Raw genomic sequence first — 72089 nt, forward strand, 5'->3', positions numbered from 1 at the left:
GTGTAATGTGTGTCGGCTACGTGCGTGTATACTCATGTGTGTAGGCGACTTGCGTGTATGTGTTTTGTATGTTTATACGTATGTGTCTGTCTGTATGTTTGTGTTTGAGTACATGTGTGTGTGGGGGGAGACAGCAAGAAGATAAGGAGCCATGTTGTTTGTCGTGCATGTGAAATGTAGACATATTCATAAAGATAATGTTTGTTTGTGATGGACTGAACTAATTCAAGCCATTATTGTGTTCCCTTATGAGCAAAATGGATCTGTATATAAATGTGTGTGCACTTGTGTATATGTACATTGTGGGTTTATGTGTCTACAACGTGTATCTATGTGTTTGTGTTTGAGTGTAATGTGCCTGTGTGGGGGGGGGGGGCAGAAAGAGAATAAAGGGAGCATGTATTTTGTCTTGCATGTCAAATGAGCACATGCAAATAATGTTAACATGCTGTATAGAACTGTATGTTAATACAGTACTCTCCGCGTAATCGGGTATGGCTTAAACGGGTACTCCGTTTAATTGGGTAGTTATGTCAAAATCAGTTCCAATGCACATTAAAATGACCTGATAATCGGTTGCCTCTCCGCATAAATGGGTAAATAATTTCCTTGTTATCTACTTTCTACCCACATCTTATAGCAGATATAACACTTTAAGAAATCATGAATTGCAAATTTTCCACGGCTAATCGCCTTCCCTGCTTAATTTGCAAAGAAGATGGACCATTTGGGGAGTGATTAATTTTGTCCATAAAAAGAGTGTAATTATTGCTCGTGACTGAGTAAGTGCAAGGTATGTATAATGTGCCGTGCAAGAACGAGTGTTAAGCATAAAGTGTAGGTGTTTGGTGCAATGTACAATGCATGTACATACACACTGTGTGTGTCAATTGTGAATGAGACGTGTTCTTCTGTTAATCGGGTACTCCGCTTAATCGGGTAAGAAACGCTCTGCCCGAGCCTACCCGATTATGCGGAGAATACTGTGTTATCATTCGGTTTCCCTGCATGTGATGATCAAGGTCTATGTAAACAAAGTTTTATGATGAAAAGAGAATTGCATGCACGAGTGTTCGGTTGTATGTGATATATGGCTGGAATGCTACAAACAAGGTCGTTGTTTAAATTAATACAACCATGTTTGTACAAGCCTTACGATGCATTCAGGAACTGTTAGTAATGTGTGCCTGTAACTACTATGTAGCAAATAAAGTGTTGATTTCATAATCCTGGATGGAATTGATGATGAAATGTTTGTTGTATTTGTCACCTTTATTTTACATTGACATTACGAACAATATAGGACCTACTTGAATTTGATATCGGTGCATGGGAGAATCGATACTCCTATACACATTCATTTGATAATACATGTGCAAAAAAAAAAAGACGCATACACGCACACACATGCGTACAAAGAAGTACACAGCATGCATATGCAAACAAAACGGCGACATACATGATCATTCGCACAAAGGAAAAACATACATGAATAATTGTAGGAACATGTACCACGTGGATTTTTTTTTTTTTTTTTTTTTTAGTTAAGAGTCATTGTTTGCAACACTTTAATCTCTCCTTTATTGAATCCAAACTCCACCAAAAGCAAAACACAATACAACCTAGATAATCTATGATAATCTATACTATATACACTCCGGAAAGACGGGTGCATGTTCCACCAAAAGCAGATACAGAATGAAGTATAGTCTAGGAATGAATTTAGAAAAGAAAGTAATGGAATCCATCTACATATTATAATTAGAATTACTTCATACAACATATACTACATTATAGCAATTCTTTCCCTGAAAAAAACAAAAACATGTCAAACAATATACTGTTATTTTGTCATGTTCCCATGTCCCCCTAGGAAAGAGCAACATTCTATACGCAAAAGTTCCAGTAGTTCTAATGTGTAAAGTTTAAACGAGATTTTTGATAATTTTCATGCCTCCCATACCCTGCCTGATGAAGTTACAGTTTTCACATTTATTAATATCAGCCCAAGCTCTAAAGAAGTTAGTCATCATAACTTATTTTCTTTTTTTTTTTAGATATTACAAACAGAAAAAACTAAACAAAAAGAAACATTGACATGTATGTCAACTACTTTAAAATGAGGCTAGTTATCAGTACAAGAATTCTGTCTTGGGTTCACTACCAGAAACTGGATTCGCAATGATGTTGACCATTGGTATTCATATGGTCTTCCACAGCTAGCAGTGTCTTGAGGGCATGATAATCACACGTGCCTTCTTGCCAACTACATTCGATCTGGAGGAACGAATTGTAGTCAAGTATATTACAACAGTGCGCACATGTACAGAAACATTTTTTTTTAAACCATGCTCCAAGATTCGAAACCAAAGAGCAATGCCAGTGTCTGTTTTAAGAGTGAAATCCATACAGTAGGAAACACAAAGTTGACAAATATGTCAGAAAGTTGAGGATGACTCTACATAACTCTATCATGATGCCTTAGTCTCTTGGGCGTGGAGCGGATGACATCTTGGCCTGACGAAAGGTCAGGTGTGCTGGAAGATGTTCATAGTGCTATCTGACGAGTGCTGATCCAATAGGTATCAGAATGGCTGGGTAAATGCTTGTTTAAGGAATCATTCCGGCTGTCTTGAGTAAACTGAGTCTTTAATTATTATTATCATCCAAGAGGTGTTCCCTCACACCAACTATTCCTGGATGATCATGGTAGAAGTGAAAGTATGAAGACTTTCCGATCCTAGAGTCCAAGACAGCTTCCTGTAAACGGGACAGGTACGTTTTCCAGTCGAACAATTGCCAACCCTACCATAATCGTGAAGGAAGATGACTTGCCCACCACTGTTGAGAGTGTTGAAAACTCAAGGTTATCACAGTCATGCCTAGAAATTATCAATATTTTGAATGTTAATACGATTCCATCTCCCGCAAGGTTTAAGATCATACTTAGTACTCGAGTTTCATTACAGAAGAAAAAGAACCATGCAGATTATGGGAATTACTAAACAGCTGCTAAAACTGATCAAATTAAATTTGAAATGTAAACCCAAGTAATTAGTTCCATGTCCTCAGCAGCCAGTGCATGATGCACCTAATTTATATAAAGAATAGATATATATAATCTATATGACCGTATGATTACGTCTTTTGATTTGGTTTACAGATCTATGTATTCATATAGTTAATGAAAAGGATAGACCATAATAACAAACGAAAATTTATTTTGTAAATAATTCTTAATTCATGCCGAAGGTCTTTAATTTCAACGTAATTCCAAAAGAAATGCGAATAAGTTTCTGAACTTTGACTACAAAAAGAGCATAGGTTATCAGCAACAAAACAAAATTTTGATAACTGCACCTTCGTATAAACTGCTCCATGAAGTAGTCTAAATTGAAATTCTTTAAGATTTCCTATAAGCGTTGAAGTTCAAGGCCTCATAAAAATAGTACTCAAACATTTTCCGGAATATAAATTTTCTGGTGGCAGTCTCTAATTTCTATATTAAAACTTTTAAGCAATATAAATTTTGTAAACCAGACACGAAATGAGCATAAATCTTAATTGAATGCACGTCTTTCAGAGTAATATAGATTATATATAATATCATGCTATGTATACAATTATATATATATGTTAATCACACACATCATCTACTCTATACCAATTACGCAAAATGCCATCATATTTTCCATTTTTCAAAAATAGACTCAAACTTCAGATATATGCAGTACAATTTTACTGGTTAAATCAAAACTTTGAAAATAAATGATCGGTCTTGTACAATTTTTGGCGAACAAATTCTCCAGATGATAAATCTTTCGCCTGTATAAATCTGCATCGAATGCTATTTTCCCCCTTCAATAAAAAATCATTATTATTAAACATGATTGGGTGACTTTTTCCCTCTTCAAAATTTCTGCAATTGTGCAGATCCTCTCAAGCCTGTAACACTTCTAAATAAATCAAAGATGTAAAGGAAAATGCTTCTTCCCCTTTTTACAAACAATTCATCATCCTCAATCCACCATCTTTATAATCCGGATACACCATAACCCTTTTAACCCGATCATTTCCTTTCCAAACAAAATTAAAACAAGTCTTCTGAATTAGAGCAAAGAGCCATTTTGGAACCAAAGATGATGTGATAGATGATTGCCATTTCTACTTCAACTGTGAGGAAGTCATCTCTGATTCCTGCGTTAAAGCTACTAACCTACCCTTCTCCTGTTACTTCCGTGCAAACGTTTGCAAAACGTGGTAGTGAACTGAAAAGATCACCGTAATGACAGCCTATTTATCGTTACCGCTACTGGGTTCGTGCGACGTACCTTTGTCCTGTTATAAACGGTTGGTTTGTTGCGTACTGTTATGTGTTGTTTGCTATTGTTGTTGTTGTTGTTATCATTATTATTTACCTTGAATTGATATATCCTACTGTGTATAGGGCCTACATACTATTGAAATACAGTACAATGCACTTCCCTTATAACAAACACGGTTACAACGAAATTCCGGTTACAACGAAGTAAAAATCCAGGCTGCAACATTATCCAATGTATGTATTTATATTGTTGACAGTATTTGCTCGGTTATAAAGACATTTCGATATAAAGGAAGAAAACTGCCGGTTCCGAGGACTTCGTTGTATTGGGAGTCCACTGTACACATGTGCTAAGAATTAAGCCCACTGCGATGGGTCATTGACGACGCTACACTGGCTCCTGAAGCTCTGTCTCGCTATGAATCGCTGATAGTAGTTCGTCAATAGAGGTTGCTTGACTAGAAATAGCCTTTTCGCCTGACCAACGAAGACGAGCCGATGTAGCAGAACACCGAGATGGATATCCGGGAGTGTGATGTGGTCTGCACACAGCCAGTACTGTTGTCCTCCTGCGAAATCCAAGAGGGGAGAGGGGAGAGGGGAGGGAGGGAAAGAGGGTGAGAGAGAGGAAAGTGAAGGGGGTAAAGAGCATTGATACGAAGTCCAATCATGGAGTCAATCAGTCAAAATTCATATCAATTCTTTATTGAATAATAACACAGTGGTCGTGTTTCTAATGTCATTCTTTCTTTTTTTCCATGGGGGTGGGAGAGGACGGCAGGGAGGTGGGTTATGTTGAAAATTGGCAATTTGAATCGAAAGAAAGTTACTTATGTGTAGCTTAATGGATATAAAACGGACCTTTCCATTATTCATTGTTCAAAAGTTGTTTTGAAAATGTGATTTAAACTTCAATGACGCAAAACTCTCCGTATAATATTATAATAGGCCTATATACTATACTGCGTATTATATTATGTTTATTACATTCACATTATCAGGAATCTGTGTGTTCGAAGCACTCCTGTTAAAAAAGGAAGTTCGACTATTTTCACACTCTGGTATGATTCTAAATTTACAATTATGAATTGTTGTAAAGCCTCACCGAACTTACGTTTTCCAATGTTTCTCGTTCATCATAGATAAAGTGGGGCCTTCAATCCCGATTAATTGATACAATAAAGACGCCAAACATTGTTACCTGTTGAGTCCCTGGGGCTTATGATCTTAAATTCCTATTCCACCGACCATCGGAGCCTCACCTGATACCCAAGATGCAAACATTTCAGCGATCCGACGAGTTCAGATGAGTTCCAATGAACTCCAGAGACTTGCTCCAACATGTCCAAGACTCACTGAGGATGATCCCAATGCCAGAAGAGCCCTAGCCTTTTGTCAAGGTTTTCTCTCTGTATGGTGAAAGAGCCCAGCCTCGCGCTGTCGCGCTCTGCCGGTCTCGCTTCGCTCACCCGTTACAGCGAGAGGGCCTTGACAAAAGGCTAGAAGAGCCCCAGAACCAAAACTCAAGTCAGCCTGTCCGATGACTGTTTAATCGTTTGGAACTCAACAGACTCTTATGGGACGTCCACTCCGATGGACACGCCCGATAGTCGAACAACACAAGTCTAACATACATCGGACAGACTCGACACATATCAGGCTGACTCGACACTTATTAGACAGTGACTGGACTTAAGCTTATAGCTCCTCCATCGGACGATCTATTGCCTCATCGGATCATGCCCTGACTAGTCGACCAACACAAGTCGGATTCATCAGACTACGATGCGATACACTACGGTGGGGGCCGGAAGCAAAAAATTTTGCTTCTAACGAATGACCAAAGAGAGAGGAAAAAATCTGTTTGGAACTGGGGTATAAAGAAAGGATTGATTTCTTTCTACAAGTGGAATGGACTATTTGTTGATTTTCGCACCAGAGGATTCCTTCTGTTTTTCAAGCGCTGTCTCGATCTCCGCAAAACCCTTGTCGCACACGTCAAGCTGTGTGAGGAGCGCCGCCTCCCTAGTCGTCGCCGAGCTCGGTGGAGGACTCTTATCTATGATGACCTGGACAATCTCGGAGATATCTGGGTTCTCGGCTTTCACCCGTTTGAGTTTCTCCGTCCTTTTGGATCCAACGCCTGTTATATGGCATATCAAATGAGAAGGGGAGATAGATCGAGCAATATCAGAATATTGATAAAGATAATGGTTTAAAGTAAATTTCATGAAGACAGCAACTTGGGATGAAGAACATAATAGATAGCATGCAGATAAGTAGGCCCTACATAGATGGATAAAGTATGTAAAACCTTAAAACGTTAGTAGGTTAGAACGTTAAAAGACGGTTGGAAAGATGAATACAAAACGAGTACACACATTTTAAAAACAATTTCCAATACACCGACGGATTGGTAACAAAACAATAGATCGAAAATATAATCCTTTTGTCATCTTTATTATCATTACTCCTTACAATGACTTACACGCTATAAGATGCCTCCACTGATCAGTGAGATGTCAGGGCAATCATGCGTATACCCGAGAGAGAATGAGTACGAATAACAATGTTTACTATACTCTTCTACAAAACTTTAAATTCCCTTAATCCTTGTATCATTTTCCAATGACTATTTGTAAGAGACTAACACGTCAGAAGTGAATTCCCTGCCTTCCTGTATGGGGTCGGGATAGTCCTCACATCATTAAAACCGCACAGTCCGGCGTATGCATTACATTATACATCTTCGGAAATAGTTGTTGGCCCTCTGTGCATAATTTTCCGTTTTCTGCGCATTTTAATGTGATGTGACTGGTTTCACGTAAAAAAAAAAAATGCCCGCAATTCTGCCTGCGGGCTGCCATGGATGTTCTTCAGTGAAATAACTTCACAATCAATCAATCAATCAATCAATCAATTAATTAATAGTCATAGCGGCATGTTTTATCACCAAGCATGCAATAGCCAACTGAACCGCACAATAGCGAGCTCTAGATCTGCGACACGAACGCTGAAACGACGCTAATTGGGTAAAGAAAAAACAAATGGAGTCCTGCACATGCGCAAGATAGTGATACATTATATATTTCTGTTGTCCAACCCGGGAGGCTGCTTCGTATTATTAGCTAGCTTTTTTGACATCAAGAAAAGGGACGGCTGCGAGACTAAAGGCGTTGTCACACCTTTCCGCGCAGGCTAACCGAGCTTGTTGCGAGGAGGGATTTTCCGCACGCAGGAAAATTTTCAGCGGGCGGACAAGAATGTTTGCGAGTTTCGTACCTGTTTCTTACTTATTAGACACGTACTTCTTACCTTCTACTTGCGTGTATTCCGTGTGACGTGCGTAAGAGCTTTGAAACCGATCCGTTTTCTGTTACGAGCGACTTACAGGTACTGAGCTGTACCTGCTTTGGAGTTGCCTAAGAGGTGCTGCTTGTAAGGGTCTCATACTGGTGTTCTGCGTGTACCTCTGCGAGCGAATCACCATGACTCACTCGGAACAAGTTTTGAGCATGCTCAAGGCCTTGTCATACCACATCTGGGGAAGTTTTGCGGCTTGACTTGCGGGGAAACGAATTTGCTACCCGGAGCTCTTTGTAGTTGGTCCGCACCTTACAGTACCTAGCGCGTATCTCGCCTGTAGTTGCCCGGAGGTGCGCAGGCAAGTCCGATTTAACCGCAGCCAAGTTTTGAGCATGACCAAATTTTTTCCCGGGTGAGTCGCGGGAATGCCCGGAGAGGTCAACGCAGAACGCCAGTAGGATTCCCTTAGCGGCAGCACCTCGCAGGCAACTCCTACGCAGGTACTTCGCAGTCTCGTATGCAGCCAAGATAATGACATTCTGTGGGATCAGCCATTCCTTCAGAGGAATTCCTCCACTGAGTTGTCAGCCCCCACGCGACTGGTACAAAGGTCACACAGTATTCTCGCAAGTAGAATTTAGGTAGAACGCTTCCAGCAAGTAAGACACATGCACTGACTCACTCAAATCCTTGTCCGCGCTTAGAAATGCCCGGTATGCTGGAAAATCCCTAGACTCAACAAGCTTGCCCGGAAAGGTGTGACAGGGCCTAAACATAGTTGCGGGTAAAAAGATTTCCGTGCACACCTCCGGGCGACTACGGATGAGATACGTGCTAGGTACTGCCAGGTGCGGGTCATCTGCGGGGATCTCCGAGTAGTAAAAATTGTTCTTCGCAAGTCTTACGCAAGGCTTGCCCGGAAAGGTGTGACACGGCCTTGAAGTCCAATGCCCATTATGCGACCTTAGCCTGCGAGCTGGTGGCAAGCTGGTGCAAACTGTATGAAGGGGGGCAAGAGTCGCATGGCCTATTTCGTTACGAAATCAGTCACTTCGTCGACGAAATGACCATTTTGTTACGAAAGGTTGTCACTTCGTAACGATATTAATATTTCGTCGATGAAATTGATGATTTCGTAACGAAAGAGGCCATGCGACACTTGGCGCCCCATACAGCTCGCAGACTTAGGTCGCACAGTTACCTTGGCATTGGGCTTTCAAGCTGGTTCCAAAGTTCAATAAGCATTTCTTTGCAACTGATTGACAAATTGCCCTACATCGACGTAAATAAGCACTGAATTGATCAATCTTAGTAGTAGCCATGATAAAAAAAAATCATGGGCGTACATACTCGAGCAGGATTCGAACCCACGACCTCCTGATCACCGGACAGGCGTCATCTCCACTAGACCACCGAGCTTTCGCCCGACAGCAAGTGTTGGTTCTAATCCTTATAGCATGCAGCGGGTACTGCTTTGTTATTCAAATTTATGAAGTTCTTCCGTCGAGATGTTTTCATTGCAACTGATTGACAAATTGCCCTACATCGACGTAAATAAGCACTGAATTGATCAATGTTTTAGTAGTAGCCATGATAAAAAAATCATGGGCGTACATACTCGAGCAGGATTCGAACCCACGACCTCCTGATCACCGGACAGGCGTCATCTCCACTAGACCACCGAGCTTTCGCCCGACAGCAAGTGTTGGTTCTAATCCTTATAGCATGCAGCGGGTACTGCTTTGTTATTCAAATTTATGAAGTTCTTCCGTCGAGATGTTTTCATTGCAACTGATTGACAAATTGCCCTACATCGACGTAAATAAGCACTGAATTGATCAATGTTTTAGTAGTAGCCATGATAAAAAATCATGGGCGTACATACTCGAGCAGGATTCGAACCCACGACCTCCTGATCACCGGACAGGCGTCATCTCCACTAGACCACCGAGCTTTCGCCCGACAGCAAGTGTTGGTTCTAATCCTTATAGCATGCAGCGGGTACTGCTTTGTTATTCAAATTTATGAAGTTCTTCCGTCGAGATGTTTTCATTGCAACTGATTGACAAATTGCCCTACATCGACGTAAATAAGCACTGAATTGATCAATGTTTTAGTAGTAGCCATGATAAAAAAATCATGGGCGTACATACTCGAGCAGGATTCGAACCCACGACCTCCTGATCACCGGACAGGCGTCATCTCCACTAGACCACCGAGCTTTCGCCCGACAGCAAGTGTTGGTTCTAATCCTTATAGCATGCAGCGGGTACTGCTTTGTTATTCAAATTTATGAAGTTCTTCCGTCGAGATGTTTTCATTGCAACTGATTGACAAATTGCCCTACATCGACGTAAATAAGCACTGAATTGATCAATGTTTTCGTAGTAGCCATGATAAAAAAAATCATGGGCGTACATACTCGAGCAGGATTCGAACCCACGACCTCCTGATCACCGGACAGGCGTCATCTCCACTAGACCACCGAGCTTTCGCCCGACAGCAAGTGTTGGTTCTAATCCTTATAGCATGCAGCGGGTACTGCTTTGTTATTCAAATTTATGAAGTTCTTCCGTCGAGATGTTTTCATTGCAACTGATTGACAAATTGCCCTACATCGACGTAAATAAGCACTGAATTGATCAATGTTTTAGTAGTAGCCATGATAAAAAAATCATGGGCGTACATACTCGAGCAGGATTCGAACCCACGACCTCCTGATCACCGGACAGGCGTCATCTCCACTAGACCACCGAGCTTTCGCCCGACAGCAAGTGTTGGTTCTAATCCTTATAGCATGCAGCGGGTACTGCTTTGTTATTCAAATTTATGAAGTTCTTCCGTCGAGATGTTTTCATTGCAACTGATTGACAAATTGCCCTACATCGACGTAAATAAGCACTGAATTGATCAATGTTTTAGTAGTAGCTATGATAAAAAAATCATGGGCGTACATACTCGAGCAGGATTCGAACCCACGACCTCCTGATCACCGGACAGGCGTCATCTCCACTAGACCACCGAGCTTTCGCCCGACAGCAAGTGTTGGTTCTAATCCTTATAGCATGCAGCGGGTACTGCTTTGTTATTCAAATTTATGAAGTTCTTCCGTCGAGATGTTTTCATTGCAACTGATTGACAAATTGCCCTACATCGACGTAAATAAGCACTGAATTGATCAATGTATTAGTAGTAGCCATGATAAAAAAATCATGGGCGTACATACTCGAGCAGGATTCGAACCCACGACCTCCTGATCACCGGACAGGCGTCATCTCCACTAGACCACCGAGCTTTCGCCCGACAGCAAGTGTTGGTTCTAATCCTTATAGCATGCAGCGGGTACTGCTTTGTTATTCAAATTTATGAAGTTCTTCCGTCGAGATGTTTTCATTGCAACTGATTGACAAATTGCCCTACATCGACGTAAATAAGCACTGAATTGATCAATGTTTTAGTAGTAGCCATGATAAAAAAATCATGGGCGTACATACTCGAGCAGGATTCGAACCCACGACCTCCTGATCACCGGACAGGCGTCATCTCCACTAGACCACCGAGCTTTCGCCCGACAGCAAGTGTTGGTTCTAATCCTTATAGCATGCAGCGGGTACTGCTTTGTTATTCAAATTTATGAAGTTCTTCCGTCGAGATGTTTTCATTGCAACTGATTGACAAATTGCCCTACATCGACGTAAATAAGCACTGAATTGATCAATGTTTTAGTAGTAGCCATGATAAAAAATCATGGGCGTACATACTCGAGCAGGATTCGAACCCACGACCTCCTGATCACCGGACAGGCGTCATCTCCACTAGACCACCGAGCTTTCGCCCGACAGCAAGTGTTGGTTCTAATCCTTATAGCATGCAGCGGGTACTGCTTTGTTATTCAAATTTATGAAGTTCTTCCGTCGAGATGTTTTCATTGCAACTGATTGACAAATTGCCCTACATCGACGTAAATAAGCACTGAATTGATCAATGTTTTAGTAGTAGCCATGATAAAAAAATCATGGGCGTACATACTCGAGCAGGATTCGAACCCACGACCTCCTGATCACCGGACAGGCGTCATCTCCACTAGACCACCGAGCTTTCGCCCGACAGCAAGTGTTGGTTCTAATCCTTATAGCATGCAGCGGGTACTGCTTTGTTATTCAAATTTATGAAGTTCTTCCGTCGAGATGTTTTCATTGCAACTGATTGACAAATTGCCCTACATCGACGTAAATAAGCACTGAATTGATCAATGTTTTAGTAGTAGCCATGATAAAAAATCATGGGCGTACATACTCGAGCAGGATTCGAAGCCACGACCTCCTGATCACCGGACAGGCGTCATCTCCACTAGACCACCGAGCTTTCGCCCGACAGCAAGTGTTGGTTCTAATCCTTATAGCATGCAGCGGGTACTGCTTTGTTATTCAAATTTATGAAGTTCTTCCGTCGAGATGTTTTCATTGCAACTGATTGACAAATTGCCCTACATCGACGTAAATAAGCACTGAATTGATCAATGTTTTAGTAGTAGCCATGATAAAAAAAAAATCATGGGCGTACATACTCGAGCAGGATTCGAACCCACGACCTCCTGATCACCGGACAGGCGTCATCTCCACTAGACCACCGAGCTTTCGCCCGACAGCAAGTGTTGGTTCTAATCCTTATAGCATGCAGCGGGTACTGCTTTGTTATTCAAATTTATGAAGTTCTTCCGTCGAGATGTTTTCATTGCAACTGATTGACAAATTGCCCTACATCGACGTAAATAAGCACTGAATTGATCAATGTTTTAGTAGTAGCCATGATAAAAAAATCATGGGCGTACATACTCGAGCAGGATTCGAACCCACGACCTCCTGATCACCGGACAGGCGTCATCTCCACTAGACCACCGAGCTTTCGCCCGACAGCAAGTGTTGGTTCTAATCCTTATAGCATGCAGCGGGTACTGCTTTGTTATTCAAATTTATGAAGTTCTTCCGTCGAGATGTTTTCATTGCAACTGATTGACAAATTGCCCTACATCGACGTAAATAAGCACTGAATTGATCAATGTTTTAGTAGTAGCCATGATAAAAAATCATGGGCGTACATACTCGAGCAGGATTCGAACCCACGACCTCCTGATCACCGGACAGGCGTCATCTCCACTAGACCACCGAGCTTTCGCCCGACAGCAAGTGTTGGTTCTAATCCTTATAGCATGCAGCGGGTACTGCTTTGTTATTCAAATTTATGAAGTTCTTCCGTCGAGATGTTTTCATTGCAACTGATTGACAAATTGCCCTACATCGACGTAAATAAGCACTGAATTGATCAATGTTTTAGTAGTAGCCATGATAAAAAAATCATGGGCGTACATACTCGAGCAGGATTCGAACCCACGACCTCCTGATCACCGGACAGGCGTCATCTCCACTAGACCACCGAGCTTTCGCCCGACAGCAAGTGTTGGTTCTAATCCTTATAGCATGCAGCGGGTACTGCTTTGTTATTCAAATTTATGAAGTTCTTCCGTCGAGATGTTTTCATTGCAACTGATTGACAAATTGCCCTACATCGACGTAAATAAGCACTGAATTGATCAATGTTTTAGTAGTAGCCATGATAAAAAAATCATGGGCGTACATACTCGAGCAGGATTCGAACCCACGACCTCCTGATCACCGGACAGGCGTCATCTCCACTAGACCACCGAGCTTTCGCCCGACAGCAAGTGTTGGTTCTAATCCTTATAGCATGCAGCGGGTACTGCTTTGTTATTCAAATTTATGAAGTTCTTCCGTCGAGATGTTTTCATTGCAACTGATTGACAAATTGCCCTACATCGACGTAAATAAGCACTGAATTGATCAATGTTTTAGTAGTAGCCATGATAAAAAAATCATGGGCGTACATACTCGAGCAGGATTCGAACCCACGACCTCCTGATCACCGGACAGGCGTCATCTCCACTAGACCACCGAGCTTTCGCCCGACAGCAAGTGTTGGTTCTAATCCTTATAGCATGCAGCGGGTACTGCTTTGTTATTCAAATTTATGAAGTTCTTCCGTCGAGATGTTTTCATTGCAACTGATTGACAAATTGCCCTACATCGACGTAAATAAGCACTGAATTGATCAATGTTTTAGTAGTAGCCATGATAAAAAAATCATGGGCGTACATACTCGAGCAGGATTCGAACCCACGACCTCCTGATCACCGGACAGGCGTCATCTCCACTAGACCACCGAGCTTTCGCCCGACAGCAAGTGTTGGTTCTAATCCTTATAGCATGCAGCGGGTACTGCTTTGTTATTCAAATTTATGAAGTTCTTCCGTCGAGATGTTTTCATTGCAACTGATTGACAAATTGCCCTACATCGACGTAAATAAGCACTGAATTGATCAATGTTTTAGTAGTAGCCATGATAAAAAAATCATGGGCGTACATACTCGAGCAGGATTCGAACCCACGACCTCCTGATCACCGGACAGGCGTCATCTCCACTAGACCACCGAGCTTTCGCCCGACAGCAAGTGTTGGTTCTAATCCTTATAGCATGCAGCGGGTACTGCTTTGTTATTCAAATTTATGAAGTTCTTCCGTCGAGATGTTTTCATTGCAACTGATTGACAAATTGCCCTACATCGACGTAAATAAGCACTGAATTGATCAATGTTTTAGTAGTAGCCATGATAAAAAAAAATCATGGGCGTACATACTCGAGCAGGATTCGAACCCACGACCTCCTGATCACCGGACAGGCGTCATCTCCACTAGACCACCGAGCTTTCGCCCGACAGCAAGTGTTGGTTCTAATCCTTATAGCATGCAGCGGGTACTGCTTTGTTATTCAAATTTATGAAGTTCTTCCGTCGAGATGTTTTCATTGCAACTGATTGACAAATTGCCCTACATCGACGTAAATAAGCACTGAATTGATCAATGTTTTAGTAGTAGCCATGATAAAAAAATCATGGGCGTACATACTCGAGCAGGATTCGAACCCACGACCTCCTGATCACCGGACAGGCGTCATCTCCACTAGACCACCGAGCTTTCGCCCGACAGCAAGTGTTGGTTCTAATCCTTATAGCATGCAGCGGGTACTGCTTTGTTATTCAAATTTATGAAGTTCTTCCGTCGAGATGTTTTCATTGCAACTGATTGACAAATTGCCCTACATCGACGTAAATAAGCACTGAATTGATCAATGTTTTAGTAGTAGCCATGATAAAAAAATCATGGGCGTACATACTCGAGCAGGATTCGAACCCACGACCTCCTGATCACCGGACAGGCGTCATCTCCACTAGACCACCGAGCTTTCGCCCGACAGCAAGTGTTGGTTCTAATCCTTATAGCATGCAGCGGGTACTGCTTTGTTATTCAAATTTATGAAGTTCTTCCGTCGAGATGTTTTCATTGCAACTGATTGACAAATTGCCCTACATCGACGTAAATAAGCACTGAATTGATCAATGTTTTAGTAGTAGCCATGATAAAAAAAATCATGGGCGTACATACTCGAGCAGGATTCGAACCCACGACCTCCTGATCACCGGACAGGCGTCATCTCCACTAGACCACCGAGCTTTCGCCCGACAGCAAGTGTTGGTTCTAATCCTTATAGCATGCAGCGGGTACTGCTTTGTTATTCAAATTTATGAAGTTCTTCCGTCGAGATGTTTTCATTGCAACTGATTGACAAATTGCCCTACATCGACGTAAATAAGCACTGAATTGATCAATGTTTTAGTAGTAGCCATGATAAAAAAATCATGGGCGTACATACTCGAGCAGGATTCGAACCCACGACCTCCTGATCACCGGACAGGCGTCATCTCCACTAGACCACCGAGCTTTCGCCCGACAGCAAGTGTTGGTTCTAATCCTTATAGCATGCAGCGGGTACTGCTTTGTTATTCAAATTTATGAAGTTCTTCCGTCGAGATGTTTTCATTGCAACTGATTGACAAATTGCCCTACATCGACGTAAATAAGCACTGAATTGATCAATGTTTTAGTAGTAGCCATGATAAAAAAATCATGGGCGTACATACTCGAGCAGGATTCGAACCCACGACCTCCTGATCACCGGACAGGCGTCATCTCCACTAGACCACCGAGCTTTCGCCCGACAGCAAGTGTTGGTTCTAATCCTTATAGCATGCAGCGGGTACTGCTTTGTTATTCAAATTTATGAAGTTCTTCCGTCGAGATGTTTTCATTGCAACTGATTGACAAATTGCCCTACATCGACGTAAATAAGCACTGAATTGATCAATGTTTTAGTAGTAGCCATGATAAAAAAATCATGGGCGTACATACTCGAGCAGGATTCGAACCCACGACCTCCTGATCACCGGACAGGCGTCATCTCCACTAGACCACCGAGCTTTCGCCCGACAGCAAGTGTTGGTTCTAATCCTTATAGCATGCAGCGGGTACTGCTTTGTTATTCAAATTTATGAAGTTCTTCCGTCGAGATGTTTTCATTGCAACTGATTGACAAATTGCCCTACATCGACGTAAATAAGCACTGAATTGATCAATGTTTTAGTAGTAGCCATGATAAAAAAAATCATGGGCGTACATACTCGAGCAGGATTCGAACCCACGACCTCCTGATCACCGGACAGGCGTCATATCCACTAGACCACCGAGCTTTCGCCCGACAGCAAGTGTTGGTTCTAATCCTTATAGCATGCAGCGGGTACTGCTTTGTTATTCAAATTTATGAAGTTCTTCCGTCGAGATGTTTTCATTGCAACTGATTGACAAATTGCCCTACATCGACGTAAATAAGCACTGAATTGATCAATGTTTTAGTAGTAGCCATGATAAAAAAATCATGGGCGTACATACTCGAGCAGGATTCGAACCCACGACCTCCTGATCACCGGACAGGCGTCATCTCCACTAGACCACCGAGCTTTCGCCCGACAGCAAGTGTTGGTTCTAATCCTTACAGCATGCAGCGGGTACTGCTTTGTTATTCAAATTTATGAAGTTCTTCCGTCGAGATGTTTTCATTGCAACTGATTGACAAATTGCCCTACATCGACGTAAATAAGCACTGAATTGATCAATGTTTTAGTAGTAGCTATGATAAAAAAATCATGGGCGTACATACTCGAGCAGGATTCGAACCCACGACCTCCTGATCACCGGACAGGCGTCATCTCCACTAGACCACCGAGCTTTCGCCCGACAGCAAGTGTTGGTTCTAATCCTTATAGCATGCAGCGGGTACTGCTTTGTTATTCAAATTTATGAAGTTCTTCCGTCGAGATGTTTTCATTGCAACTGATTGACAAATTGCCCTACATCGACGTAAATAAGCACTGAATTGATCAATGTATTAGTAGTAGCCATGATAAAAAAATCATGGGCGTACATACTCGAGCAGGATTCGAACCCACGACCTCCTGATCACCGGACAGGCGTCATCTCCACTAGACCACCGAGCTTTCGCCCGACAGCAAGTGTTGGTTCTAATCCTTATAGCATGCAGCGGGTACTGCTTTGTTATTCAAATTTATGAAGTTCTTCCGTCGAGATGTTTTCATTGCAACTGATTGACAAATTGCCCTACATCGACGTAAATAAGCACTGAATTGATCAATGTTTTAGTAGTAGCCATGATAAAAAAATCATGGGCGTACATACTCGAGCAGGATTCGAACCCACGACCTCCTGATCACCGGACAGGCGTCATCTCCACTAGACCACCGAGCTTTCGCCCGACAGCAAGTGTTGGTTCTAATCCTTATAGCATGCAGCGGGTACTGCTTTGTTATTCAAATTTATGAAGTTCTTCCGTCGAGATGTTTTCATTGCAACTGATTGACAAATTGCCCTACATCGACGTAAATAAGCACTGAATTGATCAATGTTTTAGTAGTAGCCATGATAAAAAATCATGGGCGTACATACTCGAGCAGGATTCGAACCCACGACCTCCTGATCACCGGACAGGCGTCATCTCCACTAGACCACCGAGCTTTCGCCCGACAGCAAGTGTTGGTTCTAATCCTTATAGCATGCAGCGGGTACTGCTTTGTTATTCAAATTTATGAAGTTCTTCCGTCGAGATGTTTTCATTGCAACTGATTGACAAATTGCCCTACATCGACGTAAATAAGCACTGAATTGATCAATGTTTTAGTAGTAGCCATGATAAAAAAATCATGGGCGTACATACTCGAGCAGGATTCGAACCCACGACCTCCTGATCACCGGACAGGCGTCATCTCCACTAGACCACCGAGCTTTCGCCCGACAGCAAGTGTTGGTTCTAATCCTTATAGCATGCAGCGGGTACTGCTTTGTTATTCAAATTTATGAAGTTCTTCCGTCGAGATGTTTTCATTGCAACTGATTGACAAATTGCCCTACATCGACGTAAATAAGCACTGAATTGATCAATGTTTTAGTAGTAGCCATGATAAAAAAAATCATGGGCGTACATACTCGAGCAGGATTCGAACCCACGACCTCCTGATCACCGGACAGGCGTCATCTCCACTAGACCACCGAGCTTTCGCCCGACAGCAAGTGTTGGTTCTAATCCTTATAGCATGCAGCGGGTACTGCTTTGTTATTCAAATTTATGAAGTTCTTCCGTCGAGATGTTTTCATTGCAACTGATTGACAAATTGCCCTACATCGACGTAAATAAGCACTGAATTGATCAATGTTTTAGTAGTAGCTATGATAAAAAAATCATGGGCGTACATACTCGAGCAGGATTCGAACCCACGACCTCCTGATCACCGGACAGGCGTCATCTCCACTAGACCACCGAGCTTTCGCCCGACAGCAAGTGTTGGTTCTAATCCTTATAGCATGCAGCGGGTACTGCTTTGTTATTCAAATTTATGAAGTTCTTCCGTCGAGATGTTTTCATTGCAACTGATTGACAAATTGCCCTACATCGACGTAAATAAGCACTGAATTGATCAATGTATTAGTAGTAGCCATGATAAAAAAATCATGGGCGTACATACTCGAGCAGGATTCGAACCCACGACCTCCTGATCACCGGACAGGCGTCATCTCCACTAGACCACCGAGCTTTCGCCCGACAGCAAGTGTTGGTTCTAATCCTTATAGCATGCAGCGGGTACTGCTTTGTTATTCAAATTTATGAAGTTCTTCCGTCGAGATGTTTTCATTGCAACTGATTGACAAATTGCCCTACATCGACGTAAATAAGCACTGAATTGATCAATGTTTTAGTAGTAGCCATGATAAAAAAATCATGGGCGTACATACTCGAGCAGGATTCGAACCCACGACCTCCTGATCACCGGACAGGCGTCATCTCCACTAGACCACCGAGCTTTCGCCCGACAGCAAGTGTTGGTTCTAATCCTTATAGCATGCAGCGGGTACTGCTTTGTTATTCAAATTTATGAAGGATTAGATTTATAAGGATTAGAACCAACACTTGCTGTCGGGCGAAAGCTCGGTGGTCTAGTGGAGATGACGCCTGTCCGGTGATCAGGAGGTCGTGGGTTCGAATCCTGCTCGAGTATGTACGCCCATGATTTTTTTATCATGGCTACTACTAAAACATTGATCAATTCAGTGCTTATTTACGTCGATGTAGGGCAATTTGTCAATCAGTTGCAATGAAAACATCTCGACGGAAGAACTTCATAAATTTGAATAACAAAGCAGTACCCGCTGCATGCTATAAGGATTAGAACCAACACTTGCTGTCGGGCGAAAGCTCGGTGGTCTAGTGGAGATGACGCCTGTCCGGTGATCAGGAGGTCGTGGGTTCGAATCCTGCTCGAGTATGTACGCCCATGATTTTTTTATCATGGCTACTACTAAAACATTGATCAATTCAGTGCTTATTTACGTCGATGTAGGGCAATTTGTCAATCAGTTGCAATGAAAACATCTCGACGGAAGAACTTCATAAATTTGAATAACAAAGCAGTACCCGCTGCATGCTATAAGGATTAGAACCAACACTTGCTGTCGGGCGAAAGCTCGGTGGTCTAGTGGAGATGACGCCTGTCCGGTGATCAGGAGGTCGTGGGTTCGAATCCTGCTCGAGTATGTACGCCCATGATTTTTTTTATCATGGCTACTACTAAAACATTGATCAATTCAGTGCTTATTTACGTCGATGTAGGGCAATTTGTCAATCAGTTGCAATGAAAACATCTCGACGGAAGAACTTCATAAATTTGAATAACAAAGCAGTACCCGCTGCATGCTATAAGGATTAGAACCAACACTTGCTGTCGGGCGAAAGCTCGGTGGTCTAGTGGAGATGACGCCTGTCCGGTGATCAGGAGGTCGTGGGTTCGAATCCTGCTCGAGTATGTACGCCCATGATTTTTTTTTTATCATGGCTACTACTAAAACATTGATCAATTAAGTGCTTATTTACGTCGATGTAGGGCAATTTGTCAATCAGTTGCAATGAAAACATCTCGACGGAAGAACTTCATAAAGCATTTCTTTTTCTTTGACATTTTTGCCCGTTCATGCTTATTGAAACAAATCACCTGGACTCGCGGTAACACACGTGCAAGTAAAGCAAACGGTGAAACGCACCGTTTCCAATAAGATTATTGTTGCTCTGGTACTTTCCCAACCATTCGGTTTTTTATGATCGCGCGATATGCGATTCATGTAATATAGACGTAAGTCTAGACTCTGTATCTTTCCATGATATAATTATTCGAGCTGCTAAACCTCACTGTTCGCGCTAAGTCGAGTGATGGACCGGGAAAAAAAGTTTCAGTCTAGTTGGTCATTGTGAATTCGGGTCATGGAATCCTAACCCAGTGTGTGCGTGTGTGTGTGTGTGTGTGTGTGTGTGAACATGATTGGTGCTACGCAGTGTATTGAGATGATATAGCCTCGTTATAATAAACCAGACAATGATGTTGTTACATCAGCAGATTTTCAATGTAAATCCGGGTACTAAAAGCACAGAAATGATTATCAACTTGTTCTCAGAGGGTCTTACTGTATCCACCCTCTTTATTCGGAGGTTCCACTGAAACAGTCCTCGTAGTCAGAGGCAGGGTTCGACATTTGCGGTGGTTGGTCCAGGGCCACTGAAATTTGAAGTTGGACCATCAAGATGCAAAATAGACTATCAAGTTTCCTTTAATTTCAGGCCTGTCCACCGAATTTTTTTTTATAGAAACCCAATCGGGCAATAGAGAGAGAGATAGAGGGAGAGAGAGAGAGAGAGAGATAACCCCCCCCCCCCAAAAAAAAAAAAAGTGTTAGTGTCGAGCAACGTTACAGGCAGTTGACAGGTCACCTCCAGCGCCACGTTTTTAAAGAGATTGTACAGTTATGGTTGAGACCTAATTTCAGGTTTCTAACATTTTTTGGTGAGATAATCAGAAACCTCTTATAAAATGTGAAAGAGCATGTAATTCTATGAGGAATCCAACGTTTATTTGATGAAAATTGGTTTTGAAATGGCTGAGATATCAAAAAGAGCGATTCTAATAAAGTGTGGGACCCACACTTTATTACAATCGCTTTGTTTTACTTTGGTTTTTGATGTTTCAGTCATTCCAAACCCGATCTTCGTCAAATAAACTTTGAATTCCACTTAAAATGGTATGTTCTGTACTATATTATAAGTGTTTTCTTGTTATCTCGCAAAAAGTTAAAAACCAAATTCTCATCTCCACCAAAACTGTACTATCCCTTTAAAAGGGCAAGGGGCCCAGTTTATAGTTCTGGTGCCACTTCCGGTTTTAATCAGCTAACTCCCACGGTTGCACCGGCTGTGTAGGTAACGGGCATAATTACCTTCGAACAGTTTCTTCCTGTCGTCTGCGGAAAGAACCGGGTCCTTTGCGAGCTGTGGCGTTGCCAGGGCGAGCCTTGACACTCTGGGCATATCAAAGGTATCGATGAGGTCAAGCATGTGATCGACTTGAATTCGGAGTTCGGAGCCCTCGTCTGGGATCAAGTTTGGCTCTGTTGAAATCAACATTGACAAAACGTTGTCCTCCTTGAATTCATATGGGCCCTTGAATCTTCCAAACTTGTTTTTCAGTTGTTTCTCTTCGGTATTTCCTTTTTAAATCTGGCCATTGCTACATAGGAGAACGACAGTTTTGAGTTGTCTATGTTGCCGATTTATTCAGTCACATTTTCCTTCTGTCATTACTGTACATGTAGTTAGTTCTTCTTTTCTAACGTGTCGCCTCAATTAGTTTATTTAGGTAGTTCATCATATCAACATTATTATGTTCGCTTTGACAATAGAGGAGCACAGAAGTAGAAGTTGTCAATTAGCAGGGTTTTTTTTTCCATAGTTGATAATTGACAGTAAGCATTGCGAAACAAAGTACGTACAAGAATTCTAGCAAAAGTAGGAACAAGAGCTCTATGTTCCTGAGATAAACTCCCTTAGTGTCACCAAGACAACAACTTTCAAATGATGGTAGATTGTTTTTAAAAAATGACATAGACATGATAGAGCGCATTCGAGTGTTGACAACTACGACAGAAAAGTATCGCTATAATGTTAAGCTATAAAATTTAAGTTTATTGCGACTGTATACCTGCAACGGAGAACAGGTCATGGAAGGAAAGATAATGCAAAAATTTCCTGTATTAAGGGTCTGAAAGATTTGTTGAATTTGTTAGCAAAACTTACCCAAATATTTTCGTTTGTACGTTGTATTCTTGAAAACATTTGCAGTAATACATTCATATTGAAACTAAAATTGAATTTGATATCTGCTAGTCCAATTAAAATTCAACATTATTGCTAGTTTTAAAAATGATCAGTGATGTTATAAGACCAATCATTCGACACAAATAAAATGTACACATGACTGACATTGCCGAAGCAACGTGACAAAGGGCAATTCACTTTGATTAACATAGTCAACGGTTCTTAATTTAAAATTTGAAACTAATATAAACCGAGGCAGACATGGCAGAAGTACCCATAAGCACCATCAAGCAAAGTGGTGAATGGTTATGACACATAATAATCATAAAACAGTAACACAATAATCAATAAACGTAAGAAGACTGATAATAATGAAATGAAGAATTGTAATAATGACAACGATAACTCTGCCATTGATAAGTATCACATATTCAGAGCACTTAAGATGCATAAAAAGAGTAAATCGCAATTGCAATTACACGTTAAGAATAGATCAGCACAATAATGAGAATGTTAATCCTTACTCTCAGATGGTAGCTTGTCAATGTAATCTATGATATCTTTAGAGTCCCGGATGTACTTTCCGCCGTGCTCCAGCGTGGGTACTGTACCGTTCGGGTTCACGACCCGTAGGTAGTGTGGGTCATGTTGGTCGCCGTGCACTATATTTAAAACTTGCTCCCGATACTCAAGACCTTTCTCGGCAAACGCCAGACGGACCTGCCAAAGAAGGAATGAAAAAAAAATAGAATGAAAGGGGAGGAAAGAAGGGTGAATATAAGGAATGGAGGAGAAGATGATAAAGGGAACGGGAGATAGAAGAAGATAGGCACAATAAGAAGTAGGAGGAGAGAGTGGAAGAGGAGACAGTGTGGACCCTACTGGAGAGAACACAGTGTCCCACAGTGTGTTAACAGTGTTGGTACATAGTCGACTATGTGAAAACGCTCGAATTTAACAATGTGGAGATGACGTCACACTGTTGTTTGGTTTTCGCAGCGAGTTCGTGTCACACTGTGAATTGATGATTCACACTGTGTTCACAATGTGTTCACATTGTATTCACATTGTGTTCAAATTGTGTTCACACTGTGTTTCTCACACTGTGGACACTGTGTTCTTTTTAGCAGGGGAGAGGGAGGAGAATGAAAAACTTATGAAGAGAAGAACACAAAACCCGGAAAATGACCGACGAGTTAAAGTGAAAACAAAGTTCTGGTAAGGGCTTAAGAACCCGTCTGGCACCATTTCATATGCTTACAATATATCGAAAGAGTCTACATAGATACTTACCTGGCTGACGCCGTTTGCCGGAATGATGAGTCGTTTTGGAGTATTTTGAGAAAAATAATAAATGTCGGATAACCGACTTTTATTCCAGAAGGCTCCAAGACTAACTCGGTCTCATGGAAAACTCGACCCTATTTCAGACAATTTACACGCAGTTCGTGATCGCCATATTCTACTCTATAAAACCAAACGAGGCCTAACTGAACAGACAGGAAAGTGCGTGCTAATCTTGTACAAAACAAATGGACAGCGCGCGGTCCTCAAGCCTTTACGCACATCACCTCAGTTGCTGAGTCGCGCGGTCTTTGAAGCTTTTGTTGTTGTTTATCAAGCGTCTTTGATTGTTTTTAGAGGTGCTTGATAAGCGCACGCGCGCCAAAGAGGTTTTTGATGCCCGCGTTGTAACAACTCGGACAATTACTGCGAGTACAAGAATCTGCCCTGCTCCAGATTCCCCAACAGCTCTTTAAACCTGAGCTGGATGAATTCCCTACCCTCGAGGAGACACTTAAAGCGATTGAACAAATGAAAATCGGCAAAGCAGCAGGTGTGGGTGGAATCCCCCCAGAGGTATGGAAGGCTGGTGGAAAAGCCCTACACACCAAGCTTCACGAGTTCTTCACGCTTTGCTGGAATCAAAGCCAACTACCTCAAGATCTTCGGGATGCAATTATCATCACCCTGTACAAAAACAGAGGAGAGAAATCAGAGTGCACCAACTACAGAGGAATCACGCTGCTTTCCATTGCGGGCAAAATACTTGCTCGAATTCTTCTCAATAGACTAATGCCTAGTGTCGCAGAAAGTGTTCTCCCAGAATCTCAGTGTGGTTTTCGCGCAAACAGAAGAACTGTTGTCATGGTCTTTGCCCTCAGACAGCTCCAAGAAAAATGCAAGGAACAAAACGTGGGACTTTACATTACCTTTGTTGACCTAACCAAAGCCTTTGACACAGTGAGTAGAAAAGGACTCCGGCAAATTCTGGAGCGCCTTGGTTGTCCCCCAAAGTTCCTCAATATGATCATCAAACTGCATGAAAACCAGCAAGGCCGGGTTAGGTACAACAGTGATTTCTCCGAACCCTTCCCAATTGACAACGGTGTAAAGCAAGGCTGTGTTCTTGCACCGACCCTGTTTACCATCTTCTTCAGTATGATGCTCAAACAAGCCATGGAAGAGTTCAATAACGAAGATGCTGTTTACATCCGGTACCGCACAGATGGCAGTCTATTCAATCTGAGACGTCTGCAAGCTCACACCAAGACGCATGAGCTACTCGTCCGTGAGCTACTCTTCGCAGATGATGCCGCTCTTGTTGCTCATTCAGAGTCTGCTCTCCAGCGCTTTCAATAACGTCCTGCTTCGCAGTTACTGCTAAAGCATTTGGCCTTGAAGTAAGCCTGAAGAAAACCGAGGTTCTTCAACAGCCGGTTCCTCGACAGGATTACCATTCCCCCCACATCACCATAGGGCAAACAGAACTCAAAACGGTAGATCAATTTACTTACCTCGGAAGCACCATCACATCAAACGCAAGAGTCGACAAAGAAATTGACAACAGACTTACTAATGCAAGCAGCGCCTTTGGTAGACTGCACGACAGAGTCTGGAAAAACAACCACCTGAAAAAGCAGACAAATATCAGCGTATACAGAGCTGTTGTCTTACCAACTCTTCTGTACGGATCCGAGTCATGGGCCCTCTACCGGCATCACCTACGCCTTCTTGAGCGCTTCCACCAGCGATGTCTCCGCTTCATCCTAAACATCCACTGGAATGACTTTGTCACCAACATCAAAGTTCTTGAGCTGGCAGAGACTACTATAGCATCGAAGCCACACAGATGAAAACTCAACTGCGCTGGGCTGGTCATGTCTCGAGAATGGAAGACCATCGCCTTCCGAAGGTCATGCTGTACGTTGAGCTCTCTTCTGGACACCGAGACAGAGGTGGACCCAGGAAGAGATACAAGGACTGCTTGAAAAAAAAAAACAACCTTGAGCACCTGCAACATCGATCACCGACGGTGGGCTGCTATCGCCTCTGATCGCACATCTTGGCGCCTTACTGTTCGACGAGCAACAGCCGCCTTCGAGGATGATCGCAGGGCCCGACTCAACGGAAAAAAGACAACAGAGGAAAAGCCCAACACCCAACAACAACCAACCGACTTTCCCGTGCAACCGCTGCAACCGTGCCTGCCTGTCCCGCATCGGACTCATCAGTCACTTTCGAGCCTGCAGCAGACGTAGACTTCCTTAACTCTTCGTTCGCGAAGCAAAGCCATACTATACTATACTACTGCGAGTAGCCAGAACGCGAAGCGCTGTCACAATGTAGTTTATACAGGCTGCTCCCATAGTACAATACTGTACAATCCAAAGGGACAACCAATACAACTCATCCCGCCGTCAAAGCGAGGCCGAGTTATCCCCGAGTCCGAGTTTAGCCTCACCCCGTTCGGGTAAGTTCTGAGACTGAACCTTTTTGGTTAATATTTCGCATTTTCGTCGTTAACCATCGAATATCTTGTTATTATAACAGCGTTGTTCCGCACATTTCCTAGGCATACGTTTACATTTGGGAGCGAAATTTGACAACTTTTGCAGGCGTACCAGAACTTTGTTTGGGCTTTAAATGCATTGATAGTAAAAGGAATAAGAACAAACGGGAAAGAAAGAGAAGAAGTAGAAAGAAATAAAAAAAGAAAAAGAATGTGCAAAAATCAGTGACAGAAAATATTGTATTTCTACATATCGGATGAGATGCAGATGACAAAATTAACGTGAGGTAATAATAATACCCGTAGTTGTCTGTGCATAAACTGATTACATCACGAAAGACATTCTTAGACACCATCTTTTGCGTGTGGATGACTAATTCCACAAGAATGACGTCTTTTATGACTTTGAAGGATTTTGTAATCAAGTTCGCTTACAAACGCATGAAATGTATGACCTCGTAATCCTTGCTGTCACACTCCAGTCATCATCATCCTTATTTCTCATAATATTGCAATGATTATCATGGTCACTATCAATTGAAATTAGCCCTAGTAACATTAAGACTGGCATACATTCAGAACCTTCAAAGCAGCTGAAATCTGGGAGCAATTCCTCTTTAGATTTCTTGCTCCTTTTTTACGTCTTGCTGTTAAGAAGATGGGGCAAAATATCTTATACATATCTTCAAATTCGTTATACATATGTTGTTGCGAATTTCAACAAGTGGACTTCATGTAAATAATGGCATGAGAGTTTTGTGATTGGATTTTCGCTTTGTATTTGAATAATTCTGTACATATCCACATTCACACACATACACACACACAGACACAGACACAGACACAAAATCAGTATACACCAAGTTGGTTTAAACAAGCCAAGTAAATGGAGATTTTAATCTTAACACCGTGTGACATAGCATTAAAAGGACTATTCCCCAGGCTTCCGTAATGTTACGGTAAAACTCTCTATATACTCTTAACAATACGAAAAAAGATACAAATCATATCAAGCCATGATGGATAAACAATGAAAGTTTACCGAAAGAGTAACGGACTGCATAAACAATGCAGACCTTCAGACATGCTGGGGGAATTAGGGACTTAATTAAGGACTTAATGAACTTAACACATCTGGCAACAGACAGAGTATAACCAAATATTTGAATTCCTTCTATGCACACACCTAAATTCGACAACTCTAATTATGATCGATGTCGTGGTTATGATGTACAGTACATCGTTGCCATGCGAGCAACTCTTTCCCTATTCACGTAAATAGAGAGAAAAAAAGTGTCACCAATATGGGCGATCATCGATACTCCGAATGTTCGATATTCCGAAACACACAATTTCCTCATACCTATATAACACGTTCTTTAATCCGACAATGAAATAGGGTAATATATCCGAACACTTGCTAAGTTATTTCGAAGGTTCATTGTTCAGAAGGTTCGTTATTCGGAAGGTGCGTTAATACACTAATGGAAACAGGTTCCTTTTTTTTCCTTTAATAGTTCAATACGCCAATGACATAAGGTTCGTTACTCCGAAGGTTCATTAATACACTAATGAAATATTGAAGGTTAGTTGATCCGGAAAAGGGAACATTCGGAATAACGAACATTCGGAATAACGAACTGTAACCATCAATGTGGTACCATACTCACTCTCTGAGAAAAGCCCGAGATCCACGAATGGTAGAGAAGAGGAACGGGAGACTCCATGTTGCAATGTGTAGAGTTGTAATACTGCGAAGGCTCGAATTTATTTTTGGATAACGACTGACATATCGTGCAATCATACAGGATATTGTCCAGACAATAACGAGTACTGCTGAGACGGGTTCAAGTACCAGAAGTAAATATTTGATAACGTTTTTTTTTTCTTCTTTTTTGCACAGTCATCGTAGAACCTGTAAGCTGTGAATATACAAATATCGACTGCTACAGAGGGAGATGGTAAAACTATTTGCACCGAGGTGATTTCTCAACAGTGCTATGTCCCAAGACGAAGTCGAGGGACATGGCACTGTTGAGAAATCACCGAGGTCAAATAGTTTTACCATGGCCCGAAAGAAAGCAGTCGATATTTGTTTTATATCCCTCTCGAGCATTTTACTAGAGTGATGACGGTTCCCTTTTGGAAAAATGTGCAGGTTTCCTGAACGTTAAATCTAACGTTAGGCCGTAGCAGTGCAGCAGCAGTGCGTGCATGCAGCGCGTAGCGAACGACACCGGTGTTGATTCCTTTTAAAGGACAAGTTCACCTTCATGTGGGTTGAGTGAATGCAGCAATATTAGTAGAACACATCAGTGAGAGTTTGAGAAAAATCGGACAATCCGTGAAAAAGTTATGAATTTTTGAAGTTTCTGCTCAGTCACGGCTGGATGAAAAGACTACTGTAGCTTGTGATGTCACATGAGTACAACGATATAAAGAAAGAATAAAGAAAATTCAACATATTTCCATTTTTATAGCATAACAAAAGAACACTCGACTTCTCTCTTTCAGAAGGCAGGGGAAATGATATTACCTTTAATATACGTCAGTAGCAAGTCAAAGAACTGTGCACTTTCTTCAAAAGTAAAGTTTTGTGAAATTCTCTTTTTATTTTCCTTATGTAGTTGTACGCATGTGACATCATACACTGTAGTAGTCTTCTCTTCCAGCAGTGACTGCGCAGATACTTGAAATATTTGTAACTTTTGAACGGATTGTCCAATTTTCCTCAAACTTTCACTGATGTGTTCTAATAATATTGCTGCATTCTTGAAATCCTTATGTATATGAAGGTGGACTTGTCCTTTAACACGAGCTACACTACTGCGTGCAAAACTCCGAAAGATCGAGGAAGTCCAGGACTACTAGAAGTAGGTCTAAAGCGGCTTGGTTACCCAGATCATCTTCAAAATCGGTTTTAGTTTATTCCTAATTTGTACCTGTTATGGTGTCCTTCTGCTGCGATCATTCCTCCGTTACTTGAAGCGCAGTCACTTTGTCAATGGAGCTGAACTTCTGCATTGATCACACTAACGAATACACACACACACGCCATCGCACCACAGATTTCTGTAATGCCGGCGTCGCGCACCGCGCTGCTAGCGCTAGCTACAAGCCACAGGACTGTCTCTCAAAAGTATCGCTACTACGCGCACTGCGTACATTCTTAAGTGAGAAATGTTGATATCGATCACGCGATCACGATTGGGTGCAGATCATGGATTCCCAAAAGTACTATATCACGCTGGTTAGTAACCAATTGTACCGCATCCAGCTGCTCGTAGCTAGCTAGTAAAACTACACCATGTTCGTGATCTGTGTAATCCTATGGCAAGAAACTTTACATGAGGGATATAATATTTGATAACCAGGAGACGACAGTAAATACTTTGTTACCTTCATTTTTCGTTATTATTGATGATGTTCAGATGGAGCATAATACATGAAGATTATAACATTCCGGGTTATGTCATACCAGTATATCATGTGTCCTTGATTAAAGGGATCGTATAGTTTTGGTTGAGACCTAATTTCAGGTTTCTAACATTTTTTGGTGAGATAATGAGAAACCCCTTTGACATATTTATGAAAGAGCATGTAATTCCATGAGGAATTCAACGTTTATTTGATGAAAATTGGTTTTGAAATAGCTGAGATATCCAAAACAGAGCGATTCCAGTAAGTGTGGGACCCACACTTTATTACGATCGCTTTGTTTTACTTTGTTTTTGGATGTTTCAGTCATTCCAAACCCGACTTTCATCAAATAAACTTTGAATTCCTCTTAAAATGGTATGCTCTGTACTATTTCATAGGTGTTTTCTTGGTATCTCGCAAAAAGTTAAAAGCCCAATTCTCATCTCCACCAATACTGTACTATCCCTTTAAATACAAATTTTAATGTCGGATGCAATACTCAAAGAATTCTTGAATTTCATGTATTCTTGTATGGTATCTTCATTGTTTGAAACTTTATTTTTTTAATTCATAGGATGTATTTTCCTTTTGATTGCAGAATGGAAATGGTTTAGATGTTGTTAATAATCAGTTTGTAAACATTTTGCCACTTCTTAAAGAAGTACTATAATATGTGAGCAAGGAGAACAAGATGTGGAGGTCATACTATAACTTCTCAACTTCCCTAAGGAAGGAAGAATTGCCTCATCATAGTCAAAATGCAACAACCTTCAAAGCCGTTCGACGAGTAGTAGACAGGTTTTAGCAATAGTGCTCAGACTATTCCAGGTACAAAGCATAATGCCATGCACTTTGCACAGAAGTAAATGATGAACGACAGAGCCTTAAACTAACAATGAATGTCAGACTTTGAGATATCGTTTACGTCACCTTCCAATAAAGGGAGAATGGATTCACATTCAACAAAGACCTCTCTGGAGCTTACACTTACACGAATGAGACAGACAGACAGACAGACTCAGACAGACTAACAGACAGACAAACAGACAGACAAACAAACAAGGAATATATTACATTTATGATATATATGTTGTTGATAAATACGCTGTATATCTCCAATGGGTATATTCGGTAATTGGGTATAGTTTGTTGAGGGTTGATGGAAATTGTTCGATGCTGTGAAGAAGAGCAGGCATACCTGTATGAGAGGGAGTTTTGTTCGCTACCAGCGGTTTCACTCTGGGCCAATCTTCAGGCACGTGTTAGGGATGTGCTTGTGTGGTGAGCGGTGGTTCGGCTTGACGCTTGGGTGGGTGCCTGCGTTCCGGTTTCTACATTTTGAAAAGAGTTCAGATCTTTTGTTAAGCACATTTTTGTTGACGGTGATTTCATGACCTTCTCCTCAAGGCGAAGATTACATAGGCCACACAGGAAAAACAAAAGAAGAAAAACCAGGGGTCAAAGTATTTTGGAGCCTGACAGACAAACATACAAATTTCACATTACGTGGGACATCCACAAAAAAAAAAATCAAATATAACTCTGAGAAATAGTGGCCTGTGCAGTCTTTTTTCGAGGAGAATGTCATAATCATCCGCAACATAAAAGCGCTCAAAAGAGACCTCCAGATGATTTTCAGAATTTTGCATTTGAATAAGTACAAATTTGTTATATTTGGTGCAGAGTTTCAGAATTTATAGTGATAGGGATAAGGAATAATGTTTTCAAAATTTATAAGAAATTGCCATGAGCAATGACGGACAATGACATGGCAGCCTCAACATAAGAATGCATGAGTTGGGGCTCAAGGAAGCAGAACAAAAGGATAAGGCATGCATAGATTATACACGGGTGAACTATACTTACCCCTATGGGTCCCACATGACATTAGTCTTACTAATAAGTTTTCTTTGTAAGAGTTGTGCACATTCGACTCATTATTGGCACAGGAAAGATTAAGCACGCCGTGTTGTAATGGATTTATATTGCTACATTTCTGAAATAAATTATGTGAGCCTCCTATGTCATTATCCTTATTCGGTGTAATTTGTTTTTGGACTTTGTCAGAGAATTGGTTTCTCCGACTACGGACCATAAAAAACTCCACAAGTCTATGTAATAAGAACTGTCGATTTATGTATTTGATGATGTGAAATTATGAAAATCGTCTGGAATTCTCCTTTAACAGAAAGGTCGGAACTCATATCCAAATGTAGACACCGGAATGGGCAAACCCATCCAAGTGTCAAACCGAACCAAGGCGACATACATAGTCCATGGGCCAAGACCCGAAAAATGAGTTATTGGTACCACCTGAGGTGGCAAAACCTTTTTGGTGTCATTTTGTTTGTTGGGCATAGATATGCTTGGAAAGCTATGATAGCATTTCCAAATGAGTAGCTTAGTCATAATAAATGAATTTTCACCAATTTGGTCTCGTTTTTATATTCCTATACTTCTGAATCGAAATTAACCGCTATACAAAGAAGAGCACTGTCTTCTGTATGTTCACAGGTGTTCTGTTGTAAACGCGGTGCACTTAGTCTTTATTCAAGGCAGGGAATATCCAAAGGGTTATGATGTCCACAGCTGTCACGCGGTGCGCTTAGTCTTTATCTATAGAACGATGTACCGTTATCATATTTAAAGTTCCTAATAAAAGGGATTATCTGTACTGTTTTTATACTACCCTCTCAACAAATACATCAGTCATAAACAAAAATCACTCTGTTCATTTGCAATATTATTCATTATAATGTACTGTAGTGTACCGATACATTGTTTTGCATTATCTTTCATTGTTGGATGGAAATAAAGCGACATTAGCGTGGTATTAGCGTTTTCACAGTGGCGTTTTTACCGGAAAATGATAAATAATTAAAAAATACGGTAAACTTTACGAGGAATTGCTTTTTTGTTGTTGTTGTTTTTAGATAAAGGGATATACACTGTATCATAGGCTTTGGAAATTCCCTTCGCCGTCTTGAATAAAGATTAAGCTCTGTGGACGTCAGAACCTTTGGATATTCCCTTCGCTACCTTGAATAAAGACTAAGTGCACCGCGTTTACAACAGAACATCAGTGAACATACAGAAGAAAGTGCTCTTCTTTGTATAGCGGTTAGTCTCGATTCAGAAGTATAGGGATATAACAGCGAGACCAAATTGGTTAAAGATTCATTTATTATGATTAAGCTACTCATTTGGAAATGCTATCATAGCTTGATAAGCATATCTCTGCCCGACAAACAAAATGACACCAAAAAGGTTTTGCCACCTCAGGTGGTACCAATATCTGGCCTGGCCCATGGACTAACAAGTGTATATTCAAGCACAACACTGCGTGCGAGAAGATCGCCGAGTGTGAAACCGCCGGTAGCGGACAAGACTCCTAGCACAGGTACATTGTACACCTGTATTTTGTTTGTTTGTTTGTATATTTGTTTGATTTCTTTTTCTTCCAACACGATACATAAATCAAGATTCTTTTTAGTAATATTACATAAATTATCAGTAGACAGATTACAACGTACATGATTCAAAGAAGGAAAATAAATGTGTAAATTGATTCCATTAACAAAATATATATCGCATGACCAAATTTCAAATAATTACCTGAGAAATTATGCCGGAGAAGGACTGTCAGTATAGGCAAAAGTTTGAATACGTGGCAGCCCAGGGACCTATCTACATAATCATATATATTGTTTGCGGAATAGGGAAATACTACAAAATACATTGTAAAAAAAACCCCTGTTGATTCTACTTAATTTAATTTCTTCAATTTTCTTCTTTTTTTTTGGAGTAAATATAACTTTTCCCAAAATTAAGTTCTGATAAAGAATTATAAGTTTATGTCATATCAGTTTCCCAACTGATGAATACTCAGATGAATAAATGCTCTTCTTTTTTCCTGTCTTTTTTATTTTTAGTTCCCTCTCTCCATCTTAGCGGTGGTTATAATAATAATAATAATAATAATAATAATAATAATAATAATAATAATAATAACTAGAGATTGTAATTTGTCATTACTGACAAATTAAGGTGATCCGATTTTTTTTTTAATCAATGATTCGAATCCTGATGACCATACAGGTTTCATCTGTGTTTAGAGACATTGGCCGTGTGATGTTTGGATTCTCATTTAGAAAAGGAAGTCATATCTACCATCTTTGGTACCAAATTCTGTATACACTAGATAACGAAGATACAGCAACAAATACACATGACCTTTGACCCACCTTTACACTCCCAAGATGGCATCTGAGGAAAAAGTGGTTATTTTGTGAAATGATTCTTGCGACATCGTCTATACGTGTGCAAAATATGGGAAAGATAGGACAGGTATTCACCAAGATACTAGATAAAAAATGTATGACCTTTGACCCTAATTTGCATACCCAAGATGTTGTCAGATCAAATAGTTTAGTCTAGCAGCCAGAAAGGGTCCCCGTGCACCCCCCCTAAAACAAAATTCTACGATATGTTCGAAGATCGTCAGAACCTGTATTTTCCGAATCCGGTTGTCGCCAGCGGAAAAAAAGGTTGCGCGCGCGTCTTATTTGCATATTTCTAAGATGGGCGCCGCCCGTTGCTAGGAGACGGATTATTTTTGAATAACTTTAGTTAGGAATAACAAATTACCATAAAAATGGTATCATTTTGAAGAGAATTAAATTTCCTACAAGCTGATACCCCATTTGATGGGATAAATAGTTGTTGTCATGAAATATTAAGGAAGGAATTATGTTTTTTAGCATTTTTCTAAAAAGATACGGAATTTGGTTATAATGTTCTTTTCCATACATCTAATATGCATTTACAAATAACATTTGAAATTTCCTAAAATTATCCCCCAGTCATAGCTATTATCATGTGAAAACGGCTTTCCAATACACCAATTCCTTTAAAAGTTACACGACATTAAAGGGGATAAGGTTCAATAGGTTTTACAGCAATATTATTTTAAGGGTTATAATGTCTCCGCGCGCAATTGCGTAGGTTTGTTGTAGATCACTGTTATCTATTGATCAAATCTCATCGAAATCGGCGAAGAAAGAAAGAAAAATTACACTTTCTATTCCTTATATGAAATAATTTTTTTTTCTATTCTGTGTTACCAAACTCAATCCATTCAGCTTCCCATATGAACAGTTTCTTGTCTTTTTGGATTCCCTCCAAAATCACAACTTATCTGATATTAAAAAGTTAAAGAAAAAAATTTGACGTGACAGTTTCCTCTTATTGGAAGATTAAAGTGAAAAAAAAGAAGAATCTTATGCTAAAAGCCCTAAGAAATAAAGAACTTGTTAAATTTCCTTTCAGAGTTTAAAATGAAACATGGCTATCTTATTTTTTCATAACAAAATGAAGGGAAGTATCTGTGTAGTTCATGTCGGCCCATACTGGGTTACTATTCTTCAGAAATGGTCCCCGTGCACCCCCCCCCCCAAAAAAAAAAAAAAAATCTACGATGTGTTCGAAGATCGTCAGAACCTGTATTTTGCGAATCTGCTTGTCGCCAGCGGAAAAAGGGTTGCGCGTGCGTCTAATTTGCATACTTCTAAGATGGCCGCCGCCCGTTGCTAGGATACGGATTATTTTTGAATAACTTTAGTTAAGAATATCAAATTACCATAAAAATGGTATCATATTAAAGAGAATTAGATTTCCTACAAGTTGATACCCCGTTTTATGTAATAAATAGTTGTTGTTATGAAATACTAAGGAAGGATTTTTTTTAAACATTTTTCCCAAGAAATACAGATTTCAGTAATGTTTTTTCCATACATTTAATTTCTGTTTACAAATAACATCGGAATTTTCCTTAAGTTAAACCCCATAAATAAGTATTATTATGTGAAAGCGGCTATTCAATACACCAATTCCTTTAAAAGTTACACGACATTAAAGGGAAAAGGTTCAATACGGTTATACAGAAATTTAAGGGTAATGTCGACGGCCGCACTTGCGTAACGCGTGTAATACTATAATAATCATTGCAAGTATGAGACCCTATCACTTCTTACATCCAAATTATTGATTAAATATCATTAAATCTTGTGGAATATGAAAGCAAATTAAATTTTTCATTCGCTATCACCTTTGATCTACTCAGCTTCACTTTTAGTTTACGTCTTTTTTCATCAAATAGAATAAAGGCCTTACGAGAGGTGTAATTTCATGACGGCCGAAACGGGTTTACCTGGATAGGGGTTTCCAACATATCGATATTAATCAAACTTCATCAACTCTCATTCTTCTGATCATCTTCACACACATACTCACACCTCCAATATCACACACAGGCATTCATGCAGGGGAAATGAGCTCAGTCGTGAATTTCGTGAATTTATTCAATACGCCATTAATGCATTCATGGAACATCAAACTCGAATGCTTTATTTAGATGTCGAAATAAGAGTTACATGTATACCGCACAAGCGAAATATTTCTCACCATGCTCTAGCAGGAAATCAATTTATTTTTTTAAGATAAGATCGCACATACGTGTTCTCATTCTTTGGTGGTTCGCCTGATGGTTTTTAAACATATTGCTCACACGTTTATTATTGCCAAGAAACTAATAGATAGATTACAAATACCAAGGAATGGCATTGATAAAAACGAATAGTTGCAAGTCAAATCCAGTCGCTTTCAAATTCTGGGTTTTTTTATAAAAAATGATTTCATGCACTTAACTTTATCACATGGGTTGATTTAAATGCAATACAACGTAAACTTGGTTGTTAAATCCGTTAGGAGTGACTAATAATCAATATTATACAAAAATGAGAGAGAGAGAGAAAAAATGTTATGGTTAAGTAGACCATGGATCTATAAAACATGAGGGAAATGTCTGAGGGAACATTAACCATGCATGCGTGTATGTATGTATGTGTGCATGTATATACTATAACTATGTATATATAATATATCTATATCTATATATAAATATATAAATATATATATATATATATATATATATATATATATATATACAAATATATATATATATATATATATATATATATATCACGTTTATATTTATGCAGGTTTGTATACTTTTGTGTTGTGTGTGTTTGTGTTCAAGGATGTTTGTGTATGACTAATGTGTTAAACATTAGACATATTCAGAGTGTAAATGTTTAACCACAACGAATACAATATTTTCATGTTTTCCACAGAAATTAGACATCTATTATAATTAGATAAATTTGCTAAAATGATTTGAAGTGTATCTGCTATAGGCGCATCTGACGTGCAATCCACTTTATAGAGCGCATGTAAGTTCCGCTGGAATAACAACTCATGCATGAGTTAAATACACCATCCAATGTTTTCAGATATCCATGCCCTACTCGTCCGCCGGTCCTTTTTAGGTAGAGTAACTATAAATGTGCATGATCGATACCCAAAAGATTATTGACATTGCACGTTAAACACTTTCACTAGGTTGCCATTGTCGCGAGTCTCGATATGCTAATACATGTATACTATCTACCACAAATCGATTCTTAGTCTACGAGTGACCGTGGTGATCTTATCATGGCTTATCACATCTTGAGGTCTATGGTGGTAATCGTGTTGATCGTAGAAGAATTATTGGACTGTTCGAAAAATTACTACGATCAACACAATGTCTTTGACTGACATCAAGATTTGATTATCTGATGATCAGCACGATTAGTCCGCGAGTAAGACCACGATTTCGGGCGAATCGAGAAAGTGGACCCAGCTTAGTGAATGCCACGAGAGTGGTAACGTACCATAAGGATAATCAACACGACAGTTTCAATACCGTACATATCAATATTTACATATCTTCCAAGATTACTTCACCTATGTAATCTAGATTCTTTTGTATGCCTCCGCCAAGAAGTGGTGCCGGAGGCATTATGTTTTCGGGTTGTCCGTCCTTCCGTCCGTCCTTCTCTCCGTCCGTAATGAATTTTGTGGACAGCGTAACCAAAAAAAAAAAAAAAAAAAAAAAAACCCTGAAATTTGGCATGTATGTGTATTGGGGGTGAAATTCTGCCTATCAACTTTTGGGTGCACATGCTCAGGGTCAAAAGTCAAAAGGTCGAGGTCAAATGCTTAAAATTTCACTATTTCCCTTATCTCTGCAATGCCTAAAGATATTTTCTTGAAACTTAGTGTATACAGGTATTACCCAATTAAAATTCACTGGTAAAAGTTTGGGGTCATAAGGTTAAGGTCAAATGTGAAAAGGTCAAGTGAAAATGTTAAAATTTTACTTTTTTTCTCTGTATCTTGGATATTGTTCAAGGTATCTTCATGTCAGGTCAGGATGATCTGCTACTGGTACCCTGTAGCCCAGTACAACCTGTTTCAGGGTCGGATTGTCGGCGACTAAACCGGCAAACCCACCAGTCTCCAACTGGAGAATGGTGAGGAGGGTGGCTGGACACCCTGGTGGAACTAAAAACAAGATCTATCTTAAGGGCATCGACTCTGGAGAGTCAACGATGGCCATCCAGCAATGCAGAAGGACCCGGCCACCCACTGCATTTTCTTGGCCACGATAGTTCTTATGAGAGTTCGTAAACATTGTGGAAAACCGGCATCTGATGGTGGGACCCGCAGGCCAGATGATGCGTCAATGGCTACTGGGGAAGAGGAGCGTGTTGCACCGACTAGGCACAGCTGTAAGGACGCAGAATATACTGCCGATAATCCTGTGCATGAAAGGAGCAGCACAAACCTGAGAAAACCTAGAATTATAGGGACATGGAATGTTCAAGGAATGAATGCTGACAAGATGGAGATCATCATAACCCGAATGGGAGAACAAAATATCAGTGTGCTTGGTATTTCAGAGACTTGGTGGCTCAACCAAGGTCGTTTCACTACCGAAGATGGCTACACAGATGTGTATTCAGGCAAAGACGGCGGAAAGAGGGAACACGGAGTAGGCTTCATCCTGGACAAAAGTGCTGAACTTGCTTCTTCCTCCATGTCTCGGAAGTGGCTCATGGTATCTTGAAACTTAGTACATATTTATGCATGTTCTGCCTGACAGTGATTCTCTTATGAATTTTAGGGTCAAAGGCCAGATAAAAATGGTAACAATTTTCTACTCAATACCAAAATTGCACTTTTTCTCCATACCTTGAAAATTACTTAATGCATAAACTTATGAAAGGGCCAAAGTCAAGTTAAAGTCCTAAAATTCCCAAATACATGCTCTCCTATTCATCCAATTAGACCTAGGTCAAGGAAGGTGACCATTTTGAATTTTGAATGGAAACAATGTCATTATCGTTTTCAAATTCCCAGTAACAGGGCATTTAATCTTGTTGCTTTCGCGTGGCCTTTCTTTCTATGATATACAAGAAGTAAATTTGTTATTGCTTTCAGCAATAACAAATTGGGGCCCGTTCATCTATATCATGACGAACCTCCGGAATAACGAACCTTTGGGGGAAAAATGAACCTTCGGAATAATAAACTATAACTACTATTGTTATATTGTACAAGCTTTAACGCCGACATCTATTAACCTACTATATTACTACTTTCACTCTTTGAAAGGAAACACGCCAACAACCAACGACACAACAGGAATAGAAACAATGGCATTATCGTTTTCAAATTCCCAGTAACAGGGCATTTAATCTTGTTGCTTTCGCGTGGCCTTTCTTTCTATAATATACAAGAAGTAAATTTGTTATTGCTTTCAGCAATAACTAATTTGGGCCCGTTTATCTATATCATGACGAATCTCCGGAATAATGAACCTTTGGGGGAAAAAATGAACCTTCGGAATAATAAACTGTGACCAACATTGTTATATTGTACAAGCTTTAACGCCGACATCTATTAACCTACTACTACTTTCACTCCTTGAAAGGAAACACGCCAACAACCAACGACACAACAGGAATGGAAACAATGTCATTATTGTTTTGAAATTCCCAGTAACAGAGCATTAATCTTGTTACTTTCGCGTGGCCATTCTTTCTATAGTATACAATAAGTAAATTTGTTATTGCTTTCAGCCGGCAGCATAGCTTTCGATGGTTTGTGATATCATTAGAATTAAAACATTGAGCTCTCCATAGCTGACAATTGTAAAGTAGTAGCCCGCCAAAGTTGGATTACCTTTTTTTGATACGCACTGTATAACCTGAAAAAAAACAACAGATTTATTGGGTTTTTATCAATTGTACATTATAGCCACTCAAATAATGATGTATTGTTTGAGTTAGTCTTCGTACACCACTTAATTACCAACTGCTAATAGTAGTCGTAATCTTCGTTGTAATATTAAACTAGAAATGTCGCTATGACGACTGGTATGCCTCCGCCATAATGCATGATTCTCCTAATAGGTCTATAGTACATGTGGACAATGTGTGATTACATTTTCACAAAATTGGCAAAATATTATAATGGCATGTTTGTCACAAATGTGTTGAATGGTCACCTTCCTTGACCTAGGTTTAATTGGATGAATAGGAGAGCATGTATTTCACTTGATCTTTGACCTTTGACCTATCGTAGATTTTTTTTTTTGGGGGGGGGGGGGGTGCACGGGGACCATTTCTGAAGAATTTATGATGTAACCCAGTATGGGCCGACATGAACTACACAGATACTTCCCTTCATTTTGTTATAAAAAAATAAGATAGCCATGTTTCATTTTAAACTCTGAAAGGCCATTTAACAAGTTCTTTATTTCTTAGCGCTTTTAGCATAAGATTCTTCTTTTTTTTCACTTTAATCTTACAATAAGAGGAAACTGTCCCGTAATTTTTTTTCTTTAACTTTTTAATATCAGATAAGTTGTGATTAATTTCACGTTCTTGGAGGGAATCCAAAAAAGACAAGAAACTGTTCATATGGGAAGCTGAATGGATTGAGTTTGGTAACACAGAATAGAAAAAAAAACATTTTTATTTCATATAAGGAATAGAAAGTGTAATTTTTCTTTCTTTCTTCGCCGATTTCGATGAGATTTGATCAATAGATAGCAGTGATCTACAACAAAACCCACATACAGAACCTACGCAATTGCGCGCGGAGACATTGTAACCCTTCAATATTGCTGTAAAACCTATTGAACCATATCCCCTTTAATGTCGTGTAACTTTTAAAGGAATTGATGTATTGGAAAGCCGTTTTCACATGATAATAGCTATGTTTTGGGGATAATTATAGGAAAATTCAAATGTTATTTGTAAATGCATATTAAATGTATGGAAAAGAACATTATAACCAAATTCCCTATCTTTTTAGAAAAATGCTAAAAAACATAATTCCTTCCTTAATATTTCATGACAACATCTATCTATCCCATCAAATGGGGTATCAGCTTGTAGGAAATTTAATTCTCTTCAAAATGATACCATTTTTATGGTAATTTGTTATTCCTAACTAAAGTTATTCAAAAATAATCCGTCTCCTAGCAACGGGCGGCGCCCATCTTAGAAATATGCAAATTAGACGCGCGCGCAACCTTTTTTTCCGCTGGCGACAACCGGATTCGGAAAATACAGGTTCTGACGATCTCCGAACATATCGTAGAATTTTGTTTTAAGGGGGGTGCACGGGGACCCTTTCTGGCTGCTAGACTAGTTATTTTATGAAATAATGTACGTGACATGAACTAAACATGTGCCAAAGATGGAGGTGATAGGGCCTGTTTTTTCTTGAGTTATTGCAAAGACAGTTGCAGAAAGAAAGAAATATGAAAATACATCGAAGATAAGCTTTCATTTCCACCAAGTTTTTTGACGTAATGCCGACGTCATATGAAAAAGTGGAGGGCACATGACGATAGCCCAAAGTCTCAGCTACAACATATCAAAATCTGGGAGAAATTCACCGAAGGTTAAGTGAGCTAGGGCTCGATAAAGACAATCACGTCAATTTTCACATCTAGAAAAATTCTCTCCCATAGAGATAACACGTCATAGCGAAGATAGAGAAAGATGTACATATGACCTTTGCCCCCACTTTGCACAGACAAGATGGCATCTGAGCAAAAAGTGGTTATTTTGTGAAATGATCCTTGTAATATGGTCTTAATTGCGTGTGCAAAATATGGGAAAGATAGGACAGGTATTCACCAAGATACAGGATGAAATATTTATGACCCTTGACCCTAATTTACATACCCAAGATGGTGTCAGATCAAATAGTTATTTTATGAAATAATGTACGTGACATGAACTAAACATGTGCCAAAGATGGGGGTGATAGGGCCTGTTTTTCTTGAGTTATTGCAAAGAAAGTTGCAGAAAGAAAGAAATATGAAAATACATCGAAGATAAGCTTTCATTTCCACCAAGTTTTTTGACGTAATGCCGACGTCATATGAAAAAGTGGAGGGCACATGACGATAGCCCAAAGTCTCAGCTACAACATATCAAAATCTGGGAGAAATTCACTGAAGGTTAAGTGAGCTAGGGCTCGATAAAGACAATCACGTCAATTTTCACATCTAGAAAAATTCTCTCCCATAGAGATAACACGTCATAGCGAAGATACAGAAAGATGTACATATGACCTTTGCCCCCACTTTGCACAGACAAGATGGCATTTGAGCAAAAAGTGGTTATTTTGTGAAATGATCCTTGTAATATGGTCTTTGCGTGTGCAAAATATGGGAAAGATAGGACAGGTATTCACCAAGATACAGGATGAAACATTTATGACCCTTGACCCTAATTTACATACCCAAGATGGTGTCCGATCAAGTAGTTGTTATTTTATGAAATAATGTACGTGACATGAATTAAACGTGTGCCAAAGATGGGGGTGATAGGGCCTGTTTTTCTTGAGTTATTGCAAAGAAAGTTGCAGAAAGAAAGAAATATGAAAATACATCGAAGATAAGCTTTCATTTCCACCAAGTTTTTTACATGATGCCGACATTGTATGAAAAACTGGAGGGCACATAACGATAACCTAAAGTCTCAGCTACAACACATCAAAATCTGGGAGAAATTCATCGAAGGTTAAGTGAGCTAGGGCTCGATAAAGACAATCACGTCAATTTTCACATCTAGAAAAATTCTCTCCCATAGAGATAACACGTCATAGCGAAGATACAGAAAGATGTACATATGACCTTTGCCCCCACTTTGCACAGACAAGATGGCATCTGAGCAAAAAGTGGTTATTTTGTGAAATGATCCTTGTAACATGGTTTTTGCGTGTGCAAAATATGGGAAAGATAGGACATGTATTCACCAAGATACAGGATGAAACATTTATGACCTTTGACCCTAATTTACATACCGAAGATGGTGTCTGCTCAAGTAGTTGTTATTTTATGAAATAATGTACGTGACATGAACTAAACGTGTGCCAAAGATGGGGGTGATAGGGCCTGTTTTTCTTGAGTTATTGCAAAGAAAGTTGCAGAAAGAAAGAAATATGAAAATACATCGAAGATAAGCTTTCATTTCCACCAAGTTTTTTACATGATGCCGACATTGTATGAAAAACTGGAGGGCACATAACGATAACCTAAAGTCTCAGCTACAACACATCAAAATCTGGGAGAAATTCATCGAAGGTTAAGTGAGCTAGGGCTCGATAAAGACAATCACGTCAATTTTCACATCTAGAAAAATTCTCTCCCATAGAGATAACACGTCATAGCGAAGATACAGAAAGATGTACATATGACCTTTGCCCCCACTTTGCACAGACAAGATGGCATCTGAGCAAAAAGTGGTTATTTTGTGAAATGATCCTTGTAACATGGTTTTTGCGTGTGCAAAATATGGGAAAGATAGGACATGTATTCACCAAGATACAGGATGAAACATTTATGACCTTTGACCCTAATTTACATACCGAAGATGGTGTCTGCTCAAGTAGTTGTTATTTTATGAAATAATGTACGTGACATGAACTAAACGTGTGCCAAAGATGGGGGTGATAGGGCCTGTTTTTCTTGAGTTATTGCAAAGAAAGTTGCAGAAAGAAAGAAATATCTCAATACATCGAAAATAAGCTTGAATTTCAATCAAACGTTTTGACGTGATTCCGACATCGTATGAAGAAATGAAGGGCACACTTACGATAGCGTAAAGTCTCAGCTACAACATATTAAAATCTGGGAGAAATTCACCGAAGGGTAAGTGAGCTAGTGCTCGAGAAAGATAGTCGTGTCAAATTTCATTTCCAGAAAAACTGCACTCCCATAGAGATAACACGTAAACTGGTCAAATTTGACAAGATTACATTCAATCCATTTTTACGAGGTGATGCTGTCATCCAATTAAATTTTTGTAAATTTATGTTTGAAAGAACATTAAATAAGCTACAACATACTGAAATTTGGGTGAAAATTGACAAAGTATTATTGAGATACGCTTGAATAAACTTGAAATTTGATGACGTCATTTTGAAAATTTACTTTTTTTACTTTATTAAGAAATTTGATATCTTTTAATCATTTTGCCAGCATTGCCACCCCATTACATGACATGTACAACTCATCAGCTTTCAAAATATGTAAAGAAAATGGGGGGTCACCGTCCATCCTGACGAGTAAAATCGGATTTAAAAATGGCGGTTTTTGGGCATAGTTGCACTGTATATCACCATTAACGCGCGCGCGGAATTTCAACTTTGACGAGCCCGTATGATGTCATATTGAGTCGGATTGACTTGAAACTTGGTAGAAATATTCCTTGAAACTTCAGACATCCGATCCGTGTGAAAAAACGGGATATTTTCGTCGCATATGAGCTTTGCGCGCGTATATGCGCGCGCGCGTACGCGTCCGTCGATTTTTTCTGAAATACTCCAAATGACCTGAAACGTATGCAAAACAATTTTGAGCTCGATTGGAGCACGTTAAAATTTCAACGCGCGCGTACGCGCTCGTTTACCAGGGTCGTGATCAAATTTCATGAAATATATCGATAGAACTTGACTTGAACTATATGATATGTAAATTTCATTGAGAAATTCCATTCCATTAATGAGATACGAATGTGAACGTGATTTCAGATAATGACGTCATAGTGACGTCATGGTTGTCTGATCACAATGATACATTAGATCTGTCGTCCTTATGACGTGATACATATATGGTGTAAGTTTAAAAGTGATAGGTGAATGACTTTTTGAGTTAACCGCTGCACAACATTTGAGGAGAAAGAAATAAAGAAGAAAGATTCAGTACAGATACAATAGGTGATCCGAGAGGATACTCGGATCACCTAATAATAATAATCACCCTGTCACATCGATAATTCACAGAGATATTCACATGGGGGGGGGGGGGGGATAAATAGACTAAAGTATGGGCAATGACCAGTCGATCAAACTCATATGAAATTCATACTTCATAAAAGTTACTATTTTAACTTACTTCAAACTAACTCCGTATACAGACTCTCACTAGGAAATCGAATGAGATATAATTGAAGACCTGAATGTAAGAACGACCCAAGTCCAATTTTTGGCCAAATTCAGTTTGACATGGGAAATTGTAGCTTATGCATGGACTCATATTGTGTATAAATGATAAATCCTAATTACTGCCGGAAGTGCCTGAAATGAATGAGTTAAATCTTATATTAATGTAAGAATGAAGGACTTGGGTCACTCTTACATTCATATAATAGCGCCCTCTCTCATTCTTCTCTCATCTCTATAGCAGAATATCATGTATATGAATCAAAGAACGACCCAAGTCCACCACACAAAATGGCCTCTCCACAATTAATGTAAATGTTGATTGTCATAATAATGTATATCATTACCTATACGAAGGAGTTTTGCGAGGCAATTCCGGTTGTTATTTTGCAGGGAGGAGTTGTTATTTTGCAAGGTTAAAGGTCAGCAGTCAATATGCTTTTCGCCACGTCCTGCGTAACAGTATTAAACAGTATGTGCAAACAGTGCAATCTTCCGGTTTGGGGAGGTGGGAAGAGAAAGAGTGGAATCTCTCTCCCCACCTACAATGACATTGACAATGAATTTTATTCTTCAACTGTAAACATTCCGATCGACCACGAAAAGAAAACATTCCAGGACGTCCAGGGTGTCAGTTACACACACCCTGAATCCGCAGAAGAACGCTGATAAATCAACTCATGCAAGGTCGACCACTTACAGCAGCACTAGGCAATGACTAGTCCATTTGTGATCAGTAATTGCACAGTGACCATCAGTTTTACAACTCTCAAACTTTAAACAGAGAAGTAAAAATAAAGTGTAAGAACGTTCAGAAGTTTGAAGTTTGCCTGTTACAACTACATGTATCTTTGAAGTTGGAGTTGAATGATGTACATTGATGAACAATTTTGCAATTATTCAACATGTTGATGGTGTACAAGTAGTCAAATGTGGCTTGATCTTTATCATATATAGTGTAGAGCCGTATTTACATATTTTCCTAATTTACCTAGGTGGATAGGTAATAATTATGATATTGACTGGCCTTTCTTTCGGGAGGTACCAGATAAATATTGCCCGCACTCAAAACATATTGCCCTCGTCTTCGACTCGGGCAATATGCTTTCAGTTTGGGATATATTTTCTGGTACCTCCCTCAGGGCCAGTCAATATTATATAAATGTTCTGATTTGTATATACAATCTTGCCTTCCCATCACAATTAAATAGAATATTATTGGACAAATAAAAAAGATATAAAGTTTATTATTATTTTTTTTTTTAGTTTACTCGAAATGGTCTTCCTAGTCCGGGAGCCAGCGGGGGTCAGCCTAGCTGAAAAGGTTACCAATTTTTATGTGTATAGCAATTTAGTACATATGCCCCTGAGTATGGAAATGCACGTCTGGCTGGTCATTGGTGGTGGGTGTGGCCAGGAGGGCCACAAAAAGGACCCCCCAAAATTAGGCTAGCCTAGCTGGAAAAGTAACTCCATGAAAACAACTGGAACTTGTTCGTTACACTTACAGGATAAATGAATGACCATTGCCAGACGTTTTAAGTGGTGGGGGGTAGCCGCCAGACGCTCTTAAAGGCCCAACTCCAGCTAGGCTAGCCTAGCTGAAAAAGTAACCTCATGAAAACCACTGGAACTTGTTCGTTACACTCACAGGATAAATGAATGACCATTGCCAGACGTTTTAAGTGGTGGGGGTAGCCGCCAGACGCCCTTAAAGACCCAAATTTTTCCAGCTAGGCTAGCCTAGCTGAAAAAGTAACCTAATGTAACCCACTGGAACTTGTTCGTTACACTTACAGGATAAATGGATGACCATTGCCAGACGTTTTAAGTGGTGGGGGGTAGCCGCCAGACGCCCTTAAAGGCCAAACTTTTTTCCAGCTAGGCTTGCCTAGCTGAACAAGTAACCTTGTGAAACCCACTGGAACTTGTTCTTTACACTTACAGGATATATGCATGACCGTTGCCAGACGTTTTAAATGGTGGTGAGGGGGGGGGGGGGGGGGGGGGTAGCCGCCAGACGCCCTCAAAGACCCAATTTTACCAGCTAGACTAGCCTATATATAGCTGGAAAAATAACCTCCTGAAGCCTACTGGTATGTTTATTGAGTCATGTAAACAAATGACGTGTATCTAAATTTCATTTGGAAATGTAATAATTAGATTGTACTTATTTTGTTTATATGAAATTGTCATATTATATGTTTTGGCCGGAAATGAAATAAAAATGAAATGTACTTACTCATACATGCACGCATGTTTATGCATATCAGTCGCCATACATATCATTTTAAGCCAAGAAAAAGATACTGAAAGAGCAGACTTTAGACTTTGAAATGATGTAGACACCGTAACTCAATTGAAATGCACTCTCCTATTTGGAGAGTAAATATTGAAAAGAAATCACATACTCAGGGGAACATTTGTACTGAGAAAAGAGGCCCCAAAGTATACAGTCTATTCAAGTGCTTAATCTTACCAAGTCGTGATAGCCGAGCAACCATTGGGACAATAACAAGAAACGGAAACAAAGAAGGAATTATTGAAATAAACGGAAATTGGTTCATGATGTATCAACACATTTCATTCATAACAAGTACCAACTTTTAAAGGAGATCGCTAGTATCTGACAAGGGGGAATCTGTGGGAATGCAGCTGGGGGATGATTGTTACAATTCTTGTGAGATTCATTTAAGAGTACATTATATAATTATTGTTGTGTGAAAACCATTTGCTTCAGAACGGTCTCATATTCAAGTAATGCGCAGTTTAATGCCCCGTCACTGTACAAGCATGCTAATATGGAAACATTAAACTGCACATTAAATGAATCCCGCAAGAATTTGAACAATCATCCCCCAGCATTCCTACTGATTCCCACTGATCAGTTATTAGCCATCCCCTTTAAAGCAGTAACATATTTTTCTTCGAAAGTTGGTAGAGGTGAAAGTGGAGGGTGCATGTGTAATTTTTTTTTTTAAATGAAATGAAAAGGGGATTCTAAGACACACCTAATCACATAATTATAATCATAAACTAGAGAGGGGCCGTCAAAGGCGGCAGACCCACGCCTATAAGTACAAAGTCGGGGTAAACATAATGTGCATTCGGTCATCTACCAGAATTCGGCCACTTAATTGCCAGTGCATGTGCTTTATCACCAGCCAGTGAGTTCTACCAAAGATCGTACACTGAAGTGTACGATCTTTGGTTCTACAGTCACATCACACGCAAATCACATCATTACACATACGGTATTAACGCTCATTCACGTACAGGAAAGTCCTTAAGTCTCCTCCAAAAATCCATCGAAAATCCCAAATTCCACCGTCAAAAGTGCAGAATCGGAACTTTTCCAAGCGCGCGCGAATTAAGTCCAGTTTTAAGAGTATTGTCTACGCGACGGGTCGCCGAAAAAGCGCTAAAAATCGAGAAATACGCCGTTTTCTTGCGGGATATTTTGATTATAGCAAGCCGAGAGTGTGATGATATCAAAGGTCGTATGAGTGTACGATCTTTGATGGTATCCACAAAAGCGCAAAAGAAAAACAAAATTTACGTACACCAGTACCCCCTAGGTAATCACCCCTATGATTAGTGTCTACGGGAATTATTCAATGCAAGGGTTGAATGCAAATGTCTACTGCACCAGTATTCGGCCACCAACGAGCGCCGCAACGTCCCCGATGCAATTTTGCACCAACAGTGTAGAGCGCGATGCATTTTCAGCGGCCTTGCACACGCATTGACATTGAGCGCGCATATCGTGCAGTGTGACTGCGACCGAGCAAATGCTCCTCCAACGAAAAAAATAATCAATGTTAATTTGAAAAATCATCAAAATACGGGCCAGTTTGTGATGACGGAGAACGAACTTTCATAAATCTAGAAGGACATAGTCCCTCAAATAGGCCTAAACGTAAATTTCGGAATTCTTACGAACATTTGAGCAGCGAAGTCGGATCGTTTGGGAGTTTATGTTTTCGTATGGTAGCGGAAAATCGCAAAGTGAGAAACGGGAAATTTTCGGAGTGGTCACTATACCATGGGGTCAAAACTTCAAGGTCACACATAATTTGCAAGGGTCAACCGATTATCACCAAAATCTAAACGATTCTTTCCTGCCATTATCCAAACATCCCCATAACATTTCGTGCAAATCCGTTTACCCGTTCTCTTGTTATCTTGTACACAAACAAACAAACAAACAAACAAACAAACAAACAAACAAACAAACAAACAAACATACGGAACCCTTCACATAACCCCCTGCCGATTTTCATCGGCGTGGGTAAAAAGACATATGAAACTCATCACACTGCAGATGAGTTAGGTGATACGCGGGGGGGGGGGGGGCATCAGATATCGGTTACGGGTGATCGACAATGAGAATGATGTTTGATAATGACTCGAAGTAGTGCTGAGAAACGTTCGTGAAATCCAGTTCTTTATACAGTTCTAAATAATTCAGATCAAATTGTCTGTGTATTGGTACCAAGTGGAAATTCCATGTGTGGGTCGGCGTGTGCAAGTAAGTCGATTTGACAGGCTATGTATTAAACTGAGATTTGACAGGCTATGTATTAAACTGAATATTATATTTTTTTTTTACCAATCGGTCTTCAAAATGTAAAACAAACAACAACAAACAAACATGACGATCAAGTCTTCTAAGAGTCATCTTCACTTTAACATTTGTATCCTCAAATATAAACTTTGACCATTATTTTCATAACCAAGAGGGCTGTGTCTCACCTCGTCGTCATTATATAATATGATCAGTTTGAAAACACAAAATAAGGGGATATTGTGTGTGCGCGCGTGTGTGTGTGTACGTATGGGTGCGATTACATGTGAACGTGATTTATACATGGACGAAGGTGTAATTACTCAATTAAAGACAAAAACAAACAAACAAAAGATAGAAGTATTTTGTTTCTTTTATATATTCGTGAAAATCTCTGTCGAGATGTTCCCGTTGCGACTGAATGACATACTAGTATTACCAGATAGCGACGTACATGTAAATAAGCACTGAATTGATTAGTGTTTTAGTAGCAGCCATCACCAAAAAAAAAAAAAAGAAAAAAAAAGAAAAGAAATCATGAGCGTACATACTCGAGGAGGAATCGAACCTACGACCTCCTGATCTCGGGACAGGCGTCATCACCGCTAGACCACCGAGCTTCAGCCCGACAGCTGGTGGTGGTTCTTATGAGTATAGCATGTAGCGGTTTCTGCATTTTGTTTTCAACAACAATGCGAAAGAAACTGAAGCAATACATTAAACAACCTCCCCCCCCCCCCAAAAAAAAAAACACACACAACAACAAACAAACAAACAAACACACCTAATCACAAACTAAAAGAACATATTTTTTCAGAAAATATGAAAACTCAAGATTAACTTGGTCTGCACGTTTGTTACTGCACATTTTGGTAAATTGCACATTTTGATAATTTACCAAAATGTTACCAAAATTTACAAAAATAAACCGTGACATAAATCGATACACCTTGGTAAATTACCAAAATGTGCACTTACCTAAATGTGCCGTAATATGTTACGGCACATTTTGGTATCTGCACATTTTTGTAAATTTACCAAAATGTGCGGACATTGACGGCACATATTGGTAACATTCTGCTCCTCCACAATCATCACACCCCCCCCCCCTCAAAAAAAATGAATAAAAATAAACTGTATTGCCACCCTTGACCCAGTTTTATGAAAGTGCTTTGACAGCACAGGGGACTCAATACATCGATATATCTATGCAAGAAAAATAAATGCCCCCCCCCGCCTTCATAGAATTGCAAACAAACACTGCAAGAACACTACCTCCTGCCTGCTATTCTTGATCACCTTTATAATTGAATTCTTAGTCCTTGAACGCTAAATCTCCTACCAAAGCACTTGACCCATGCACACTAACTTCGATACAAATTTAGGACCCTACCTCTTAAGAATGATCCTCACCAAGTTTGATTGTCTGAAATCCGTCCACTGGTTCTGAAAAAGATGAACCTTACCCCCCCCCCCCCTTACCCCCCCCCCCCCTCCCCCGCTCTCCAAGGAGGGAACCCTAGGTATTCCCATAAATAAATTATAACATTATTCTTCAGCTGTAAAGATATCCACGTACATCATGCCATGCATGTAATGATTTTTGGCCTGGTTCACAATTTTTACCTATGTCGCCTAAGGCTTCCCATGGATGTCATCTGCCCAACAGGAACAATCCTATTACCCTATTACCATTAAATCCCGTAAGGATGATCCCCACCAAGTTTGATTATTTATTCGCCCACTGGTTCTGAATAAGAAGATGAAAATGTGTTTCCTCCCTTTGGCCCCCACCCCCTCAAATTTTTACTCCCCCCCCCCCCTTCCAATCTAGGTGTCCAAGGGGGCCTCCAAAAACGAAAAGCAATCGCAATGTGAGCTTAAAATAGTGTCTTGTCCAAAATGTGAGACAAATACACTTTCAACTGCACATTTTGGTAAGAGTTGATCCCGTCAGGTATAGGTGCACTATCGGCACATTTGGGTAACACGTTTCTTTTTAATACCCAAATGTGCAGTTACCCAAATGTGTCGTAACACCCGTTTCACCTGTTTTTTTTTTTTTTTAAATCCCGACGTAAAATCAAGTTTTATTGGCATTGTAATGACAAATGGAAAAGATATTTATTGCACCTGCCTTATCCACTCTCACCATTACGTGTACTCCTTTCCTCTAAACAAAACACTAGCGGTCAACGACATTTGATGACAGGTGGCGGAAGGACGCACAAGGAACTCCGGACCTACATGCATCTTTCACACATCATGTAGGATCATATCCCTGCGGTCAAATACCAATAATTACAAAGGACCGTGACTTTTTTCTGTTTAATGTAGACGTTGAGAAATTAAACTTGCTAAAACTGAAACTAAAACTTGCCTCGAGTATTGACGTGGAATAATGGGACATTGAGGAAGAGAGTGTAGTGTTTATATATATATATATAAGGATTAATTTAAAGAATTTTATTGCATCTGCATTATCCATCACGCAATAATGAGTGTTCCATTTGTTAAAAAGACCACACACACATTCTTTCTGGTTGACAACTTTAGCATCAAGTCACGACAGGATGCACCCTGGGCTTCGCGCAACAGGAAAAATGTGAACATTGTCTATTAGGCCAAGTAAAAAAAGAAAGTAGTTTCTCGTCCGGGTTTTTTGAGCAAGGCGATGAGGGAGGTCCTTACTATTTGATATCTTACTATTTTTTCGAGGATTGTCAAAATGAAAGTAATATGTGTTTCTCGTCCGGTAATTCTGAGAAAGGTAACGAGAGAGGGCTTTACTATTTTCTATATCCAATTTATGAAATGAAATATCACTCTGGTAGCTGTGTTATGAGAGACCAGGTCCTAAGTGAATTTCTTAATTGCCTGCACTCTGTGCATTTTCAAACAAATAGATATATGTACCATACTTGAAATGAAACTTCATGCATGCAGAAATACATTTGCTTTTTCTTTCCACTATAGATGTCGAAGGGAAACTGGCCATCTTAATACTGGTATTTAGTGCTGTAATGGCATTTCTGATACCAGTGTACTTGCAATTCTGATGTAGGGTATTGTGCTATTAATTGGAACAGGTATATGTCTTTCAACAAATGTACGACTAAAATAAATTCCATGATATTCAAAACACTGCTTTATTTATCATTTGTGTTTGTGACTTTTTGTGTCCACACAGCTGGTATGTATCTGCATTTCTTCACAGTATTGTAGCACATTCAACTGGAAACTGGCTTGTACAATTGCAGATAGATGTCAAAATGATACTGATATGGCACTTTAGCATTAAACATTTAAAGATGTTTCTTCATGTTCTAAAAAGACATTTGATAATCACTCATCATTTGGATGATGAATGATTGTATACCAAAACTACATATTATGTAGTAAAACATGTACCTGTGAAGGTAAGTCACATTCTCCCTTCATTTCTTCCATGGCCATCATTACAGTGCTACCAAGAAGCAGCAGTGATATAAACCACTTATCATTTGAGTGATGCACAATTTTATACCAAATCTGCGTATATTGCTGTTTATGCATGACAAGTATACCAATTTAACTACACTGTGACTGTATTCATTCAGTCATATCAAGGGTATGGAAAAAAACACGTTTTTTAACATAAAATAGTGACCCATGCATCACTTGTTGAACCTATGAATCCCACCATTATCTCTGGAAATGCATAGCATTATTTTTGCCTTTCAACACAACACAAACTTACTGAGTTAGATCTTTTCTCATATGAAAACTTATTCGCTCAAGGATTTAAAATGCCGCAGACAGTACTCCCAATTGTCAACCCTGTGAAACAACCACCTGATTTCCTTTTTACTGAAAGACAGAATACGAACCAGTTGAATACCAGTTGGATCAGAAGGGCCAATCCAGCTCTCAACAGAGACTCGGGATATACCCTTTCACCAATCTATGGTCCAGTGATTAATAAAGACAAGCAACGGCAGCAAGACAACACTCCACTGCATAAGGCTTGAGAAAGTCCTCAGGAGAGGACGAAAGCTTGCCCTCTACAATTCAAGGTTGGTTGAAGCTCAGTCATTTAATTATGAATACTATATTCACTATCTAAAGCCGTTCGCTGTGCACACGTGCGCTTGAGATTGGTTCTCTCCACGATTTTTTATTTTTCCAGCTCCAGAACGCATGCTCTGCTGGCTGGCTGGTCTCCTCTACTAGTACTACAGTGAAACCCCGTTATAACGAGTTCGGTTATAACGAGGAACCGCTTATAACGAGGTGATCGCGTCGGTCCCGTTTTCCTTTGCGTGTAAATGGCAGAACGAATCGGTCACGAGTTCGGTTATAACGAGATTCCGGTTATAACGAGGACAATTTCGGTAAATCATGATAAAGAAAAACATAAGCAATTTGATCGGATATAACGAGGTTCCATTTCTTGACCAAATTGCCGCTTTCAAACACGCGACAAATGAAACATTGGGAACCGAAATCTCGCTATCCACGTATTTTCCCGTTTTGCAGAGAACGGTTCCTTCCATGTTTTCTTCTTAATCACGCGATAAGACGCAGGAACACCTTCCGATGTCCCTACTAAATTATTAAACATAATCATTCGATTTTCTTTTTCGCGAGAAACGCGTGCGTGATAATATGAAGTCAGACCACAGCGCAACGAGATAAAAATAGATAACGCATTCAAAAACTTTTCATGTAGCGACAATAAAATTGTGACCAAAAAATGGACAATTGGAATGCGTGTGCAACTCATCATTATCCTTTCAAATTTTAGTTCCGACTTCCAGTTCTTTTGCTGGTTTTGAGCAAATATGAGTTTGGATGATTAAAGCCGAAATAATAAAACATCGCCCCGATCCCGCCGGGTGACAGTAGCGTTAAAATAGTTGAGTAACGCATGTTAACCTATACTTAATCGGTGTTCAGAAAAAGAAGCAAACGCATTTATTAGTTTGAATAGATCTGAATTTGTTCATTGCATTTAACAAATGATAATTTAAATATGAGTGTGTATGATCAAAGCAGAAATAATTAGTGAATTAATCATCGCGATCCTGCCGGTTGACAGTAGAGTAAAAATAGTTGAATAACGCATGTTATGCTACTTAATCGGTGCTCGAAAAAAAAGAAAACCGCATGTATTAGTTTGAATAGATCTGGATTTGTTCATTATCATTTAACGAATGATAATTTAAATATGAGTGTGTATGATTAAAGCCGAAATAATTAATGAAATCATCGCGATCTCGCCGGGTGACAGTAGCGTAAAAATTGTTGAATAACGCATGTTAACCTACTTAATCGGTGCTCGGAAATAGAAACAAACGCATTCAACAGTTCAAGAACGGATGTACAAAACGCGAAGAGATTTTCGGAAGAAAATAAACGCATTTTTAATCCCTTCAAGCGCAACGATCATACATTGTATAAAATTACAGCCAAATGACTCATAAAATTATCGAATTCCCGCTGGGCACCAACAGCGTAAAATACCTCGCAAGTTAGCGGTATAAACAACGCACGTATGTTACTCTGAAATCATCGCGATCTCGCCAGGTGACAGTAGCGTAAAAAAAGTTGAATGACGCATGTTAACCTAAATAAAAAAAAGAAACAAACGCATTTATTAGTTTGAATAGATCTGGTACAGATTTGCGTAAACAGGATGACAACCTCCCACATTTCAATCCTGTAGCATATTTTCAAGAACGGTCGTACAAAACGCGAAGAGATTTTCGGAAGAAAATAAAGAACGCATTTTTAATCCATTTGGGCGCAACAATCACACATTGTACATGTGTACAAGATTACAGCCGAAATGATTCATGAAATCATCGCATTCCCGCTGGGCACCAACAGCGTAAAAATACCTAGCAAGTTACGGTAAACAAGGCGTGTATGTACTCAATATATTTGCCCCCATATTTGCGCTGGTGTTTAGAAAAAGCTTAACAAACAAGAATTACAATAAAGAATTAACTTTTCATTTCAGCCTCTATTTCTTCGTCTAATTCACAAATAATCTCCCTTTATTCTCTCAATAATAACGCTCAATAATTGTTTAATAACAACGCAAAGGATATGTTTAAGTTTCATTGATGGGTATATGACGTCATGCTTATGTTTTTCTTTGTTTTTGATGAGTATGGTTATAACGAGGTACCGGTTATAACGAGGTAATATCGCCGGTCCCACGGACCTCTTTATAACGGGGTTTGTGGTTACATTGCGCAATCAATCTAGCAGCACATGAAGCGGGCAATAGCACAAGAGAAATGTACAAAAGGTGCTCAACGTCCTGTCTGCATCACGACGTACCGAGTGCGCTGTACATCACAGCCCAGGCCCGCCCGCCCGCGATCCAACTACAGTTCTACTGCTTCGTGGGTCATTCCGTCATTCCTTCTTGCCGAGCTCGCAGTGTGAAATGCATGCGTTATTACATACGCACTACAGAAGCTACAGCTGTACTACAGCAAAGTACTACGGGCTTTATATTTAAGTAGAGGACGCAAGGCGTAATTAGAAATGAGACATCACGATTGGTAGGTGAATTGTCGATTTTTTTTTTTTCGGCGGCCGAAAAAATAGTAAATATCAAAAAAGTCGATGCGGCAACTGAAAATCGATGCGGGCGGGGAGCGGGCAGGGACGAGAATTATGAATTTCTTGGTATTTTCAGCGCCATTTTGAAAATAGTAAATAGTAAAAAAAATCGATGCGGCGGCCAAAATCGATGCGCGCGAGGACGAGAAACTGGTTTCTTTTTTACTTGGCCTTATGTCTTCTGTTAAAACGCAAAAAGTTTAGAAAGTGCCATGACTTGTCGCGGGAGGAAGGAAGGAAGGGGGGAATAGAGTTTAGTATTTGTTTGATAAACGAGTCCAAGGTTGCATGGGATGTAAACTTAAACCCTGGCCCTGTGAAATACCCGTGCGGTGTATGTACCAAAGCATGCAAGTGGAAGCAAGATTGTATTGCATGTGATAACTGTGACACTTGGCTTCATAAGGAATGTATACAAATGAGCTCCCAGATTTTCCAAATCCTAGGCAATTCTTCTTATTCTTGGATATGCGATAATTGTGGCCTCCCAAATTTCGGCTCGTCATTATTTGATACACAAATTCTTGAAGATGAAAACTCCTTTGCCTGCCTATCTGACTTGTCGTCCAGTTCAACCAACAATACCAACATAGGCACTCCAGTTGCATCCTCCTCCCCGAAGTATCGACCAAAAAAGGACAACAAGAAACAAGAGAAACAATCGATTAAGTTTCTAAATATCAATTTTCAGAGTATCAAAAATAAAGTGGCAACACTACAAGCCCTGATTGAAAAAGAACATCCTGACGTAATATTTGGAACAGAGACATGGCTTGATGACTCTGTCTTCTCTCATGAATTTTTTTCAACTGAATACCAAGTTTACAGAAAAGACAGAGGCACACTAGGTGGCGGAGTCCTGCTGGCCATTAAATCGGAACTGATTGCATATGAAGAACCACACCTTACAGCACAGTGTGAATCGGTTTGGGCGAGCATACATACAAAGGGACACCAAACTATGTACCTGGGTGTGTTTTACAGACCTGATACAGGTTGTAAAACAAAAGACATGGACTGTATTGATCAACTTGATTCAATCCTGAGCAAAATTCCTCGCAACGGTCACATCTGGTTATGTGGTGACCTAAATCTTCCAGACATTAACTGGTCCAACAACACCTTTTTACCTGGAGGCAAATGTCCCTCGGTCAGCAGAAAGCTCCTGGACATGGCCCTTGATTATAACCTAACTCAAGTTGTTACGTCCCCTACTAGAGATGGAAATGTTCTTGATTTAGTATTCACAAACACTCCCTCCTTCATTCAAGACGTTACTATAATACCTGGCTTGAGTGACCACGACGCCGTCCTCACTGATATCGCGTTGTCTAGACAAAAAGTGAAATGCCCACGTCGAAAGGTATACCTGTACAAAAAGGGTAACTTTGATAAAATTAATGAAGATATTAGATTATTTGGTGAATCTCTCACAGAAGATGCCATCAAACAATCAAGTGTGAATGAATTATGGTGTTGTTTCAAAGACACAATTTCTTCTTCAATAGAGAAACATATACCCACTGGTCTATCTAGGAAATGTTCTCAGGCACCATGGATTCATCGTTCCCACATCAGAGGGATTAGACGCAAACAACGTTTGTACAACAAAGCTAAAAAGTTCCAGACTACTGTTACTAACACAGAATTTAGGAAATATCGCCGTGAATTAGATAGGAGTATTCGCAAATCCAGGTCTCAGTTCCTGTCAGACATCGGGCATAGTTTAGAACTTGGAAATGTAAAACCTTTCTGGCGTTACATCAAGAACTCTCGACAAAACTTTTCAGGTATCGCACCCTTAAAAACGGTAAACGGATTTGCAACAACAGCCTTAGAGAAAGCTTCGTTACTCAACAAGCACTTCCAGTCTATCTTCACAAAGGAAGACACCATGAATGCTCCTCCAATATCCACAAATAGTGGAGACTCTCCAGCTATGGCACCTATCACAGTCACTGTAGAAGGAGTTGAAAAGCTCTTGAATAACTTGGACCCCCAGAAATCTCCAGGCCCAGACGGAATTTCAGCTAGGGTTTTGAAAGAATGTGCATCCAGTGTAGCACCTGTCCTAACAACAATTTTCCAGAAATCCCTTTCTACCGGAGATGTCCCAGAAGACTGGCTCCAAGCCAACATTACGCCCTTGTATAAAAAGGGAAATCGTTCAGATGTCAGTAATTATCGTCCCATTTCGTTAACCTCAATAACGTGCAAGGTTCTTGAACACATTATACACACGAACATCATGTCCTTCATCGAATACCATGGCATTTTGAACGAAAACCAACACGGTTTTCGGAAGAAGCATTCCTGTGAGACACAGTTGGCTCTTCTTATTGATGACCTCACCAAAATTTTAGACAACAAAGGGCAAGTAGACTTAATAATTATGGATTTCAGCAAAGCATTTGACTTAGTTCCCCATGAACGACTCCTCTACAAGCTCCACAACATTGGAATTCGGGGTGCCCTCTTGACATGGATCAGAAATTTCCTCACAAAACGAACCCAACAAGTAATAATCGAAGGTGTCGCATCTACGTCAGTACCAGTTCTGTCCGGAGTTCCACAGGGTACCGTTCTCGGACCGCTTTTTTTTCTTCTCTATATAAATGACATCTCTAATGATTCTTCTTCAACAATTCGATTATTAGCAGACGACTGTATTATGTACAAGGAGATCCACACTACACAAGATAGTCAGGCCCTTCAAACAGATCTTGATCGTCTGAGAACGTGGGAACAACAATGGCAGATGAGATTCAACAAAACAAAATGCTTCGTTATGCACATTTCACATAAAAAGAACCTAATGAAGGCAACTTATTATATTGGAGAAACCATCTTGGAGGCTGTTACAGATCACACTTACTTAGGGATCCAATTAAACAATAAATTGAACTGGGCAAATCACATTCGAGGTGTATCTTCAAAAGGAAACCAAATCCTTGGCCTCCTGAGAAGAAATCTCTTCAGTTGCTCGTCAAAAGTCAAATCCATCGCCTACAAAACCCTCGTACGACCCAGACTAGAGTACTGCGCATCAGTTTGGGACCCATACCAGAAAGAATATATAACTCAACTGGAAGCCATTCAACGACGATCTGCCAGATTTGTCCTCAACATCCACCAAAGAACCTCCAGTGTCACTGACATGCTTGAACGCCTTGAATGGAAACCACTTGAACATCGTAGGGCTGCCCTTAGACTGACATTACTCTATAAATCGATCTACAATTTAAACGCTCTGGATACGTCTCGTCTACAATCAAGTCCACTGGAAAACAGCAGGACGACAAGGCAACAACAGTCTATTTTCTTCAGAAAGTTAAAAACATCAAAAGATTGTTATAAGTATTCTTTATTCCCGAGAACCTGTGCTGAATGGAATCTCCTTCCACCGGATATTAGAGAAGCTCCCAGTCTAAACTCATTCAAACGGAAGTTATATTCATTTGACTTGGGGAAAATTATCCAAAAAGCACATTACAAAATATAAACGCTCCGCTCACTCGACCACGCCTGCACGTTTATATCCCTGATGTGGAGTTTGTGCAGTATCTCACCAGATCCAGATCCAGATTGTGCTTTTGGCAAGTGCAAAAGTGCAATTCAAATACGAGTGATTGTGCATTTGACATTGACTTTAAATGAACCCCCAGGAATACAAGGATCTGGAATTTTATATTGTTTTATTTCACACTCATTACAAAGTACAGGTGAATGCGACCCAGTAACAATGTTTAGCAAAACCTTTTCAAGTCCACGCATCTCATTTGACATTGACTACAAAAATGAAATGCTGTAACAATAATACCACATCAACAAATCTTTCAATGTTATATTTTGACATTGTGTGGTACGAGGGGTCGATGAAATAAGCCCCTATTAAAAATTCCCGTTTAGGATAGAATCGATGGAAAGGATGTTTATTGTATGTTTGTATTTCCATGTCTTATCCATTGAGACCATTATGCTCTTCTATTGCTTTGTTAAATTCGGGTAACAAATTTTCCGTCGGTGATACACATAATTTACATCCCTGCAGTCAAAACACCAATATTCCAAACCATCGGAAATTATAGCGTATAAAGTATACTGTATGTTCAATAGGGAAGGATCAATGAAATATTAAAAACATTTTAACCTGCATTATTCAGTAAGACCATTTTGCATTTCCACTTCTCTCAAAACACTTCCAGTAATTGACTTTCGCGTTAGTTCACTACATAACAGTTTACACGAGACACTCCGGCGCCCATGGGGTACACAAACTGCTATCGAAACGTAAGTATACGGCATCTGCTTTTATTTTTGTGGGGTAAGTATTTTCCCTTCGACTCTAGACTTGATTATAACTTGCGCAACCATAACCACGCAATGCACGACTCCTCTGCGACTGTCGCATAAGAGGCTGGGTAAACCTGTTCCGGTTGTGACTGTAGAATTCACGTAACGTCGAGTCGGTCTAGCAGGTCTAACACCTATCGTATGAGTATCGTACAAGGATTGGTTGAAACTAATAGAGATTGTAGAGAAGGTGTCAAGTATCTCGTGCTGAAGTCATGACAAATCGGGTGTGGATCGTTAAAGGTCGAGCAGAGGTTGGGAAATGTTGGGTAAAGATTAGTCGTGGAAAATAAGCGATCAGACTTCAGTCGGGCTTTCTCCACACATAGATGATCATGTGTGAACATTACTTTTGTAATAGTTTCATAAGTATTACATATAAAAACTGGAACGTTTTCTCTAAGAAATGAAATGGTTCTTTTAATTTTCTGTGTAAAGTTTCCTCTCCAAATCATTTTCTTCTTTTTTTTTTTCTGAGAAACATGTATTTTTTTTCAGGAGATTAAGAAGGCTAATATTCTTAAGAAAACTTAAACTTGAAAAGATATTGTTTATTCTTTTAAGAAAAAAAAAACAATGGATATATTCATGGAACTGTAAGAAAGATATGCACACACAATAAAGTACAATGATATGGGGTAAATGGGACACTAATCAAAGCATTTATTTAGGAATTATAAAAAAAAAACGCTCCAAGAAATATTCAAGAATCACAGTTTGAGCATGAACAAGACGCAAATAATAGATGTGATATACGTTCGGAGTAAATGTTTTTCATAATTAAAATCAAGATTACACATTGTCCCACTTGCCCCTAATAGTCCGGGAGCCAGCGGGGTCAGCCTAGCTGAAAAGGTTACCAATTTTTATGTATATAGCAATTTAGTACATATGCCCCTAAGTATGGAAATGAACGTCTGGCTGGTCATCGGTGGTGGGTGTGGCCAGGAGGGCCAAAAAAAAGGACCCCTCAAAATTAGGCTAGCCTAGCTGGAAAAGTAACCCCATAAAAACAACTGGAACTTGTTCGTTACACTTACAGGATAAATGAATGACCATTGCCAGACGTTTTAAGTGGTGGGGGTAGCCGCCAGACGCTCTTAAAGGCCCAACTCCAGCTAGGCTAGCCTAGCTGAAAAAGTAACCTCATGAAAACCACTGGAACTTGTTCGTTACACTTACAGGATAAATGAATGACCATTGCCAGACGTTTTAAGTGGTGGGGGGTAGCCGCCAGACGCCCTTAAAGACCCAAATTTTTCCAGCTAGGCTAGCCTAGCTGAAAAAGTAACCTCATGAAACCCACTGGAACTTGTTCGTTACACTTACAGGATAAATAAATGACCATTGCCAGACGTTTTAAGTGGTGGGGGTAGCCGCCAGACGCCCTTAAAGACCCAAATTTTTCCAGCTAGGCTAGCCTAGCTGAAAAAGTAACCTAATGAAACCCATTGGAACTTGTTCGTTACACTGACAGGATAAATGAATGACCATTGCCAGACGTTTTAAGTGGTGGGGGGTAGCCGCCAGACGCCCTTAAAGACCCAACTTTTTCCAGCTAGGCTAGCCTACTTGAAAATATAACCTAATGAAACCCACTTGAACTTGTTATTTACACTTACAGGATATATGCATGGTCGCGTTGCCAGACGTTTTAAGAAGTGGGGGGGGGGGGGGTATAGCCGCCAGATGCCCTCAAAGGCCCAATTTTACCAGCTAGACTATAGCCCTGGCTGGAAAAGTAACCTCCTGAAACCCACTGGAACTTGTTCTATGTTTGTATCTCACCTGATAAACACTGTCGACATAGTATTCTGGTGTTCTTTCGATAACTTTCCACACTTTTGAGCTACATGACCACCAAATTCACTCCTCAGATCACCTAATGATTGCTGTCAAGTGTTGATATTGGTGAAGTCGGACTACGTCAACAGTCAAAAAGTCAATGAACTAGGCATATGCCATTTGAAAATCTCTGTAATCACAAAGTCGATACGTGGACGAGACATCACTTCGCTTTTGCCTTGTTAGATGGTGAATATTTGTAAGCTTCCGTTTCTAATTCATACAGCACCAGCATACATGTCTGAGAATAGCGGTAAAGAAGATTAGAGTCTTTGGCAACAAGTGCAAAATTAAATTCTGTGCCTTATTTGCTAAACAAACGTGGTATAGTGATAGGAGGACAACGACCTGTTACGCAATATGGCGGACCAATAGCTCTATATTATTAGTGCTATAGAATAAATGACAATGATGTAGTTCTGGAGCATACTTTTCATTAGATGCTTTTGCAATGACTCAATGTATACTTTTAATCGAACTAAGTATATATCCATGACTTGCTCATGAATTACGGCAGAACGATTCGGTGAGGAAAGTTTTCTGTCATGTCATTACGGAAGAAGTGAACGTGTCAATATTTTGCTATTTGTTCCATAATTATTTCTGAAGTGGTTAAATGTATTTTCCTAAAGTTGCATCCAAATGCCTATTCGCTGAAAAAATGCGGGCCATGTATTCAAAGGTCAAAGATCGTAGGTTAATGGAAGTAGGGCATACATTGTACAACATTTCACTAAGTTGTTGGTTGTTGTTGTTGTTGTTTTGTTTTGTTTTGGTTTTTTTTTTTGGGGGGGGGGGGGGCATGATTCAAAGTGTCCTAAAACCTTGTATAATACATGTATTTAGTTTTGAAGTCACGACTCTTGCTATGTATGATGCCAAACTCTTCCCGCTCATACAAATGCAGCCGTTTCAGGGAAATAATTATGATAATGATTGGTAATGCTGAAGTGGTTCATAACATTCCATTGATACTATGTATAGAACAGAAAGTGAATTTGACAATGGTATATGATATCCGCAATTTACTCTTTGACAGGTTCTATCATCCGATTAATAATGTATAAATTGAATATACAATAGTCCCCTATTCAGTAATTACAGGTTAAGTTAGATAAGCTGCATTCATTTTGCACGCGACCATGGCGTTATAGCCAAAGATGATTGAATTCTGTAAATCTCTGTGTGCCTGCACAGGATTGGAAAACGAAACAACTTTCTGTGTATAGAACAACGAAACAGAAACTGGTGCATGCATTATTTTCAGTCACTTTGTTATGCATAATGATGGTTTGCTCATTGCAGTTCCGGAATCTCAGCTCGATGGACTCGAATTGATCCCAAATCAGTCGGCATGCGTGTATCACCCAAAACAATATCTGAACACAATTATAACTGCAGTCCTCCATAGTCTCTATTGGTTGCCGATAAGGGCTGGTATCAAGTTTGATTTTCATATTATTTACAGCACCTTGTATTTAAATGTTTTCATCGAAATGCCCGTATACGGTATGCGTATCTCAGTTAAATCTTTAAACCATAGTGATACGTGCCAAGAATCTCATGTTTTTAATAAGCGTGAACTCCAAGACATGTCGTGATAAGGACTTTAAGACAATTGGCATCGTCATTATAAAACGAATTCCCCTTTTACAAGACACGTTTTAGATTTTAGATAGAAATATGGATTCGTTTGAATGCATACAAACAGCTTCTTAAATCCTCTTACATTTTGTTTTTAAGATATGGTGTATACTTTAGAAGTGTAAGAAGCATGCTCTTGTTTTAGAGGCTTTGAGTACTGGTAAGAAGTATGTTATTTTTAGAGATTATGTGAATGAGTACGCATTCAAGAACGTTTTGAATAAAACGTATCCAGACAACTGCATATCATATTTTCACCTCTTCCTTCATGCAGATGTATACTCTTGCCGAGAAGGTTAACTGTTTGATAGATATAGTGCTCACCTTATTGAAAAGGTAATTGGGTAAATTTTTGGTTTCAGTATATTATTCAAACACAACTAAGTTAACTTTTACATTAACATTTTCACAACTCACAAATTCCACACGCACACACATTTCATGATTCACAAGATCCAAGTTACACTAATCCTATTTACTTTGCAGAGTGCAACAACAACATAAGTTATATACTGAGCAAATAGGCTTACATCAGTTCGCACTATTCAAGGTTTAGAGTAGTTAAGGAACTAAATCGTACCCGATTATGTGATGCTAAGTTGCACCTTGAGATGATGGGCAATATTGCCCTTATAAAGGAGCGGGCAGTGACACTGACTTGCTCCTTTAAAGGAGCAATTTTGCAGCAGTCATGGAGCAAAAAAGCACCACATAGGTGCAACATCATAGTCATACCAATAAGGCACAAGATTGCACCCTCAAGAGAGGGTACATTCTTGCATCCTTCGGGCATAAAGTTGCACCTAAAGGTACGAGGTTGCGCCTTTTTCAAGGGGGCAAAGTTGCTCCCGAGGGTGTAACTTTCACCCTTTTTTGCGGGCACAAAGTAGCACCCAAAGTTCCAAGATTGCACCCTCAAAACAAGGCACAATCTTGGAACTTTGGGTGTTTCTTTGCACCCTCACGAAAGGATGTAAAGTTGCACCAAGATGTAAAGGCTACACGGGGTGCAAAGGTGCGCCGAAAGGTAAAGGGTGCAAGATCGCACCCTCAAGAAAGGTGCAACTTAGCACCACTTAGTGTGGGTGGAAAGATGCACCCTCAAGAAGAGGTGCAATCTAGCACAACTTAGTGTGGGTGGAAAGATGTACCCAAGGGAACATTTTCGCACCCTCAATAAAGGGTTCAACTTTGCACCCTCTCTGCAGTATTATTTTATACACACGTGAATTCCTTGTTCCTGTGAGCTACGTTTAATATGAGCGTGACCCAGTATTAGACACGTGTCAAGCCTTTGCAGACACAGAATTTTTTTCTTCATATTGTTTAAAGGTCATTTAAAACAAATTTAAATATATATTTATTTCTTTTAAGTTAAGAGGAGCAAATGTGGAGATCATGACCTGTGATACATGTTACGGGAAGTCTATATTTTTATGTGTACTCGGTTTTTTTTTTTCAACTACAAGGATTTACCTATGAGCTAATTGGATAAAGAAGCTGAGCATTCCTTTTTTTTCATCAGTTAGTGTCAGTGCTGGTGTATTATTCTTGAAAAGTTGGCATCTAAATGTCCTCCAAACCAAGTACTTATCACTGTATAAAATTATATTCCTGTGAGTTACGTTTCTTATGAGCATGACAGATCTGTAGACACGTGTCATAGTGGTTACAAACACTAAGTTTCCTTTGCTTTCATCGTCGTCAAGAAGCGATTTTGAACAATTTCAGATGTTCTGGTTTTTTCAATTTCGTTACGAGAAGGCAATTATGATTTCATGTAAAACATGTTAAGGAAAGTTGATAGTTTGGTTATTTTATCATTACTCATCTTCGTCTTCTCAACAAGAAGATGATACACATGAGCTCATTTGCTAAAGAATTTGAAGGATGTTTAATTGCTGGTAGCCACGTAGGGGCTTAAACATTTTGCATCTTAATCCCTCGAAACTAAGTACATGCAGTATTAGTTTATAGATAACATAATATTTTTGTTGTTGCTGTGAGCTTATTCATATGAATTGTAGACATGTTTCTCATATGTTTCTGTCATATGCTTTACTGAAGAACAGCAAATGTTGAGTTTATTGGCAAGAGAGGTTGATCATTACTTTACATTTAAGTTCATTGAAGTGCCGGAGCATAAACTTGTCTTGAAATATTAGCATCCAAAACCCTCCAAACCAAAAACGTGCAATACTAGACACGACAGGAATTCCTTGTTGTTGTGTGTTATGTTTCTTAAAAACACTGATTTTTTCTGCTTTTGCAATGTACTATGTTCAAAAACACTCTTGAACAATTTTCAGATTTCGTTTCTTTCTTAAGAGAAGAAAACGGTGAGGTCATGTGAAGCATGTTCCTATAAGTTTTATTTCGTTAATACTTTTTCTTTATCCATCTCCTCAACCGTAAGGTGATACGGTACCTAAAAAGTCATAGGCCAAAGGTGTTGAGCTTTACTTCCCCTTTTTAAAGTAAATTTAAGAGCTGGGGCATTATTTTTAAAAAGTTGGCATTTTAAGCTTTGTACACCGAGGACGAGTCTTACTGAATGGATTTCTTGTTGCAGTAGAATTGTATTTTTTATGAGCTTGATGGAGTATTAGACAATTGTATAAAGTGTTTGCAAAAACTGTTAATGTATTCCCTTTTGCTAATGTCCAAAGAGTTCATTTGCCAAGTTTTGATTGTCTTTTGTTTTAATCATCAGGGGTTTGTTTTATCATGGTCATAGAGGAAAGAAACTTAATTATAAAAAAAGCCTTCATATAAGAAGAGATACTGTAAGACACAATTTTATCAAAAGTTGTGATTTTCAACATTTGCAAAATGCAATTGATGAATATTTCTCCCCAGGGCACAGAAAGAAAGTAGTTTTTGGTCTTGTTTTTTTTTCACGTCAGTATGTTATAATACCCGCGGGTTTACGCCCATCCCACCAATTTCCATCAGGATACTGTACCCGGCCCTGTTTTTTTTTTTATTTTGTTTTTTATTTTTGTTTTACACTGCAAAGAAAATGAGAACACTGATGTTTGAGAAAAATCCTGACATGTTTGATTGGGCAATTCTTTTTTGATGTCTATTATTCTTCCCAAATAAGTTTTTTGGTTATCACTGAGGACAAATACAGATACCCTATTTCTTCTACCAAAACCACAGCACTGTATATTCTCATATTTCTACAGTATTTCGTCTCAACACTTGCCCTATTGATATTTCAAATCATGTTTCCCTGTGCGCTAAAGAAACTCCCTCATTAAAGGAGACCTCCGGGTGATTCTCAGATTTTTACATTTGTACAACTATGAATTAGTTATACTGAGGACAGAGTTTCAGAATTTGTGATAATTGGGATGAAGAATAAGAATATTTTCAAAAAATAGAACAAATTGCAATGAACAAGGATGATGACGTGGGAGAGCTAGTCACCATAACAATGCATGAGTTGGGGCTCAAGGAAGCAGAACAAAAGAATAAGGCATGCATAGATTATAGACAGGTGAACTCGCAAGCAAGCGGTATTGTTATGGAATTACACTGCTGTCATTTCTGAAATATGTGAAGCTTATAGCTGGTAAAATTGGGTCTTTGAGAGCGTCTGGGGGCTACGCCCCACCACTTAAAGCGTCTGGCAACGGTCATGCATTTATTCTGTAAGTGTAAGAACAAGTTCCAGTGGGTTTCATGGGGTTACTTTCCTAATTTTCAGCTAGGCTAGCCTAGCTGGTAAGAGTTTGGTCTTTGGGGCCTCTGGCGGCTATTGTCTGGCAACAATCATTCAATTATCCTTTGAGTGTATCACAAGAACAAGTTCCAGTGGGTTTCAGGAGGTTATTTTTCCAGCTATATATAGGCTAGTCTAGCTGGTAAAATTGGGTCTTTGAGGGCGCCTGGCGGCTACCCCCCCCCCCCCCCACCACCACCATTTAAAACGTCTGGCAACGGTCATGCATATATCCTGTAAGTGTAAAGAACAAGTTCCAGTGGGTTTCATTAGGTTACTTGTTCAGCTAGGCAAGCCTAGCTGGAAAAAGTTTGGTCTTTAAGGGCGTCTGGCGGCTACCCCCCACCACTTAAAACGTCTGGCAATGGTCATTCATTTATCCTGTAAGTGTAACGAACAAGTTCCAGTGGGTTACATTAGGTTACTTTTTCAGCTAGGCTAGCCTAGCTGGAAAAATTTGGGTCTTTAAGGGCGTCTGGCGGCTACCCCCCACCACTTAAAACGTCTGGCAATGGTCATTCATTTATCCTGTAAGTGTAACGAACAAGTTCCAGTGGGTTTCATTAGGTTACTTTTTCAGCTAGGCTAGCCTAGCTGGAAAAATTTGGGTCTTTAAGGGCGTCTGGCGGCTACCCCCCACCACTTAAAACGTCTGGCAATGGTCATTCATGTATCCTGTAAGTGTAACGAACAAGTTCCAGTGGGTTTCATGAGGTTACTTTTTCAGCTAGGCTAGCCTAGCTGGAAAAATTTGGGTCTTTAAGGGCGTCTGGCGGCTACCCCCCACCACTTAAAACGTCTGGCAATGGTCATTCATTTATCCTGTAAGTGTAACGAACAAGTTCCAGTGGTTTTCATGAGGTTACTTTTTCAGCTAGGCTAGCCTAGCTGGAGTTGGGCCTTTAAGAGCGTCTGGCGGCTACCCCCCACCACTTAAAACGTCTGGCAATGGTCATTCATTTATCCTGTAAGTGTAACGAACAAGTTCCAGTTGTTTTTATGGGGTTACTTTTCCAGCTAGGCTAGCCTAATTTTGGGGGGTCCTTTTTGTGGCTCTCCTGGCCACACCCACCACCGATGACCAGCCAGACGTTCATTTCCATACTCAGGGGCATATGTACTAAATTGCTATACACATAAAAATTGGTAACCTTTTCAGCTAGGCTGACCCCCGCTGGCTCCCGGACTATAAGTATTGGGGTAAGTTGGACAGCAAATTTCCGAACGATATTAACGAGACTATACCGTACTTGGTTAAAGATGTTAGGATCAATGGGTGAAATCTACTGATTCCTAGAATGAAGAAGATTCGTTATAAGTTTGAAAAACTAATCGAGTAGTGTCAGGGAATGAATTGTCGTCAAGTAAATCATTCAAGACGCTGTGGACTTTTTTTTCTTTCCTTAGCTTTATAGGAAAATAAACACAAAGAAGAACATCACTTTCAAAGGAAAATGGATAAGTATGTAATGTGACACGTGTCTATTGCTGGTGACATCCAGGAGACGATTATAGTCATTACAAGGATAAAATTCAATTCAATTCAATTCATATTCATTCAATAGTTTAGTCATTTCCATAAAAAAGGAACATGATTGAAAGTGGTATAATTGTTTTCAATTTGTCTTTCATTCGTCTGACAAAGGAATCTTTTTTTTTCAAATACGATATAAAGTATATGCACGAACGATGTCATAAAACGAAACTGATGCACTTTGCCATGGCAACAAAAATAGTATTTTATAATCATACAGGCCGTGTCACATCATTCCGGGCAAGCTACGCGGGCTTGTGGCGAGGAGGTAGTTTCCAGCACGTAGAAGATTTTCAGCGGGCGAACAAGAATGCTTGCAATTGTCATTCATGCCTTGTCATACCGTACGGGGGAAGTTTTGCGGCTTGACTTGCGGGGGAACAAATTTACTCCCCGGAGCTCTCCGCAGTTTTGTTTGTGTGTTTTTTATTGTTCCATATTCAACATTTTAAGAAATACATAGAACATAAACATCACAATTAACAAAAGCCTGGATGAATTGTCAAATACAGCTTATAAGACAACAAAACATGTGAAATATGAGGAATCTACATAGAAGCATTGCTTGTAGGGTGTAGATTCCCAGACGCGGATGTGAGATTATTTCTTACTTGGTATATGTAATTAAAGGAATGACAATTTGTGAATTGGAGAAATATAAACACCAAAAAGTAAAAAGAAAAAAAAAAGAAAACAACGTCCGCGGCACAAGACTTCTTGAGAGTTGCGAGGTACAAGTCAGATGCAGTGTACAATAGCAGAGATACCAAATGTGTACAAAGGAAGTTCAGGAGATAATACCGAAATCACGAGCAGTTGGTCCACACCTGACAGTATCTAGTGGGTAGTTGCCCGGAGGTGCTCACGCAAGTCCGATTTAACCGCAGCCAAGTTTTGAGCATGACCAAAACTTTTTCCGGGTGAGTCGCGGGAATGCCCGTAGAGGTCCACGCAGAACGCCAGTAGGAGGCCCTTAGCGGCAGCATTTCCCAGGCAACTCCCACGCAGGTACTTCGCAGTCCTGTATGCAGCCAAGATAATGAAATTCTGTGGGATTTCAGCCATTCTATTACAGGAATTCCTTCACTGAGTTGTCAGTCCCCATGCAACTGGTACAAAGGTCACACAGTATACTCGCAAGTTTAATTTAGGTAGAACGCGTCCAGCAAGTAAGACACACGCGTTGACTCGCTCAAATCCTTTTCCGCCCGCAGGAATGTCCGGTATGCCAGAAAATCCCTGCACGTAACACGCCCAAGTAGCTTGCCCGGAAAGGTGTGACAGGGCCTAAACACGGTTGCGGGGAAAAAAAACATGCTTGCGCACCTCCGGGCGACTACGGTTGAGATACATGCTAGGTACTGTCATGTGCGGATCATCTACGGGGACCTCCGAGTTGTCAAAATTGTTCTTCGAAGTCGCACGCAAGGCTTACCCGGAAAGGTGTGACACGGCCTTTACGATGAATAACAGTGTTCCACTGATAAAAAAAAAGCTTGTAAGACGTGGAACACTGGAACAAAACAAATGTACCACTTTGTTACACATGTACCAATAAAACTTATTCATTTTCAATTTTCTTTCTATTTACTATTATACATTAATCATTGAAATAATGATGCTGATACTATAAATAATACTTAATATGCTTTAGCAAAACATATAAACGTTATCACACTTATGGAATTGACACGATAGGGCCAGGTATACCAGGAAAATTGACCAGAAAGGAAGAAATAAAATCGGCCACACTAGCATAACGACAACAACAACAATAACACAAAACACAAAAATAATAGAAATTGAGAAAACGCACTCAGACAGATACTGGACAACGAAGAACGAACAAAGAGGAGCAGGGAAAAATGAAGAAAGAAAATGAGAAGGAAAAGAAGAGGGATGGAAAAGGTCTGTGATCATACCGCAAATTCTCAAGGATAAGTGAAACATAACTTTTTTTTTTAATCAAACGTGATTAACTGGTCGATGTAAGAAGAATTTTTTTTTTTAAAGTTTATATTTAACTGTGATGAACTTCACAGGGCAGATGAGGGTAGATTGAACCAACATTACGTTGTTTTTTACTTCTTGGAAATGTAGATAATGTTTAATTTTTGAGAAAAAGGCGATGATAAAGACAGGCAGGAAATATTCAGTGATTCCGTCAATTTCATTCGGTCTGACAGCAGCATAATAATGGATGATATGATGGACGACAGTGAAGTTTGCAGGTTTCTTATGTTGACTTATGACTGCCGTTAGAGAGAGGGTGCACATAGTCTGCACCAGAGCCTTCTATTACAGAGTTTGGCCAACTTTAGGGCTCACACCCATAAGTATATTTCCCTACAGGGATGTGTGTTAAAAATCAAATTAAAAAAAAGAAATCTGTAAAATAGCTGGAAGAAATGAGGTGTTTCAGCAGCATTTAACCTGGATAAGTGAGATATATCCTTTCATCCATCGAATTTTCAGGGTGGGTTGTTCGGTTCAAATTCTGTCTATAAGGGGTCCGCAAAGCCAGACTCCGAGTTTTTGTCTTTAAAAAAATCACCTAATTTCCACGAACCAAATGAAACATAGTCCCCTCAAATTCCATCAAAAAAGCTTTCATCTTCCAACCGAAAAGCAGTTTGTAGAGGAATTGATACTCAATATTTACAGCTATTCAGTTTACAGTACATCATTGATTTTTAAATAATTTTTGTACGAATTAATCTTTGGTACGAATTTGTGAAGGGGTCTTGGACATTCCATTTTATTTACGGGTGTGAGTCCTATAGTGGAGGTCATATTGCTCATTTGACTTTTTAACTCTTTATGTACCACGTTCGCACGTCCGACTCAGTCGACGGCGTGCTAACTTCGCAT

The 72089-nt window shown here is 39.8% G+C and overlaps 1 protein-coding gene across 1 annotated transcript; it reads right to left on the minus strand.

Annotated features, from left to right (window-relative positions):
- Positions 1 to 3623: 3623 nt before the first annotated feature.
- On the minus strand, positions 3624 to 28257 carry LOC139719271 (ganglioside-induced differentiation-associated protein 1-like). The gene is made up of 6 exons (XM_071630726.1): positions 28218 to 28257; positions 27767 to 28018; positions 22828 to 23023; positions 21427 to 21597; positions 6261 to 6467; positions 3624 to 4893 (listed from the first exon to the last, which is right to left on the minus strand). The coding sequence occupies exons 2-6, from the start codon at positions 27821 to 27823 to the stop codon at positions 4682 to 4684; spliced, it is 843 nt and encodes a 280-aa protein (XP_071486827.1). The 5' UTR covers positions 27824 to 28018; positions 28218 to 28257; the 3' UTR covers positions 3624 to 4681.
- Between the last annotated feature and the right edge of the window lie 43832 nt (positions 28258 to 72089).

The sequence above is a fragment of the Diadema antillarum genome, unplaced genomic scaffold, assembly GCF_040938485.1.
Source record: "Diadema antillarum isolate AM-2024a unplaced genomic scaffold, OU_Dant_1.0 scf00000001, whole genome shotgun sequence".
Classification (NCBI taxonomy): domain Eukaryota; kingdom Metazoa; phylum Echinodermata; class Echinoidea; order Diadematoida; family Diadematidae; genus Diadema; species Diadema antillarum.

What these genes read in the sequence shown, in the direction of transcription:
- LOC139719271 (XM_071630726.1), bottom strand. Translation starts at nt 27,823, where the DNA reads ATGGAGTCTCCCGTTCCTCTTCTCTACCATTCGTGGATCTCGGGCTTT. An exon ending in TGACAAGCTACCATCTGAGA is followed by an intron (nt 21,598 to 22,827) that starts GTAAGGATTAAC and finishes TGATTTCAACAG; the next exon opens with AGCCAAACTTGATCCCAGAC. An exon ending in AAAACAGAAGGAATCCTCTG is followed by an intron (nt 4,894 to 6,260) that starts GTGCGAAAATCA and finishes TGGATTTCGCAG; the next exon opens with GAGGACAACAGTACTGGCTG.